The sequence below is a fragment of the Amborella trichopoda genome, chromosome 13 (genome assembly GCF_054954075.1).
Source record: "Amborella trichopoda isolate Santa Cruz 75 chromosome 13, AtrichopodaSantaCruz75HAP2 v2.0, whole genome shotgun sequence".
Classification (NCBI taxonomy): domain Eukaryota; kingdom Viridiplantae; phylum Streptophyta; class Magnoliopsida; order Amborellales; family Amborellaceae; genus Amborella; species Amborella trichopoda.
The window spans coordinates 38,550,057-38,622,145 of NC_142348.1; the positions used below are offsets into that span (position 1 = coordinate 38,550,057).

At 35.6% G+C, this 72,089-nt stretch overlaps 3 protein-coding genes and 1 long non-coding RNA gene across 20 annotated transcripts; all 4 read right to left on the reverse strand.

The window, feature by feature from the left end:
• Positions 1-3,692: 3,692 nt before the first annotated feature.
• Positions 3,693-30,573, reverse strand: LOC110008290 (uncharacterized). Of its 17 annotated transcripts, XR_016047642.1 has the most exons (9): positions 30,237-30,573; positions 30,029-30,107; positions 29,736-29,903; positions 28,540-28,633; positions 27,378-27,451; positions 21,466-21,599; positions 19,342-19,466; positions 5,001-5,141; positions 3,693-4,373 (listed from the first exon to the last, which is right to left on the reverse strand). It is a non-coding gene; the product is annotated as an uncharacterized LOC110008290 (long non-coding RNA). The 17 variants fall into 17 exon arrangements; XR_016047647.1 differs by lacking the exon at positions 27,378-27,451 and having other exon boundaries at positions 3,693-4,383; positions 30,237-30,325; XR_002283057.2 differs by lacking the exon at positions 30,237-30,573 and having other exon boundaries at positions 30,029-30,203.
• Positions 30,574-33,126: 2,553 nt separating this feature from the next.
• Positions 33,127-34,358, reverse strand: LOC148779205 (uncharacterized). The gene is made up of 2 exons (XM_088855973.1): positions 34,289-34,358; positions 33,127-34,199 (listed from the first exon to the last, which is right to left on the reverse strand). Exons 1-2 carry the CDS (start codon positions 34,356-34,358, stop codon positions 33,433-33,435), a joined length of 837 nt encoding a protein of 278 aa, XP_088712099.1. The 3' UTR covers positions 33,127-33,432.
• A 29,805-nt stretch (positions 34,359-64,163) lies between these two features.
• LOC18446404 (L-type lectin-domain containing receptor kinase IX.1) lies at positions 64,164-66,497 on the reverse strand. Its single transcript, XM_006856521.4, has one exon. It carries the CDS (start codon positions 66,408-66,410, stop codon positions 64,365-64,367), a length of 2,046 nt encoding a protein of 681 aa, XP_006856583.1. The 5' UTR covers positions 66,411-66,497; the 3' UTR covers positions 64,164-64,364.
• LOC148779206 (uncharacterized) lies at positions 66,474-69,595 on the reverse strand. Its single transcript, XM_088856614.1, has 4 exons — positions 68,209-69,595; positions 67,989-68,116; positions 67,827-67,902; positions 66,474-66,601 (listed from the first exon to the last, which is right to left on the reverse strand). The coding sequence occupies exons 1-4, from the start codon at positions 69,593-69,595 to the stop codon at positions 66,474-66,476; spliced, it is 1,719 nt and encodes a 572-aa protein (XP_088712740.1).
• Between the last annotated feature and the right edge of the window lie 2,494 nt (positions 69,596-72,089).

Genomic DNA, 72,089 nt, shown 5'->3' on the forward strand with positions numbered 1-72,089 from the left:
AAAAGGGTGCAGTTTTGTATGGCTCCGAGGCTTTAAAAAATCAAAGTAGAGCGTTCCGTCACATAGTGTCGAGAAATGTAATTTCAATACTGAAAATTTTTGTGGTAGCTTTAAAATATATTTTCATATCTAATTATAAAATTTAAAGCTTAAAATATAGTGTTGATCAAGCAGATCTATGAAAACTTGAAAATCTTTAAAATTGCCGGTCCAAAAATGCATTACAAGATGCACTATTTCCAAAACTTGATATCCATTTTTTTATCATGTTCATATATCTTGATGTCGATATGATCAATATGAGGATATTAGGGCATCAAAGCAACCTCTTCCAATAAAATTTTTGACGTGTGCTTTAATTTGATTCTTTAGAGCCTCAGCTCTATATAAAACTTTTCCAATAAAAAAACTAGCTCCTCTTGCTCTAGTTTCCAAAGCTAGCTTTGTCTTTTCGTCAAATTATCTTGTTCTAGGTAGAGGTAGGACATGAAATCAAGTCTTGGTGTCCCTGGTCCAGTTGACCCACCCTGGGCCAAGCGTCACAACCACACCCGGCTATATTTTCTTTATTGTCTTTATGAATTAAAAAGAAAAGAAAATTGATTCATATCTAGTGGTTTAGGAAGGCACGAGCTGACACCATTACTATGACTAGGTCAGGCCAACTAGCCCAAGAGTAGGGCAAGGCCTGGCCAAGGGAAGTTCGGTCCTGTGCAAGTCAAGCTGAGCCTTAGCCAACCCTCTAGGGTTTAGTGCCAATTTTAGACTAGGGCTGAGAATGGGTCAGATCAAGTCCAGGTCCACCGGGATTTGGAATTGAATATGAAAATACATGGGATTTGGATTCATATCTGAATCCGATCGGATCTAGAATATTCAAATCTAAATGCAAATCTGAAAAGTATAACATGGGTTCCAGATCTGAAACCAAACCCAATCGGATCCAAAAAACCTATTTTATATCTACAAAATAATATAAAAACATACTCTTTTATATAGTAGGTAATAAAAAATGCTATAGAGCATATATGCATATATACAATATATTAATAGCTGAGTTGGATCCAGATCGGATCCAACTATACCTCGATCTGATCTAAATTACCATTTGGATTCAAAATTTGGATCCAGATCCGACTCGTCGGATTCAAATCTTGGATACATGCTCAGATCCAGATAAAATCCGAAATTTGAATTTCGGATCCAAACAAGGTAAATTCTCAACCCTAGCTTAGACCAACCTACCTTGCAGCTATCCCTAGCTTTGGGTTTGGAATTTATACCTTTCAGCTATCCCTAGCTCTTGGTTTGGAATTTACTACATGAGGAGACAATTCGATAATTTGGCCTGAATTATGTTACAGGCCAACTTACTAAATAGCCTTAGCCGTTTGAATTTCAAACTTTGAACAAGTCTAGTTTAGATATTTTGAAATAAAATATTTGAAGACATACTTGAAATAATGTTGTCTCCACTTTGGTACCAAATTGGTCGATTTATCCACCATATTGGTAGTTCTTATTATTGATCCTTAAAATAGTTTAAAGAGAACCGGTGCGGAAATTAATTTATTCTTTGTCTTGTATGGTGCCATCAATGAAGGAGTGAGAATCTATGACAACCTACAAAATGCCAAAGATAAAGGTCATAACTTAGATGTCATATATCAAAACAAGGAATACTTTTTTATACTCAAAAGATGGGATGTAAAGGTGCTCTAGGTTTAATTTAAGGGCGCTCGCGTGGTCTCAATATATTGGGCATACGTCCTCTATTCATATTTCATTTGATTTCAAAACATTTTTAATCCTTGTAAAGGAAAAAGGGCCCTTAGTCTCGGTGGTCGGGTCACGTAGCCATGCGGATAATTAGGGGTGGGAATGCCTACGGTCAAGTCCGGGTCTACCCTAATTGGGACACGACCAGATCAGTGGCTTCTTTTTTTTTTTTTTAATAATTTATTTAAATCGTTAACGGTGATTGTTTTTTTTTTTTTTTTTTGGTAAGAAGTAAGGGAGAAACTCCTACCCAGTGTTTTAAAAAACGTCGAGTCGAACCGGACTCGCCCGGTTCGACTGGGAAATCGTGAAAAGGGGACCGGATCGTCTAAAAAATCAGAAATCGTCCGGTTTTAGAGAGAACCGGACGATTCTGTACAGTGAATCGTCGATTCACTGTACGAAATCGGCGAGTCCCGTACGGAATTTTTTTTTTTTTTTTGTAATCCATGATAGATTTTTTTGTAATACTTGATCGATTTTTTTGTAATCCATGCTCGAATTGTTTTTGTTTTTTTGTAATCCATGATCGAATTTTTTGGTTTTTTGTAACCCATAATAGAATTTTTTGTAATCCATGATCGAAATGTTTGTTTTCTTTTCTTGTAATCCATGATCGATTTTTTTGTTTTTTTTTTTTTTTTTGTAACCCATGATAGAATTTTTTGTAATCCATGATCGAATGTTTTGTAATACATGATCGAAATGTTTGTTTTTTTTTTGTAATCCATGATCGAAATGTTTGTTTTTTTTTTTGTAATCCATGATTGAATTTTTTGTTTTTTGCTTTTTTTGTAACCCATGATAGAGTTTTTTGTAATCCATGATTGAATTTTTTGTAATCCATGATCGAACTGTTTTTTTCTTTTTTTGTAATCCACGATTGAATTTTTTGTTTTTTTTTGTTTGTTTTTTTTTGTAATCCATGATCGAATTTTATGTAATCCATGATCGAATTTTATGTAATCCATGATTGAATTTTTTGAAAATTTGTGATTTTTTTTTTTAATCCATGATCGAATTTTTTTTTGTAATCCATGATAGAATTTTTTGAAAATTTGTGATTTTTTTTTTAATCCATGATCGATTTTTTTGAAAATTTGTTATTTTTTTTTTTTAATCCATATTATTCAAAGAGAAAATGAGAGAGGTGATGATTCTGAGGCCACCCTATCCCAGCCATATTATTCACATATCGAGTCCCAACAGTAACAGTGTAGGGATGAGCACGAAATACTGTAAATTAAATGCCGAATGGCGGTTCATGCAGGGAAAGAACATATCAATATTCGCATATTCATTCAAAAACATAAAAATTCTTAATGGAGTACCCTCATTTTTTATTGAATTCCTAAAAAATAATATTTAGAATGAATTTTAATAATGTTTTCGATTTTTTTTTAAGCTTTATTCCGATCAATTCACCCCATTCCCGATCCGGATCACCGATTCGCCGATCCGGATCGGTTTTTTGAAAGCCCGATCCGGGTCACCGATCCGTTTTTTAAACCATTGCTCCTACCCAAATTTTTATTAATTGAAAAGGAATAACATATTATTTTACAACCTTATAATAGAGCAGTTGTGTTAAATCATATAATAAAAGAAAAGAAAGAAAATCCCACGTACAACTATGCCAAATTGTAGCGCTTGAGTAAACCGATCATTTTTTAGCGAGGGCATTAGCTACCATGTTGGCCTCTCGAAAAGTATGGGCAATAGACCACCTGTAGGGCCAGAGCCTGGCACGACAATTGTCTCCTACCATTTGTAATCTCTATGTTTCTATCAGTATTGGGAAGCAACCCTTCTGAACAACTAAAAGAATGAACTTCTTCTAAAGCCTATAATTCTGCATAATTATTTGAAGTAAGTCCAAAATGTTTAGAAAAAGCGGTCTCAAATCCATCATGGCTATCGTCAAATTGGATTTCATTAAGTAAATGAGAAATTTCATGGCAAAAAAAAAAAAAACATAGGAAAAGAGAGAAAGAAAAAAGGAAAGAGAGAAAGAAGAGGGCTTAGGAAGTAGCTAATTTCGCGAGAGCATCAGCAACGCCATTTTTTTCTCTGTTAATGTAGCATAAATGGAATTCCTTGGCAGAGATAGCCAATATAATTTCATCCAAAATGGAGGTCCATTGCCAAGGAATAGAGGGTGGGTGGGTGCACCATTTGATAACATTGGCTGAGTCTCCTTCAATAATACTGCAGTTATGATCATTCTGAATCCGAGAGATATCTTTTTTGACCACCGTCAATTCTGCCTCACTGATGTCACAAAAGGTAAGATCCCCAAAATAGGAGAAGATTATATTCCCGGTAATCCCTAACAATCTCACTATAACGAGCTTTTTGAGTCTCGGATCTAACATGGCCATCAAAGTTTAAGTTTAGCCAGCCAACTGAAGGGGGATCCACTGAGAGGATTTAACCATTTTGTGTGGTTGATGTGAGATTAACACTACAAATTTGGTAGTGAAGAACTCTTTTGGGTAGCTTTTGAAACACGATGATGCTTGAGCCCAGAGAACTATCAACTTCATCATCCCCCAAGAGATCTCATCTCAACCATTTGAGACTCCCTCGAATACCTGTGAATTTCTTTCTTTCCATAAAGACCACAGCTCCGTAGCACACAAATTAGTTATATGTTGGATCTGACCTGAACTGACTATTTTTATTTAAATATTTAGTTTTATAAACAAATAAAAAATTTATAGTATATTTTTTATATTATATACTTAATATTATTAATTTGTATCTATATATTTATTGAGTTGGGTCAGGTAAGATCATGTTGGTTTCACCCAACTCGAACTTGACCCGATTAAAAAAGATCTAAGCTGGACACAGACCCAATCCTGATTGGGTCAATGTCAAAATGGACCCAGACATGGCCCATCAAGTTTAAAATTTCGATCCAAACTGAAATCCAATCTGGACAACCCATCTCATGTGTCGACCCGACCCAATTCCCACTCCTAAGGACAAGGATTTATTCCCACCCCGTCAACAAGTCAAGAAAAGAATAAAAATAAACCACAAAAGCTTGAATTAGAATATGACTGTCATTTATTTCATGGGCCCAGACTTAACATGGAAAAAACCAAGCTTATGAGAATTGACTTTCAATGAAATGGATCCTTGGACAAGCTTAAAGCACATTTAGCAAATTTAATGCAATATGACTCTAGAACCATGACAATTGTGTATCATACCCGGAGTTACTGAGCCATGGCAACGGTAGATGTAAGTGATGCTTGCAATGTAGCATGCAGGTTGGAAAAGCCTTCTCTCGTTAATTTGTACAAATCAAGCAACCAGTGATTCATATTTTGTAGGAAATCAACCTACACTTCCTGAAAATAGCCCACCAACATGGAACGCATTAAAACTTTGCTTTCGATCTTTATGTTTGTTTTCTGGTTTAAAATATGTATATTGTGGCTGTGGTTCACTAAGAGCACTTTCCAATTAGCCATTCCAGGTTTAATGTGGTCCTCGGAATTATGTGAGTGAGCAAGTCGTCCCTAGTGAAGGTGTTATCATAGTTCAAGATATTGAGACTAAAAGACTGAGCATGATATATGAGGAAATCGATCCAATAGAATGCCTCACTAGATTAGCCTAGCCTGTCATGAAGTTATAATTCAACAGGGTCAGGATTTTGATAACTGTAACCATCTTGTTAGTTTTTCCATATCTCATAACTTTGTTTAAAGGCTTGTAAAAAAGTATGGTTAGCCAGTATGGGACAAAGGCCTTAAGGGTATCTCTTCTTGGTATGGTTCTTTAAATTTTTTCAATCTCCAACATTGGCAAGTTTGCAAAGAATGGCCTCCTACAAAACGTTCCAACAATATCCCAAGGCAAAACCTGTTAGTATTTTTGGTTCGAAAAATGCTTTAGTGTGTTTCAAAACAACTTTGGTGTTCTTGTTCTTTCTTAAATTGCTTTTGTAAAGAGAGAAATATGTGCAAAATTGAAGAGAAGAGAGTTTCTTGAGCTGTATTCAAGAGTATACATTCCCATGTAATATACTCTAAGTACAAAGGAGAGAGATGTGCATGTGCAAAGCACGTGAAATGTGAGACGCGCACGTGCACATGTGAGGGCTTGGGCGCAAGGGCGCTTGATGGCATACTTTACACTTCACATGCTCGCACGTTGATGCTTGTGGGATATCCAATGGTCCTCTAATCATCACTACAAGTCAGTTAAGGGGCTGCATGTAACTTGTAGCTATTGGTGGTGCATGTAACCAAATACTATAGTAAATGAGCAGCCACTTATAACTCTACATAATGGGGCTTCTATCCCATACAAGATGGATACTTAGAACAACTTTTGAGCCTCTCAACAATATACCATTCTCTATAATTCCAGGGAGAAAAACCAGTAACTCTATATAATGGGGCTTTTATCCCATACGAGATGCATACTTACAACAACTTTTGAGCCTCTCAACAACATACCATTATCTACAATTTCAGTGAGAAAAACCATGGGTTAACATACTTTCTCTGTACTCGATTTTGCCTCTTTCTCTCTCTAGAATTTCAAGACTCTAATGTCTATTGTGTGGGTTCCAAGTTAGAGTGTATAGTGCTTAGGAACATTGAAAAAGACCTCTCTATTTTCCTATATCCCGAGGCAAAGTTCCCTTCTTATGCATATCAAATTCTATATCGAAGGGGGACAAATATCGTTTTGAGAAAGCGCTTCTACGTACCTGAAAACAGGAAGAGTTCGAGATATAAGTTTTTGAAATCGTACTATTTTCTATCTCTATTTCACTCAACCAAATTCCAACAATTCAAGACGATAATTGATGGGTGAAAGAAGGGAGACTGTCATAACTTCTTTGAAAGTCATGAATCACAATTTTACTCGATTCGAACATCTCAACCGGCTGAATTTCAAGAGATGGTAGCAAAATATTCTCTTTTGCTTACCACTCTCAATGTGGCTTACATAGTCACCGAGGCAATGCATGCACCGCCACCATCTGATGGCTCCATCGTAGAGCAAACTCAATCATACAAGGTACAGATGGAGGATGACTATATATATAAAGGTTATATCCTAAATGCATTGGTGGACTCGATCTATGACATTTATGTCTCCATTGGACCGACGATAGAGCTGTGGAAACTACTTCAAACCAAGTGCTTCACGAAGGAGTCTGGTGACAAAATATTTCTGATATCTAACTTTTTAGATTTTAAATTAATTGAAAACAAGCCTATTCTCTCTCTTAAGTATACGAGTTACAGATTGTAGTCAATGAACTTAAAGATTGTGGTATTTCTTTGGATGAATATTTCTTATTAGGCTCAATAATTCATAAGCTACCCCATCTTTGAGTGAGTACCAAAAGAAGATGAAACATAAGAAAGTTGGTTTTGACTTGGTTCAACTTCAAAGATCTCTTCGAATTGAAGAAGAGAATAGACTTAGGGAAAAGAAAGATGAATCAATTCATTTTTACTCTAAGGCAAACCTTGTTGAGCAAATATCAAGTGCTCCATATAACAAGAAACCTTTCTTTTCTATGGTCCGTAATGAAAATTATAAGATCCAAAAGTTTATTGTCAACAATAATAAAAACAAAGCCACATGTTATGTACATGGAAAACCGGGACACTATTCAAGAGAGTACTGACACTAAAAAAGGCTCAAAAGGCTTAGAAACCAAATGAACTTGACCACTGAAGAAAAATTTGTAGCAATGGTCACCGAAGTGCATATGATCGATAAATATAATAGATGGTGGGTTGATACCATTGCTACCATTCATGTGTCTAACAATCGAGACATGTTTAAGACTTTTGAACCAGTGGGTGACATTAATTCAGTTCAACTTGGACCTTAAGCTATAGAAAATATGTTTGGAAATGGTACGGTGGAACTAAAATTTAGTTTGGGAAAGGTATTCACCTTATAAAATGTGTATTACGTACCCGACATGAGAAGAAACCTTGTTTCAGGATGTATCTTGATAAAGAAGGGATTTAAAATGGTCATTGGGTCTGACGAACTCATCTGGACAAAAAATCGTATATTTGTTGGCAAGGGATACTCATGTGATGAGATATTTAAGTTTGATCTTGTTAATGAAATGAATAAGTCTTCTGTATATACTGTTGCCTTTTGTAATGTGTGGTATGGGAGATTAGGACATGTTAATGATGCTTCCATTAAATCTTTAGTTAAATTAGGATTAATTTATGATTGTGATGAATTAATTAAAGAAAAATGTTGAGTATGTGTACAAGCTAAAATTACTAGAAAACCCTTTCATTCAATTGAAAGAAATAGTGAATTGCTAGGACTTATACATAGCAATGTATGTGATTTAAATAACATTTTAACTAGAGGTGGTAAAAGATATTTTATTACCTCTATTGATGTTTTTTCTAGATTTTCTTATGTTTATTTGCTTAGACATAAATACGAGGCTTTTAAAAAATTTAAAGTTTTCAAAGCAGAAGTTGAAAATCAAGGAAAATCAAAACTATTAGAATTGATAGAGGACGAGAATATTTATGAAATGACTTAATAAATTTTGTGAAAATAATGACATTATTCATCAAGTAACTTCTCCTTATACCCTTTAACAAAATGGACTAGCGGAAAGGAAAAATAGAACTTTAGTTGAAGTGGTAAATGTTATGTTTATTTCTTCCTCTGTACCATTAAATTTATGGGGTGAAACTTTATTATCTGCATGCTTTATTTTGAATAGAATTCCATATAAAAAGTATGATAAGACCCATTACGAGCTTTCGTTTGATAAAAAACCTTCTCCGAATTTTTTCAAAGTAAGAGGTTGTCTAGCATATATTAGACTTCTAGATCCTAAAAGAAATAAATTGGGTCCTAGAACATCTAAACCATTTTTTCTGAGATATTATCTAAATAGTAAAGCTTATAGATTTTTTGATCTAATTTCTAACACAACTTTGGAATCTAGAGATGTTGAATTTTTTTAAAATCTCACTTGTAAAAGGGAAGTGAATAAATCAATTAACACCCAAAATAAAAATAATCATGAAAATGATCATAATGTTGATGAAGAACATGTAGAAAATAATGATTACGAAATAATAGAACCAAGAAGAAGTAAGAGAATTAGAGGTGTTCCATCTTAGAACTTTGGACCTGACTTTTATATTTATCTTGTTGAGGCTAATCAAAATAAAAATTTGAATTCATTACCTATAGTTTCAAATGTGGGGGAAGATCTTACATCTCTAAATGAATCTTTGGCATCTCAAGATGCAATTTTTTGGAGAGAAGCTATAAATAATGAAATGGATAATATTATAGCTAACAAAAACTTCAAAATTAGTAGATCTTCTACCTAGTTTTAAACCCATTGGTTGCAAATGGATTTTTAAAAGAAAAATGAGTTCTGATGGTTTTATTAATAGATATAAAGCAAGATTAGTTGCTAAAGGTTTTAAATTAAAAAAGGCATCGACTATTTTGACTCATATGCACCAGTAGCAATAATTTCTACCATTAGATTACTCTTAGCAATAGCCTCTATCAATCATCTAGTCATAAATCAAATGGATGTAAAAACTACTTTCTTAAATGGTGACTTAGATGAAGAAATATATATGGAACAACCCGAAGAGTTTGTAACGCCAAGTTATGAGAATAAAGTTTGTATTTATGGACTTAAATAAGCACCTAAACAATGACAAAAGAAATTTGACAATGTGATGACGTCAATTGGTTTTAAGAGAAATGATGGTGATAAATGTGTGTATAGTAAAAAAATAAATTCTTTATGTGTCATAGTTTGTTTATATGTAGATGACATGATTATTTTTTGTTCTAATCTAAACATTGTGGAGGAAACTAAAAAGTTCATTGCATCTAACTTTAATATGAACGACTTAGGAGAGGCTGATGTAATACTTGGTATCAAAATAGTGACAAAAGAAAAAGTATTAATCTTGACTTAACCTTAGTATATTAAAAAATTGCTTAATAAATTTGAACATACTGATAGTAAGCATGTCTCTACCCCTATAGATCCTCATATTAAGTTAAAGAAAAATGATAAAAAATATATATATCAACTTGAATATGCTAGGGTAATTGGTAGTTTAATGTATGCAATGACTAGTACGAGGCCTAACATTGCATATACGATGGGCACTTAGTAGGCCCTAGTAAAGAGCATTGGGATGCTAGATCTCGAGTATTAAGATACTTGAAAAAAACTATCAATTATGACCTAAAATATGTGAGTTATCCCGGAATGTTGGAAGGGTATAGTGATGCTAATTGGAATATTGAAATCTAAAATTCACTATCAACATCCGGATGGATATTTACATTAGCGTGTGATGCGATATCATGGGGTCAAATAAAAAAACGTGCATTTCACACTCTACTATGGAGTATGAAATTATTGTTTTAGACTTTGCCAGTACAATATATTATGATAATCAAGCTACTATTGCGATCGCTTATAATAATCTATATAATGGAAAATCTACATATTGCGAGAAGACATAGCTCAATTAAAATACTAATTGGGGATGGAGTGATTAGTGTATAATATCTAAGATCAAAGAAAAATTTGGATGATCATTTAACTAAATGCCTTGTAAGGGACATTAGTAAGCTGTCAAATCGAATGGGCTAGAGTCCATTGAGTAATCATCTACAGTGGGAACCCAACTTAGTCTTTTGTAACCTCAAAACTCTATGTTCAATATGGTAAAATAAATTGTACATGTGGTTAGTTTAGTCACTAGATGACAAAATATAAAAATCACCATTCATAGAAAATCCATACGGTGGAAAGTCTAGTGAGGACCTCTATGTTAGTCGGATGAGCTATGCTCTTAATGTTGTTTATGGACAATATTTATAAGTCGGTCTATTTTATATACATGGACACTTTTGATAGACACACCTATATAAGTGTAGAAGTGATGCCACTTCTTGTGAGATGGACTCGTCTCTAGAGCACTTATGAAATCGGGATATAAACACAAGGCCGAAAACGTATTGGCCGCTATTAAGACACCAGAGTTGAATATTGTTTGTGAGTTATACTGCCGGTCTGATATATAAGCAACTTGGTTCAAAGTTATATGCTACTACGATACTTGATGGATTTTGTAATGTACACTCTAAGTGAAAGTTCAAATCAAAAGATACTTTCATGGTATGCAAATAATATGTTTCATATGTTTGTTTTGTTATTTTGAAATAATGGAGGAAATCGTTAGTATTTTTTTTAAAAAAAAATGCTTTAGTGTATTTCAAATTAACAACTTTGGTATTATTGTTCTTTCCTAAATTTCTTTTGTAGAGAGAAAGATATTGGTTTAAATCCCACATTGAAGAGGAGAGTGTTTCTTGAATTGTATTTAAGAGTACACATTCTCATGCAATATACTCTAACTACAAAGGAGATAGAATGTGCATGTGCGGAGTACACAAAGAGTGCGATGCTCATGTGCGTGTGAGGGCGTGGGTGCAAGGGTGTTGAATGACGCATTTTGCACTTTGCACACTCGTACTAGCCATTGATGCGAATGAGACATTCAATGATCCTCTAGCCGTTGATGAGATGGAGGCAAAAGGAGGCTATAACAAAAGTCATCAAGAGAGTTAAAATACATGTAACTTGTAACCGTTGATGGTTCATGTAACTATCATTATAAGTGAGTTAAGGGGTTTATGTAACTTGTAGTTAGTGGTGCCTGTAACCACCACTACAGTAAATGAGCAACTACCTTATAACTCTATATAATGGGGCCTCTATCCTATACGAGATGCACACTTAGAACAACTTTTGAGCCTCTCAACAACATATCATTCTCTACAATTCCAGGGAGAAAAACCAGTGGGTTAACTCTCTCTCTCTCTAATTGATTTTGTCTCTTTTTTCCTCTAAACTATCAAGACTCTGGTGTCTATTTTATGAGTTCCATGCTCATGTGCATAGAGCTTAAGAAGATTGAAAAATACCAATCTGTTTTCCTGTACCCCGAAGACGAATTGCCCTTCTCATGCACATTAAATTCTATAAGGAAGGGGGACAAATATCGTCTTGAGATAGCGTTCCTGCGTGCCCAAAAACAAGAAGAGTTCGAGATATAATTTTTTGAAATCGTACCATTTCTTGCCCCCATTTCACCCAACCAAATTCCAACAAAACCCATAAAACAAAGTATTGAAATAAAGCATTAAAACATCACGCCACCACGCCCCAATACTTCATCCATTTATTCACACAATGGAGATTGCAATTTCTAAGACAATATACTTTTGACAAAATTTCAACTCAAGTATTACAAAACTTAATAACAAATACAAACACAACTTCAATACATGGACTCAAAAGGCAATCTTACTCACATTACACCATAAACACATGAATAAAAGGACAATGGAACCATAACACTACTTGTTTGAGTAAATGAAATGGATGCTCAAGGCTGCTATATATATATATATATATATATATATATATATATATATATATTTGTTATAAGGTTTAGTTACGGTCCTAAAATGTTCTTCTTCACGTAAAGCAATATAGGTCATTGATCATAATAATCTATGGGATGAAGAGAAGATTCAAATTAAACATACAAATATTGTCTAACTTTCATAAATCAAGGGTGAATATTATGCCCTTATCCATTGGAGGCTTCTAACCCTGATTCTCCCATAATCTATCTTTTCAAAAAGCATAGAGCATTAAAATTTAAATTTACGCCAATGGATTTTGAGTGAGGAAATCTCATTGCCACTCATCAAGTGAGAGAAATGGTGCATGGGATGGCGCAGAGAGAAGAGCCTGTCGTTTTCTAGAGGAAACTTCCATGTATTCAAATGTGTATGCAACTTGTATCCAAGGAATCCTAAGTACATTTTACATGTGTTCAAGGTATCTTGTAACATATATCCCACTTGGAATTAATTAATAAAATACACATCATATGTTTCACAAATTTCGGCCCTCTAAAAGTATACCAATTGACCAAAACACAACCAAAATCCCGCCCTAGGACAATGTCAAGTGAGGAGAGAAAAGGATAGACCCTATACGATGATTTCCTCATGATGTCACTGGAGCAAGGGCCCCTCTATAAAGGGCAACGCCCCAAATGGGCCTTTTTATGGGATGTATGGCTCAAGTGACAACCATTGACTACTTGGGCCTCACATATGCCATACTCATATGGTCATGTCTGCCTTGGTCATTTTTAAAAATTATTTAATTCCACCATTTTTTTTAAAAGAAAAATTTATAAATTTTTTAAAAAAATTTAAAAAATAAAATTTCATTCTTTATCAAAAATAGGTGATGTGGGATCTTTCAAAATTCATCAAAGAGGAATAGACGACCGACCCAACATGCTCCCTTATGAATACTTCACAACCCACCATCCACATTAAAAATTGAAGCTCATGCTTGCTCCCTCATAGCTTGTCACAAGGTGGAAGGATTCTGAAATTGCTAATGTGAATTACATGTACTACCTACGAGGAAATGATTTCTATCACTCAAGGACTTGGTGCACCACAATGCAACATATGAGAGACTTCTATTCGGCACATGTGCATGTCCTCCTCAAGTCCTAATCAAGGAGACAATGTTTCTGTAGGTATCATATGCGCATGTCGTAGAACCAAAACGTCGTTTTTGGCAAACAAAATTTCCTAGGCCACAACTTCCAAACCGTACATTGTATTCAAATAATTATTGAATTGTTGAAAAGCTTATGCCTTCTGCTTTGATTTTGTAATTGATTTGGACCTAAACATCACATTTTATGGGGGTCGACAGGGCATGTCAACCATTTTTAAGCGGTTTTGAGTTGCATCATGAGGTATATCGTTAGCATTAGTAGCATTAACGCACAACAGGGGATTTTTAGAAGACTTGGGCCAAATTTGGGTTTAATGTCAATGAGTACGACACTAACATTAACAGTGGCAACTTGAGCGTTGGTGGCATTGCCACAAAGGGACCAAAATAAAATTTCCTACAAACAAACTTGTTTGGATCATAACTTCCAAATCATGAATTGAGTTTGGGTGATTCTTGGACCATTGGAAAGTTTATGATCTCTACTTTAATCTTAAAATCCAATTTGGTGCCCAAAATACTTATTCTTGAAGGATATTATGAGGTTTTGGACTTTAGGGTATCTGTTTTCAAAGTTAAGGGTCTCGAAATTGTGTATCGGATGGTTTCCTATGTTTCTTAGGTTTATGTGTGTCTAGGATGATTAACTTGAGGATTTGGATGCATCTAAAGTCAATGGTTTACGTTTTAGAAGGTGTCCCTATAGTTTTAGGGTTGTATTGCCTAAATATAAAAAAAGCCCTATACAAAATATATTGTTTGGGATGTTATTTAAAATTTGTTCAACTGCTCATAATATTACATCTTCTTTTATACATATACTTATTTGCCTTAGCTCTCTAGTTCTGTAGTGAGGAAACTCGAAGCAAGGTAAATATTTATAGATACTTTTGGCTTCTTAAATTGCTATGTAATTTGGCTCGATGAAGATAGGGTACAATGGTTCCTCAAAGATTTTGGAAAAAAGAGATGTATATGTGAACACCGATATAAGGATGAAGTTAGTACTAAAGGACAAAATACACGTGCCAGATCTGAAAAAAGAAAGGCAATGTCACCATGGAATAATCTTCATTTAACATGTGGCACAGGCGACTCGATTACATGAGTGAAAACGGAATACAGGTCTTAGCAAAGAAGCATTTCTTCACTTATATATGAAAGAAATATCAAAGTTGGATGAATAGGTACTCCCATGCTTCTTCTTGCAATTCTCAGATAAAGCAACTATAGGCAATGGGGCCCTGAGGATAAAAAGGTGATCAAGAGTACAGATATGGTCTTTCAAGAAGATCTAACCATTGAAGATGAGGAGAAGCCAAATATAGTTCCTCCAACCATGTGCACGATGAAGACACGGGGAAGTAAACAAATAACTAAAAAAGTATAGATCCTAAGAGTATGATGGGCCAATTTTGTGTAATATGAAGTAAGGGGAGCAACCTGTAGTTGAACTAAGAATGTCATTTATGGCACTAAGACCATCAAATAGGTACTTTGCATTAGAGTATGTCTAGTATAAGGAAGGGAGCAATCCATAAGCTACCAAGAAGCTCAGGTTGACGAATACTAGGAGGAGGGAGTTCAAGCAATGCAAGAGATGGATTTCTTGCATAAGAAACACACCTATGACTTGGTAAAGTCGATAAAGGCTAAGAATAAACTAAATAACAAGTAGGCATTTAAGATAATTAATGAAGAAAATAGCTCAAAACAAAGGGCATATAACAAAGTTGATTAAGAAGGGCTTCAGGCAAAAGAATGGCATCAGTTCTGATAAAATATGTTCTCCTGTGGTGAAAATATCACCAATTCAAGTGTTATTAGGCCCAGATGCAAGCTTCAAGGTAAATTTTGAGCAATTAGTCCTTTCTCCATTGTAATTTAGCGGAAACCATTAAAATGGAGCAGCCATTAGGATTTAAGGTGAATGGAAATGAGCAATTGTTTTGGAAGCTAAAGTACAACCTACATGGATTTAAATAATCCCCCAAGGTAGTAGTATAAAAATTTTGCTTCGTTCATTTGCAATCATGAGTACGAGAAAACATCCTCAGACCATTGTATATTGTTAAGGGATTCCATGACGATGTTGTAACTTTCGTTTTACTGTATTTTAATGGCATATTAATTGTTAGTCAAGATGTCAACAAAATCAATATGTTGAAACAAGAGTTGAGCAAGGCCTTTGCCATGAAGGACTTAGAACTACCTCAACAAATCTTGGGAATCAAGATATTATTGGTGGTTTAAGACCAATGCGCTAGAAACACAATCTTTAAAAAAAAAAAATTATTGTATTAAAACTCTAAGGTTTAAATGCATGAATAGCTCAATACAAAACTATAATACATCTATGCTAGCCTACAAACATGGTTTATACACGTTGGAATAATAAAAATTCAACCCTAATAGGTCCCTTACAAATCCCTTATTAAAAAATATAATTAAACTCAATACAATATCCAAATACTCACAATGTACATCTCTACAATATATTACATGATTTGTACCCAACATTCATCGTTATATCAAAATTATCCGTCTGCATTCTTCATCCTTATCATATATTACGATGTCTCATACACATCATACACTTGATTATGATAATCCAATGAGATTTTAATTCACATAAACAATATAACATCGCATTAAAGCTCATACTATATGATTATAAGAACAATCTCAATACTCAACCATAACATACTCAATTTAATTAATCATGAATCCCTCAATAACTGTAAATATATCAAATTAATATGCAAACATAAAATGGAGAAAGCCATGGTTCAATCCCCTTATACTCGGGCCAAAAAAGAGCTTTTTGACGACTTAATTTTGTCCCATTGTCTAAAGCACATGTGATATAATAATTCAAGGAGATCAATCTAATAAAAAGAAAATAATCATTTTTATTTCACTTAATGGGGATCAAATTATGAGGGAGACATGTATCAAAACAGCCACTCAAAGTTTGAGAGAGGCTACAAAAAATAAAGAAGTTACAGTGAAACTACTCCATGTGGTCCATAAGGGACCATACGAACTTTTCAACATTAAAAAATGAACTCAAGGGACTATGTTATATGCTCAAATATGAAGAAATAAACATCTCATCAGTTGCCTATCCTCAGTAAAAATTCCAGAAAAATAAGATTAAAGGTGAAACTACTCATGATCATGAGTAAGCAAGCTAGCGTACACATACTATGTGTATAGAGTATACTATTGCTTTGAGACTCTACAAATATCAAGTTTTCATGACCCAAAATGAAGAAAGATACTGTAAATTAAGAATTACGGTAAGCTTTGATAATGAAAATGAGGTAGGAATTGAATTATAGGAAGAAAAATCAATACTTTAATGAATCAATAGAATGGTTTCAAATGAAAGCTCAAGGATGGAGATAGTTTTATGGGTGGCTACGTTATTGTCAAGGGGGATCTCTCTCTCTTTAAAGTGAATACATAAGTTAGGGTTATAATTGATCTCATAAGTTACTTTTATACTTAGATCATAGAGGTGGATTTGATCTCGATCCTTGATGCCTTAGATCAATGATACATGAGAGTCTTTTATTCAAGTCACTCATTCATATCTTATTACCAAGATCAATGGATGAGCTTTTAACATCATTCACTCCTTAAAACCTATGTTTATAATTATTTTACCTAAAGCCCTTAGCTCAATGTTTTATAGCCCATTACATCTAAATTCATGTCTACACTTATGCCCATGGTTTTTGATTAATTTGTGAGAGTCAATAAAAGATAAGAACATGGACATAAAGGTAATATGGGACATCCACAAATGTAAATAAAATATCTTATGACACCACTAATAGGATTTTCACAACACTAAAGTTTCATATGGGTCAAGCCCATAAGGTGGTGCCACATAAGATATACCCACATGCCACAAAATCATATGTAGATAATAACATAAATCAAATTAATTCTTAAAATCTCACGACTTCACACATGCCAAAAATAATGGCACATGTAAGCAAAAATAGACATGTGACTCGAATCAAACTTAAATCATAAAATTATATAACACTTTAAATAACAAGATAACATGTTATAACACAATACCTCCAAAAGAACTAATGATAAAATAGGTTCTCATGTGGATATGACATCAGCATGATGTCATCCACGAGTAGGGAGGTGGGAGTGCCACGTGGCAACCTTATAGCCACTTGGGATCCATGTGGCATCCCCATAAGATATCCTAATTTGGTATTCATGTCAAACAAATTGAAAATCACATTTTATATTATTTAAAATTTTTTAAAAAATCTCAAACAAATCCCAATAATTCTCCAAATATTTTGTCAATATTATTACACAATTTCTCATCAATATAAAATATTTTCTCATCAATTTTAGATTATTTTGGGCTAAAGGTAGATGACATATCTAGACTAATAACACTAGCCGGAGCCTTCCATTGGGCCAACCCAAATGATGTTCCACCGGTGTCTCAAGTCGATCCAACGGATCTATGTTTCATAGTCTATGGTAGTGACACATATTGATCATATCAAAGTCGTTGAGCCAGAGCTTCCTGTCATCGGGGGTTCAATAGATTATCAGTGCAGCCCTGTAGGATATGTTGTTACTCTAATATAAGGATCCTCTCAAAGCACATCTGCACTAGCTCATCTAAGTCGGATAATACTACAGAAGAGTGGCTTCCCCATACGAATGTGGGTGCACATGGTAAGGAACAGTCTCGTGTCAGGATATGAGCTTATTTCCCATAAGGTAACCGTTTCATACAGGGTAAATACTCTTTTAAATACTGAAGTTCTATTATACTCAATTAGATTCTCCAAGCTCTGGCTTATCGTAACAATTATGAGGCATTCTAATCAATAGTCTTGACTCGGAGGTGACCCTCACACCTCCCCGAGAGATTACTCTTTCAAAATGCATGTTGTCAATGCCTCATAAAACTCGGGTTATAAGAATCTGGGGCCTAGTACGTCAAGCACCTAGATTCAGTCTCTATCTCTAGCTCCCACTAAGAGAAAGACTATTGGCTTTATGACCTTGAAAGGCCACATAGCCAACATTCTCCCACTTGGCCTTTTGAGGCCTTAGAAGCGATTTTCTTTTTCATTCTTATACATAATAAAACAATTTAAGCATCTATTCTCAACCATAAAAGCAATACTCATATCAAGTTAGGAAGAAGTATAAATAACCAAGTTAACTTTCTCAATCTCACATCATGCACAACAATAAACCATTGTATGCTCCATAAACATAATCAATCAGCATGGTCCAATAGCACTATCAATAGTCAAGAAACAATAAAAGCAAGTGTGTTACTTGCAAGAGAATTGTCATGAACTCTTTTTTATGTTTGATGCATGTCACATAAACCACAAATCACAATTTAAATATCATGTTATTCAGTGTCATCTTACTCATGTCAATGCCTCACATACTAATCTAATTGGTACTAATGCAAGAGTAATCCTCATTTTCAACAATCATAGATTCTACAAATATAATGGGTACCCCTAAAGGAAAAGAACTATAAGAACGTATGGCATGGCAAAGAGTACAATACTTGGATGGGCAGAATGATTGAAAAGACATATGTTATGTGCTATAGTCTTCCCATCATCAATCTCATGTATCTCCTATATATTCTCAAGTTTCCTAATCACTTTTATACATATTTTCATGTACATGTTTATGACAATGTATGCTCATAAAGATTGACATATATGTTTACATCTATCTTCTTACTTGCTCTCTCAACATTTATTCATGTGCTCAAATGTTCACAATTCTATGCTCCTATCAATTCTCAAGTGATACATATTTGTTCTCGAACAAATGCTTATTAAAATCACACTTTAATCTCATGCAATGTTCTCAAAGTTTCATTAGTTACGGACTAGTACCTTGTCCATTCAAAACCAATGTGTGGGAGTAGTACTTGAACTTTCAAGCATTTCACCATTCAATACATTCAATCTCTTGTTGATATTACATTCGGATTAGATGGCTAGCAGGTGTCATCATGAACCTATTCATTAGATCCAATCCCAAGATCAAAAGAGGTTCAATTATACATGTCTGAGTAACCAAGCACATTATCAATTCGAATCAATTAGGGCAATATCTCATGTAATGTGGGACTTATCAAAGTTTATTGGATTTCTCTCACATTTAATCTCACAAATTATCTTAGGGTAAACAACCAATTGCATTAGGTCATATGCATATAGTCCATGCATAGATAGTCACTATTAGTGTGAATAGCCCACAAAATGAGGTGTCCTTATCATCACATGATCATATCATAATCCACATATAAATATGCGGCACTGCATAAGGTTTCACATGCTATTAAAAACATTTTCAAGTGGTTATGCATGCTCTACTAAAAGGCCTACTAGCCTTAAAGAGATCGGTAGAGACATTCAAGTGAATCATCCATGTGAAAGTGAATACATATGATCATCATGGCATGGAATGCATGTATGGACAAGTGAGGATTTATTACCATAATGTCACACAATTAATCATTGAAATTTCAATAGTTTATAAAAAAGATGCCTTACAACTCTTACAAGTGGCATGTCTTTAAGTGACTTAAGACTTCTCAATGTGGCACTAAATGCAAACAATAATACTTATAATGCAGCGAAAGAAGAAGGCCCATGGGCTCATAAAATGATTAATTTCAAATAAGAGATCAAACACTCTTTTCGGCTTTTATTTACAAATTATTCATATTGAATGCATATTCCAAGTTTTCATAAGTGAAATTGATTTTAGATATAAGTTTTTTCAAAATCAATATCAAGATTATCTCTTTAAGGATGGTTTTACTACTTAGACTTACTAAAGATGCTCCTGCTAAAACTAACAAGGTTGTCTTTCAAAATAACTTGAATTTATGTCTTGGAAAGCAATTTACTCTTAAGTAAAACTTCAAAGGTTTCCAAAAGAACTTTATTCAAAGATTGATGACTATGAGATACTCCAAAATATAATGATACACAGTTATATGGTCGTACCATAACGTTAAAAGAACGTCTTTAAGGGCAATTTTCCCAAATGGAAGGAGCATGAACTTTAGCATAGTCATAACTTTTTAATGGAAAGACAATACATAAACAAAATGGGGTGGAATCCCCTTTATGGTTTCTAACATCCGCTTATGTTAAAACATTTTAAATATAGAAATCCTCTTTCAGAAGAAAAAGCATTTAAGGTTAAATCTCTTTCATCTCATTTCCTTAATTATTACAATCCAGACTCAAGCTACATTTTGGTTCGATTGATCTCAATTTCCAAAAGAATGAAAATATGTATCTTCTAAGGAAAGACTTATCTCACATATGAAAAATCCATTTTCCATGATTATCGAGCCTTAACTGCGATGTGACAAACCTCATATACCTTTCATAACATATACCACGTTCACTTATTCAAATATGTTGGGATCATACATCACTAAGTACTCACAGAATGAGAATATAATATATCACATTATCTCATCATATTGGAAAACTCAAAATAATGAAGCGTATAGCTTGAGGCACCATAAAGACTAGTCAATGCTAATGTCATATTCATGATACATCTTATGAACAAATAATAAACATTCTACATGTCACATAATTTTCAAACAATCGTAAATACAATACTTACACATGCCATATATCTTGAATTAACCATGTTCATAGGATCGGTATTTTGAATCAAAGATTATAAATCTAAAATCAAGGTATATGATATATGTCTTAAGCTCATATAAGAGTTGACACAAGCATTCAAAATCTCAATATGTAAATATCGGCCTAATTCAAGTTTACAGCTTATGTGATGAGTCCAAGCCTTCTAATCATTAAACTTATATAATACATGAAGATATTCTGTCAATAATTACTCATAAGATATCATAAAAATTAAAAAGGTTATTCTTTAAGAAATGAATTATCAATATATTGAAATCATGCACAAAGGTAGAAAGAAGTCATACTTTATGGTCTTAAAGTGACATAATGTGTCAATACCTTGTCTTCGATCTGTGATTTAGATTCACCCTTTTTATCTCTCTTTTGTAATTATATACTTTGTCTTATCCATCCACATGCGTCTTTAGTCTTGTTGTCAACTTCATCACACACTGTCCGAGAGTAGCTCAGATCTAAAACAAGACTCGGGGAATCAGGTATTAAAACTCATACTCACGATTCAGTAGGCTTTATGTAACTCCCCCACTGATCTAAAATACCTTAAGAAATCATAAGGACTTTCAACAACGTATACTTCATTGTGGGATTACACAAATGTAAACACCCATTCTCTTCATACAAATTGGATATAGCAAATACTGTTTTTCTGATTTTTCAGGATGACCACTGTCCACTTCAACGGACATAATTTTAAATTGACTTATCATTAATCATGGGACTTGTTCTTACATAAATAACACTCAAAATGATACAAGTTTTATTAGAAATCATTATGTAATAATGGACCAAAGTAGGTTAAACATAATGGTTCTTAAAGGTTCAATGTCTGCTATGTATAGCAAAAATTATAGTATGACACCCATGTAGTCAAACGACCATAACTTTCAAAATATGGGGAATTTACTCATGAGGCTTGGTTTTTTGAAACCAAGACTCATTTTTCTATGAGCATAATATATTGACTATATATATTGTATTGTTATTAGATGACTCAATAGAACCACACACAGAAGTGTAAAGTTCGTGAAAAATAATCTCAGAAATCTGGCACACTTTAATAAACTGTCAATAACTTCTAAAATATACATAATATGGTCATGAGACCTTTTCCATATGAAAATAGACTCAATAACACAGAGTACTACCAAATAATATTGTCTTATATAAAGTAGTGAATGCCCTACTTTTCTCTCACATACAGACAACAGTTTTGGAAAATATTTAGTTCTCATACCAATGACATTATCATTTCTCAAAATCAAATCGCATACATCATGGAAACCATGATCAAGATTTATGCAATCTAAAAATTACATTATACACAATATAAAACGACTAAGGGACCATATTAGAGCCCTGTTATGATACCATTTGTTGGTGGTATAACACCAATGGGCTAGAAACACAATCTTTTAAAAAAAAATTCATTGTATTAAAATTTTACAGGTTTAAATGCATGAATATCTCAATACAAATCCATAATACATATATTCCAGCCTACAAATATTAAACTCAATACAATGTCCAAATACTCACAATGTATATTTCTGCAACATATTTAATGACTTGTACTCAAAATTCTTCATTATATCAAAATTACATTATAATTTCATCTTCATTCGCATCATATATCACAATGTCTCATACATATCATATACTTGATCATGATAATCCAATAAAATTTCAATTCACATAAACAATATAACATCGTATTAAACATAGTTCTACATGATTATAAGAACAATCTCTATATTCACATAATAGACTCAATTTAATCAATCATGAATCACTCTATAATTGTAAATACATCAAATTAACATACAAAAATACGTGGAGAAATCCATGGTTCGAACACGTTGTGCCTGGTCAGGACTTAATTTTGTCTCAGTGTCTAAGGCACGGGTGATAGTAATAGCTCAAAGAGATCAATCCAATGGGAAGCAAATGATTACTTTTATTTCACTTAATGGGGACCAAATCATGAGGGAGACATGTATCAAAACAGCCCTTCAAATTTTGAAAAAGAAACTACAAAAAAGAAAGAGGTTATAGTAAAACTACTCCATGTGGTCCATAAGGGACCACACGAAGTTTTCAACATTAAAAAAAGAACTTAATAGATTATTTTATATGCTCAAATATGATGAAATAAACCTCTCATCAGTTATATATTCTCAGTAAAATTTTCAAAAAAATAAGATCAAGAAAATCAAGGTGAAACTACTTAAAATCATGAGCAAGCAGGCTATTATATACATACTATATGTATAAACTACACTATTGCTTTAGGATTCTACAAATATCAAGTTTTTATGACAAAAAATGAAGAAAGCTGCAGTAAATTAAGAATTACAACAAGCTTTGAAAATGAAAATGAGGTAGGAATTGAATTATATGAAGAAAAATTACTACCTTAGTGAAGCAATAGTATGTGATTGATCACGTACATGAGGGACTACTCCATAGAAGGGTTTTAAATGAAAGCTCAAAGAAGAAGATAGTCTCATTGGTGACCACAATTTTGTCAATGAGGGCTCTCCCTCTCTCTTTAAAATGAATAAACAAGTTAGTGTTATAATTGACGTCATAAGTTACTTTTACACTTAGATCATAAAGGTGGATTTGATTTTGATCGTTGATGTCATAGATCAATGGTACATAAGAGGATTTTATCCAAGTCACTCATCCATATCTTTTCGCTAAGATCAATGGATGGGTTTTTGACACCCTTCACTCCTTCAAACCTAGGTTCATAGTCACTTTACCTTAAAGCCTTTAGCTTTATGTTTTATTTCCCATTAAGTCCAATTTTGGAATAATTTGTGAGAGTTAATAAAATTAACACACAAATTTGATGTATAATTGTAAATACATCAAATTAACACACAAAAGTACGTGGAGAAATCCATGGTTCGAACACATTGTGCCCGGTCCATAAAATGGTCTTTTGAGGACTTAATTTTGTCTCATTGTCTAAGGCACGGGTGATAGTAATAACTCAAGGAGATCAATCCAATGGGAAGCAAATGATTACTTTTATTTCACTTAATGGGGATCAAATCATGAGGGAGACATGTATCAAAACAACCCTTCAAATTTTGAAAGAGAAACTACAAAAAATAAGGAGGTTATAGTGAAACTACTCCATGTGGTCTATAAGGGACCACACGAAGTTTTCAACATTAAAAAAAGTACTTAATAGATTATTTTATATGCTCAAATATGATGAAATAAACCTCTCATCAGTTATATATTCTCAGTAAAATTTTCAAAAAAATAAGATCAAGAAAATCAAGGTGAAACTACTTAAAATCATGAGCAAGCAAGCAATTATATACATACTATATGTATAAACTACACTATTGCTTTAGGACTCTACAAATATCAAGTTTTTATGACCAAAAATGAAAAACTACTGTAAATTAAAAATTACAACAAGCTTTGAAAATGAAAATGAGGTAGGACTTGAATTATATGTAGAAAAATTACTACCTTAGTGAAGCAATAGTATGTGATTGATCACGTACATGAGGGACTACTCCATAAAAGGGTTTCAAATGAAAGCCCAAAGAAGAAGATAGTCTCATTGGTGACCACAATTTTGTCAAGGGGGCTCTCCCTCTCTCTTTAAAATGAATAAACAAGTTAGTGTTATAATTGGCGTCCCCATAAGATGTCCCTATTTAGTATTTATGTCAAACAAATTTGAAATCACATTTTTTATTATTTAAAAATTCCAAAACAATTATCCAAAAATCTCAAAAATTTTCCAAATGATTTGTCAATATTATTTCACAATTTTTCATCATATAAATTTTTTCCTCACCAATTTTAGATTAATTTGGGCCAAAGGTAAATGAGATCTCTAAACTTATAACACTAGTCGGAGTCTTTTATTGAGCTAACCCGAAAAACGTTCTATCGATGTCTCAAGTCGACCTAACGGGCCTATGCTCCATAGTTTATGGTAACGATACATAATTGGTCACATCAAAGTCGTTAAGCCAGAGCTTTCTATCATCGGGGGTTCAATGGAATACTGATACACCCCTGTGGGACATGTTGTTACTCTAATACAAGGGTCATCTCAAAGCACATGTACACTAGCTCCTCTAAGTCGGATAATACTATAAAAGAGTGACTTCCTTATACAACTGTGGGTGCACATGCCATGGAACGGTCTTACATCAGGATACGTGGTTTATGCCCCATGAGCTGACTATTCCTTATAGGCCGAATACTCTTTTAAATACTCGGATTCTATTATACTCAATTGGATTCTCCAAGTCCATGCTTATCGCAACAACAATGAGGCATTCTAATCAATATAACCCTGACTTAAAGGTGACCCTCACACCTCCTCGAGATATCACTCTATCAATCTATAAGCACTCAATGTCCCATAAAACTCGGGGTATATGAATCTGGGCCTAGTGTGTCAAGCAGCCAGATTCATTCTCTCTCTCTAGCTCCCACTAAGCAAAAGCCTTTTTGCTTTATAGCTTTGAACGGCCACATAGCCAACAGATATCTTGTGACGTGAAGGTTGGAAAATAAAGTTTGTCAAAAGAAAAGCGCATTGAAAAAGTACTCGGAATATTCAACATGAACAAGACGACACCTTTCGGTTCCCCACATGAGAGTTACTTCAAGTTAAGTACCAACGAAGCACTTTAAATGTAAAGTACAATGAAGAAATGGAGAACGTACCATATTCATCAACCATGTGAAGTTTAATATATTCCATATTGTGCATGAGGCTAGATATTGTACACAGAGTTGGCGTAGTTAGCATATTCATTTCAAAACATGGCATGGAATATTGAGCAGCAGTCAGGTGGAATTTCAATTATATCGAAAGAACATCCAAAGTGTATTTAATATTTCAAGGAGGTACAGTTGTGCTACAGGGTTACCTAGATGCAGAAAAGCTTGAAATATAGACTCTTGAAAGTCAACATCAGGATACATGTTTAGTTTTTTAGGGGAGCTATATCGTGATAGTCTAAGTTAAGAAGTCTGTGGCCATCTCAACTACAAATCCTACATATTTTATAGTTGCAAAAGCCAACAAAGAGATGTTATAGACAAAGAAATTCGTCCAAGAGTTAGACTTGAATAGGAGATGTATATTAAAGTGCAATCCCATTAAGCAAGAATGCTAGTTTACATTCGAGGGTGATGTGTTTTACCATTGGATTTAAGATATCCTAGAGCAAAATGATCGCAACTAGAGCTGGTTAATACTGACAAGAATGTACCAAATAATGTCAACAATTACCTCTGCTAGAGACAAGAAATAGTTCTGCAAAAGCATGACTAGATGGCTATCATCAGAATAGCATATATAAAACTGAGCTCCCCTTCATGAGATTGGAGTGGAAGATTGTTAGGCATTCCATTCCATGAGGAAGGGACCCCATTTACATTAAAATAGGCGTTGGACTGCTATGGCATTGCCCAAAATGAAGGGGCATGAGTGAAGAGAGGTTAAACCCAACCCTAATCAACTTATGAATATGTGTTAGCACATTTGTAGGCATTCAAGGGAAGAGAAAACTCGTTCAAAGAGAGAAACCCTCAAGAGTAGACAACCTCTAGAGATAAAAACTTTAAAGAATAGAAGCCTCTAGAAAAAAAAAAAACATAAGAGAGATTAAAGAGACACTTAAAGAGAGTTATAGGGGTTTGTAGTCCAAAAGAAGGGGAGCCTCCTAAAGTAGGAAACCCATGAAGGAGATTGCTTCGTGAAAGAAAGACTTTGTTTCACCAAATCATTGTAACCCCATTGTTTTAGTGGATTGTTTGCCTATCTCTTAGGAACTTTGCAGGAAAGGGTGACCCCATGTTAAATCTTGTACTTAATATTTTCTCTTAAGAAAAAGTTTATATAAAGTTGCAACTTTACTTCTATAGCTATGAATGTACCTCAAAAATCCATCAGAAAAAGTAGTTTTAATGTTGAAAAACCATTTGATTGATCACCTCAACATCGACATGTATGACCATGAAAAATAAAAGATTTTAAGTCTAAAAAATAGTGCGTTTTACAGCATATTATCTACACTGTCCATTTTCAAGATTTTCATATGTTTATAGATGTACTTGATTTTAACTATTTTTGAAATTTAAAATTTTATAATTAGATATAAAAATAGATTTTGAGATAATCTTAATAACAATTTACATCGAAATTATATACCATGATAAAATTTGGAAGGGCACCTTACCTCTACAGCTACGGATGCATCCATATGCCAACTGCACCCTTTCTTTTATTACGAGTCTTTCTTCTTTCACAGTCCTACACATACATAAAGTGTTCTATATTTTATGCCAATGAGTGTCTCTGTTACATGCATTCGCATTCTTGTATGAGGACTCCAACAACAAGAGCCAAGCACTAAAAACATGCATGACTCCACCCCTAAAAAAAGGCCCTGGCTCAAGAAAACAAATGCATGGGCGGCGTCCCAAGGTTCATCGAGGTCCTTCAAAGCAACAAGTTGATTGATCATCTTTTAGTACATATATGAAAAGACAACACACATGACCACTTAGCCCCTCACAGGGGCGCCTCTACCACCATTACCATGCAAGATTCAGCGACGAGAGTTTAGAGAGAAAAGAAGAAGGGCAGAGAGATGAAAAATCTTTCATTATTTTTATTTCGTCTTGAATGCCATTGTAAGTAACATCAGGGTTGATGAAAAAGAAAAGTAGTGTAAATGATGAGAGAACTATTATGTGGAGTATCTTTCGCATATGGTGAATAATGTAATTTTTCCTATTCTTTACAAAAAAATATTAAATTAATCTGCCAGCTGTTGCTAACTTGACCAAGATTTAACAAAATTCAATTACACTAAATGGTTAACTTTTTTATCTTGCAATTATTCCAATGGTGTTGCCTCTGACTTCCCTCTTTCATCGCCTCAAAAATGATGGTTACAAAAAAAAAAAGAGAAAATGGCATAACAATGCCTTTTTCATTTGGGCACCTTACCATGTGATTACAGTTTTTGAGATTCCTTTTAATATCACAAAGTTCTATAATTCAGTGATGTGAAAAACAGAGCGGACCGGCTAATTCAATCAGTGAACTGGTGTTTTTTGCTTGCAAGGACATGAACCCGCTCTGAACCTATGAACTGTCTAGCCCAATAATTGGACTGTCCGGTCTACCGGTTCAGTCGTGAACCATTCGATCCAAATATGGGCAAAAAATAATTTCTGCTCCCTTCTTTAATTTTAAGATAAAAGGGTCATAAGAGAGAGCTTTCTCACCCTTTAAACACAAAAAGGGGTAAAAGTAAAACCATAAATTAAAACCTAAAGGTGAACTTTTAAAGAGAATTAAGAGAAAGAGAGAAGAAATTCTTTTTTTCATACCTTTATCTCTCTCCCAAGCTCTCGAACGTCAAACCTCAAGCAGTACAGTAGTCCCAAACAAGATTCTAGACAGTTCCAGCGAGATTATGGCCACCTGCAACAGTCAGGTTAGTTTCTTTATTTATTTTAGTTTTTATTTTTAATATTTAGTAATTTTTGAGAACTTTTTTTTAGTAATTTTAATATTTAGTACTTTAGGGTTTAGAAAATATGAAAATGGATAATTAAGAATTAGGTTTTTGTTGTTTGGTATTGCATTTTTATCTTTGGTTTTAATTTTAGGTTATTTTGAAGGGCTTTTACAATTTGCAAAGGCCCTAGAAAATATGACCCAAAAATACAGAAAAATAGGAAAATCCCTAATGTTTTTGGGTTGTTTTATTTTACACATATAATTTTAACTTTTAATGTCATAATTCGTAAGGGGCTAGAAAGTGGAACCTAAATAAAATGCAGAATAAAAAGAAGAAAATAAATAAATTTCTTCTTTCCAAAATCGCAATTCTCTTTTAGTTTTTGTTTTGTAAAAGTCATTACAAGTTAAACCAAAAACGAAATACAAAAAAGTAAATACAAATACATTTGGAAATCCTTTTTTTTTTTTATGTTTTTATTTTTTCAATTTTTGGTATGGGAAATACACAAAAAATAGAAAATGCAAAAAATAAAAAAAGGAAAAATAGAAATGGAAAAAAAAAACATAAATTAAACTTCTGTCTTTTTCCCATTTTTCTTTTTTTTTTTTTAATTAATTAGTTAATTTTTTAGACCAGTCCTATAGGTGAACTTGTCCGGTTCAGCTGATCTAACTAAACCGGTGCCTTCACCAGTTAGGTCATCGGGCCGTCGTGACAACATTGATACAATCGTACACCTCCATTTTAGGTATGGTAAACTAAGCAAGCCATGGTAAACTCTTCTCCATGAAGTACACTTGGTTTACACCATTTTGATTGAAAGAATTTAACAGTCCTTTCTCTGAAAATCTGTGTTTTGACCCACAGCATCAAAGAATTTAAGAATCCTTTCTCCATAAAACTTTGTTTCTTGGTTCACTCCAATTCTCTTATACCTCAGATGATCACGTCCCCCATTTGAAGCTACTTTGCGGGGTGGAATGACAGCAGGAAGCATATTCATCAAGCACAATGAAATTCAGACAGACTTCGAGAGATCAGAGGAACGATAGAACCTACCCATTGGCTGTTGTCATCGGATGGCTGGGCGCTCAATTCATTTTCTTTGCATTGGAAGATTAGTTCATCATTGAATGATGACATACAAATTATCAGGAGTCTTGACCCCTGTCGAAATTAGGATGCAGGGATATCGACCTAAGGTCCAAGCTAGCCACTGCACTAATCCTGCATACCAAAATATACATTCACAAATCAGTTAAACCAACACAAAAGTGGTTAATCTAATTGAGATTCAAGTTGAATACTTTGGGTTGAGAAAAAGATATCCATCAATTAACAATTAAGTATACATGAGGCGAAGAGATTTGCTGTTGCGCATTGGATTTCACAGCGTTTAGCAGCGCTACATCTCAATTTCGTTTCCAACTGCTGAACTACGCAAAGAAGAAATTACAGATAAAAATAGTTTCTCTTGTACCACCTTTTTCTTCTTTCCGAAAATGAAAATACCACCATAAAGAGCTTGTAAAAAGAGCTAAAGTACTTTGCTGTTTTTACCAATATTGATTTGGCCTGGAGAAACAATACACAACATTGAGAGGATCGAAGGGGCCGACCCCAATTTGTTGCGATACGGCTTTGACAATGATGATGATGGTTGAGAGGATTGAAAAGATTTGTTGTCACAGCGAGATGATACTGGTTGTTTAGAACAAGTAATCTATATCAACCAGTATCATCTCTCCTGTGACAATAACAGCTTCATCCATGCTCTCTCTCTCTACACTTTTATCTATCTCTCTTTTTGAAATGGTTCTCCCTCTATTTCTATGTCAAAATATGTGAGTGACAAGCTTCTACTATGTACAAAACGCTACAACTTCTACCCTGCAATGGGCCTTTTTTATAGATGATTTTGGATACTAATATATTGCAATAAGAATAAGTTTTTTAGCAAATCATTGTGAAAATAACTTCTTTTTCAATCCAACTTGATTTTAGCATTTCATTTCAGGAAAAACTCCTTTTCCCATTTGGGGCCAAACCCTAAAGCAGATTTCATATTGTGCACAATGCTTTCATTTTCATCCCAGCTGGGGCGGCTGAGACGGAATGTGATGAACGTGTTGTTGACTGGGTCGCCTACGTCATTCTAGCAATAATCGAAGGTTGATTTATGGCCTCAATTTTCACAAAATAAGATTCCCTACAGACCAACATAATTGTGGCATGTGACCATTTTCCCTCTTAAGGAAGGGCTATTTATAAAGGCAAAAGTTTATATAGAGCTGAGGGTCCAAACAATCAAATCAGATCCCACCTCAAAAATTTCACTAGAAAAGGATGCTCAAATATCCTCATATTGATCATCTCAACGCCAAGATGTATGGACATAAGAAAAAACATAAATTTCAAGTTTTGAAAATAGTGCATTTTGTAATGCAGTTTTGGATCGTCAATTTTCAAGATTTTCAAGTTTTTATAGATCTACTCGATCTACACTATTTTTTAAGCTTTAAATTTTATAATTAGAGATAAAAATATGTTTTAAGGCTATCACAAAGATTTCTAATATTAAAACCACATTTTTCGATGTTATTTGAAGCTAGGCTCTAATTTTGATTGTTTAGAGCCTCGGCTCTATACAAACCGCATCCTTTATAGAATGAGACCATTTACTTTTGATACATGGTGGTCACATCAATCTCGACCATTGGATGTGACATTGGATGGCTGCAATTATTCCATTGAAAAAAGCTCAACCTTTAAAAAAAAAAATTTGAACTTTATGACACATTCAAACTATCAAATTTTATATCAAATGGTATCAAATGATTCTAAAGAACTGTGACCACCTTGTATCAAAGGTAAATGGTATCATTGTATACAAACCCTTTGAAAAAAGCCCTAAAGCAGAAGAAATGGTTTGTTATAATGTAACATAATGTCATTTCACGATTAGAAGAATATTATATAGGGAAAATTATGTGATCCCCCTGGGGGGAACAATATACCCAAAATGCTCCATGTGGAAAAGTCTCCTTCACTTATTACCCCAAATTTATTCTTCTTTTTTTTTTTTCTTGTTGAGTCCTTGATGCATTTTGGTTTAAATTATGACCAAATTATCCTTAATAAATAAATTAATAAACTCCATTGAAAATCTCTCTCATTCTCCTTTTTATTAACTTTTATCAAATAATTTAACGTGGGGAATTTGGTCACAATTTAGCCAAAATTGTACCCGGGGATCAATGAGAATAAAAGTTAATTTAAGGTAAAAAGTGACATCATCTTTAGTAGAGTAGTGTTAGCGGTGGGAATGAAAACTACAATGTGGTAACTAGAATGTGAGGTGCTATCACCACGACCAAAGCCCCTTTCCCAAAAGTTTATATAAGGTTGAAGCCTTAAACAATTAAATTAAGGCATAACTCAAAAATTCATAAGGCTATTTTGATGTAAAAAAACCCTTAAATCAATCATCTCGACCTCGAGATTATAGACGTGAAAAAAAATATATATATTTCAAATCTAGGAAATAATTCATCTTATAATGCATATTTAGGTCCTCAATTTTTAATATTTTATAGTATATATAGATATGCTCATTATACACTATTTTTAAGGTTTAAATTTTATAAATAGAGATGATTTCAATACTATTTAGAGTTGTGCTTTACTTCGATTATTTAGGGCTTCAACCTTATACAAACGATACCCTTCTAAGTTACCCCACCCATATAATCTCCGTCATATCTGAGTGGGTGGCTAAGATGGCATGAGTTACAATGTCACAACCTGGCTCTTGAGTATTAGATCTTGATCTGATGGCTCAAAGTTTTTTGTTTTTAAATATTTACCATGTAATTCTTGCAATGAAATTTGGGGAATGCATAAATTTGATCGGAAAAAGCATGATAAAAATAATAATAATAAAAATTTGCTTGATAAAAATTACCAAAATTTTCATGAATATTTAGGGGTATTTTGTTCATTTGTTTTTATGAAAAATATAATTTTTTATTTTACTAGGTGCACCCAAGAAGGAGATGGGACGCCCCAAATTTCAGTAACAAAGGTTTTCTAGAAAGAATTAAAAATGCAACAGTATTTTGGTGTGATATTGTGACATTCAAATCAAACGACTCAAAAGTTGGGTCACGTATAATTTAAATGTGATTGGGGTTACACAGAAATGAAAGAAAGACATATGTGCTTTTTTTTTGGGGAATACATTTTTGTTTTTTTTTGCTTTACCCCTTTCTTTTGGCAAAAGATCACTTACATGAGGTCTTTATTATAATAAAATAAATATCAAAATAAAATCAACATAACAATAAAAACAAGAACTTAACAACTTAACAATGGTTTAAAAACCGGATCGGTGACCCGGATCGGGCTTTCCAAAAACCGATCCGGATCGGCGAATCGGCGATCCGGATCAATGAATCGGCGATCCGGATCGGAATCGGGTGAATCGGTCTGAATAAAGCTTCAAAAAAATCAGAAAAATTTATTAAAATTCATTATAAATATTGTTTTTTAGGAATTCAATAAAAAATGAGGGTACTCCATTAAGAATTTTCATGTTTTTGAATGAATATGCGAATATTGATATGTTCTTCCCCTGCATGAACCGCCATTCAACATTTAATTTACATCACACAAAAGGATAAACATAGAATTATCATGGAATAAGTATATCAACATACATGGACTACAATAAAGCATAAAATTAGTAACATACGATCTAAAAATAAAATGATAGACGACGTTGTTGTTCTTCTTGGTCACGCTGGTGCCATTGATTGAATTCGTTTGACAATTCATTGATTCGATCTAAAAACGAATCATCGATATTAGCGGGCGTCTGACTATTCTCAAATCCCTGAGTGTTAGTGTTTTGTTGTGTTCCCAATCCAAAATCCCCGAAGCTTGTCCATCCTTCATGCTCACCTGCACTGTCGTGCTCATCCCTACACTGTTGCTGTTGGGACTCGATATGTGAATAATATGGATGGGATAGGGTGGCCTCAGAATCATCATTTCTCTCATTTTCTCTTAGACCCCCTTCCCACTCTCCCTCATTAGGTGCAATATCACCGACATATTGTGGATACATTGGCTGGCTGCTTCCTCTTTCATGCCGCTCATCACTTTCTTCAATATCTTCATCACCGATAGCCTCAAGGAACGCTCTCTTGTGCAACACTGGCTCCTCCTCTTCTACTACCCATCGGTCTGCTGTGTCTGTGACAAATATTGTGTCTAAGTCTATCGGCCCATAGTCTTCAAGCTTCCTTCTTATTTGTCGCTCTCTAAGGTTTAAATTATAATGAACGTAGACTAGTTTATGAAGCTTCTCAGAAGCGAGTCGATTCCTCCTAGTAGTGTGCAACCATTGGAACGTACTCCAGTTGCGCTCACAGCCAGTAGCAGAACATGTCTGGGAGAGCACCTTGATTGCTATCCTCTTTAGGTGAGGTGCATCAGTACCATATATCTCCCACCATTCAGCTGGATTAAAATTTAAAAAGCATTGTAAGGGCAAGAACAATTCATAAGATTAAATATATGAATAAACAAAATATTAGCGAGGGGATAACCTGGATCCATCATAGTTCGAGAATTTCTGGCAAGTCTAGTTCCGAAGGATCCTATAGCATCCCTATACATAGCAAGCTAAAACAAATATATTACGTTTTAGTGCATTATTCCGCACAAATATAACAACTCAATGAAGTTCTTACCCAAACATTAAATAATACCTCTTGTATTGCTGCTACTTGGTTTCGATGGCTTCTCTCCAACCTTGCAATAATGTATCTGACCCGTGCCATAATCTTGTGGGGTTGTTCAGGTGTCAAATAGAAAAATATTGGGTTGAAGTAGTAACCTAAAAAATATATAGGTAGAAAAATGTCATTTACAATTTCATAAAAAAATGATTTAAACTGAAACATTGTAATGATATAAATATATATTTACCAGCATAATGAATTGGACGTCCGAATTTGGTGTTCCACCTCTTTTCTATAATCTTGATCACTTTGCTAGCAAAATTACACTTCTCCCCAAAAGCTGATTTCGCCCTCTCAATACCTTCATAAAAGATACCCATGGTAGCTTTCTTATCAGCATCCACCATTCTTAACACCGTGACCAAAGGGGCAGTGGCCTCTACAACACTGGAACATCGAGACCAGAACAACCTATTTGAGATTATGTTGTCCACTTTTACACCGGTACTGGACTTCGAGAGGCGGTCATTTAACCACTCTTCACAAGTAAACAATCTCTTTAATGCACCTTTAGATTGTTGAATGGAGTCCACAGCTAAGTAATCAGTCGCAAAGCGGGTTATGGCAGGCCTGATTATCTCTTTTTTCTTAGAGTGTTCTCTAAACAGAAATAATATTTTAGAGTGGTTGTATATAAATCTCGACACCAACCTTGCTTCATCAAGAGTCTCCTTCACAATTTTGATCTCACCGATTTCCTCTAACATAAGATCGATGCTGTGTGCAGCACACAAGGTCCATACTAGATGCTTCCTCTTATCCATCAACTTGCTGCCCGCAGAAACACATGCACGCGCATTGTCCGTAATAAACTGGACTACATGCTTATCTCCCACTTCCTCCACTATCTGATCATATAGTCGTACGTAGAAGTTTGCATCCTTCTTCGTCCCTGATACGTCTTTGCTAGACAAAAAAGCTGTACCTTTTGGGGAATAGGCCAAGAAGTTTAAAAACTCCTTTTTGCTAACTTTATTCAACCAACCATCACTCATGAGAGTAATTCATGTCCTTGGCCAACTCTGTTTATATTCTTCAATCCACTTTTTAACTTCCTCTACCTCTTCATCTAATATTGGCCCACTGAGCTCATATGTCGTCGGGGGTTTTACCCCGGGCCCGGCTCTCTGGATTGCACTAACCATAGGTGGAAAATATGGGCTATTGGCTGCATCAAAGGGAATCCCTTTATCGTAGAACCATTTACCAACATATCTCCCTAACATGTTTCTTGTACCTTTAACCATGCCTTTTAGGGTCATCTGTTGTGACTTAGGCTTTGAGAGAAATGGGTCTTTACGACCATGACCTGCAATACTGGCACTCCTAGGTAACTTAGAAACAATTTCTTCAACAACTGATTCTCCTTGATACATATTGCCACCAACCCCTCCATACATATTTGAGCTGGGCCCGCCATACATACTCGAGCTGGACCCACCATGCATATCTGAACTAGGCCCACCATGCATATCGGAGCTAGGCCCACCATGCATGTCTGAGCTAGACCCACCAGGCATTCTAAACCCACATTCCCTCTGATATTGTTCATGTAAACTCAATCTTGTGGCCATGTCCAGCTCATTATTATAATGCTCTTCTAGGTCATAATTATATTGCTCTTCTGTATCATTCCTGCTTGATGGTGTATATAAACTAGCTATCTCCTCATTCATCCTATGTTTGGCAATTTTTTTACCTTTGCTAGCATTAAGAATTGCCACCATCTTTTTTTTTACATTACTAGGGACACTAGTGCATGCAGAAACTTCTCCCTTAACCCCTGCCAAGTGTTGCTTGAACCTATGTACCCCACTACTTATCACTCTTTGACAGTAATTACAAATAATTTTGTCTTTCTTGTTGGGATCAAGTCTGACCCCATGTTCCCATGCAGGGTCTTCTGTAGATCTTCACATGATTCAACTGTTTTAAGATGTAAAAAGTTTAAATTAACCTGACAGTTCAAAAAGAAAAATAATCACCATATGTAGTGATAATATGTTGCGGTAGTTCATGTAGTCATATTCGTTGTTATTTGTTATTGCAAAAGGACAATAATATTTTCGTACATATCAATTACAAACATTTAGAATAATACAAAATGCAAGCTCCAAACATGGCTACAACTCAATTATCAAGAACATACATTTTTTGCATTAAAAAATTAATAATCAAAACAATTCTTCAAAGAGCCGGCTAACATCAGTCATTCCAACTAAAAAATCCATGAACAACAGATAAAAAAAATACAGTTTTGTATTGAAAATATAATAACATGCATTTTTTTGCATAACTAATCCATCAACATACAATTTTTTCAACAAAAACTTTAACAATAAAAATTTAAAATATGGTTTAATACCTCATGATAATTAAAACCTTGTCACGATTTTCACATCTTTTCGGAAAATCATCATTTTTCAAAAAATTCGATCATGGAAAAAAAAAAAAAAAATTTACAGCAAACTCAAACAATAAAAATTAAAAATTGGGTTTAAATGTTTAATACATCATGATAATCAAAACTTTATCACGATTTTCACATCTTTTCGAAAAATCATCATTTTTCAAAAAATTCGATCATGGATAAAAAGAAATAAAAAAAAAAAAGTACAGCAAATTTTCAAAAAATTCGATCATGGATTAAAAAAAAAAATTAACAAATTTTCAAAAAGTTCGATCATGGATTAAAAAAAAAAAATCATAAATTTTCTAAAAAATCGATCATGGATTACAAAAAATTCGATCATGGATTACAAAAAATTCGATCATGGATTACAAAAAATTCAATCATGGATTACAAAAAATTCGATCATGGATTACAAAAAATTCGATCATTGATTACATAAAATTCGATCATGGATTACAAAAAAAAAAAAAAAACATAAAAAAACAAAAAATTCAATCGTGGATTACAAGAACAGAAAAAAACAATTCGATCATGGATTACAAAAAATTCAATCATTGGTTACAAAAAAAAAAAAAAAACAAAAAATTCGATCATGGATTACAAGTAAAAAAAACAAACATTTCGATCATGGATTACAAAAAAGTCGATCATGGATTACAGAAAATTCTATCATGGATTACAAAAAATTCGATCATGGATTACATAAAATTCGATCATGGATTACAAAAAAAAAAAAAAACAAAAAATTCGATTGTGGATTACAAAAAAAGAAAAAAACATTTACATCATGGATAACAAAAAATTCAATCATAGATTACAAAAAACTCTATCATGGGTTACATAAAAAACAAAAAACAAAAAATTCGATCATGGATTACAAAAAAAAACAAACATTTCGATCATGGATTACAAAACATTCGATCATGGATTACAAAAAATTCTATCATGGGTTACAAAAATAAAAAATAAAAAATAAAATTCGATCATGGATTACAAGAAAAAAAAACAAACATTTCGATCATGGATTACAAAAAATTCGATCATGGATTACAAAAAATTCTATCATGGGCTACAAAAAAAAAAAAAAAAAAAAATTGTTTTTCACATAGTTCGTTTTACATAAGCGATTTTAACTGTAAAATTCACCTCTAAGTGAATAAATTACATCCAATTGAGTATATTTTCTGATAAACAACAATATAAGGAATCAAAAACCTAAATTTCTAACACATTATTTCTAATATATCATGAAAACAAAATCAAAAGGCGGAAAAAAAAAAAAAAAACAGCGGAATTTGGTTTCGCAGACATCTCACTGTTCATATCAAATTTCTTGCTGTAATTGACTAGATTACGTAAAATTGAAAATTTTAAATCATACTAGACACAATAAAGATTAAAAACCCTAATTATTGAACTCATTTTGTTCAAAATATGCCGTGAAATAAATCAAATGGCGGAAAAAAAAAAAAACCCAAAGTTCTTACCTGTTTTTGTGAACCGAAGCCTTCAATCTCCAAAAAACTCTGTTTTTCTCAACGATTATCACAAATTAGTAACAAAAGGTTTTGATTCACAGCTTTAAGATCAAAATGCCTACAAATTTTGAAAGATTCATGCCCTATTTGGCATGAAATTTCAGAAAAGGCGGAAACCCTAAACCCCGAAATTTTTGTGATCCAAAAACAACCAATTTTTCCACCATTTAATTCTTGAAAAAGCTGAATAAAGCTGTTTACAGCCTGCAAATCAGATCACATGCCAAAAAAAACAAAAAAAATGATCAAAAAATGACAAATTTGAAAGAATCCGTGAAGAACACTGTGCAACTCGTGTTCTTCACGGACTCGCCGATTCCGCACAGTGAATCGGCGAGTCACTGTGCGGAATCGTCCGGCTCTCTCTAGAACCGGACGATTCCCGATTCTTGAAACAATCCGGTCCATTTTCGTGAAATCCGAGTCGAACCGGGCGAGTCCGGTTCGACTCGGCGAATTTTTAAACGCTGCAACTTAATGTCATTGAAACAACTATGCACTATGCTTGAGAATAAAAGATAAGATTGCAAGAAACAAAAGGAATAGTGCTAGAGATTACCTCAACCGGGTTTATTACACCTCACACGAGTCACCACCATCCGATGGGCGGATCAACAGTCTAGCTTCAATCTCAAACCGAAAAAATAAATTTCGGCCAAGCGACACCAATGGAACATGAACCCCTTTGATCATAAACTCAAACCCTAGATGAATTCTCTTAGCAACCTAGTTTGAGAGAGATGGATTCTTTTTTTGCTAAACTCTAAAACCCTTAGTCATAAATCCATATTTGAGAGATATAAGAGAGAAGAACTTCATAACCTAAACCCTTAATTTATGTCACAATGTGGGAGAGAGAGAGAGATCAAAGATGAGAGAGTAGTGTGTGTCCCCTTTTGCTTTCATGAGAGAGAGGGGAGCTTTTCTTAATAGAGAGAGATAGAAAGCTAAAGTGTAGAGATTTTGGGTAGAGACAATCTATTTTTTATAGGCTTGAATAAGATTGGGGTTTCTTAGGGTTTTCCTTGGCTTGCCTCTTTTTGTGATATTGAATATGAACCATTGATCTTGGGTGACTTGTGGGGTGAGAGATATGAGCCATTCATTCTATAGATGAGTCATCAACATTATGAAAGGTGCATGAACCATTATCCCCCTCTCCTAAACCATTTTCCCATCAATATAAATTAAATAAATTAAATCTAATCAAAATATTGTGCATACCATAAAATAGCACAAGTCCGCTCAATCTTTTCACAAAATCTTTTAAAGATATATCATCAAGTCAATATTTAATCAATATCTTCCAACCATATGGCCACATGCCATATCACTAAAAAATAGGAAAGAGAATAAGAACGGAGGGTGCCACCCAAGGGAAGCACTCATGGGCTTCACCTTCTTAAAATATGGAGGGCCCATGTGCACAACGGGCTCCCATGATATTTTTATATACTTAAAATGAATAAAAATATTTTAAAATATTATTTGAATATTTAAACAATTGTAAAATCAATATCTTTAATTTTATAAATCCAAAAATTATAAATAAAATATCCAGGGGTTCATAAAAATTCAAATAATAATATGAAAATAATTTTCATCATAAAACAAACACAATTAAATTAATTTGATGCGAAAATGATCCATATGGTTTAGGAATCAACAATCATGGGGCACTCTACTTTCAACTGTGGACTACAGACCACACTTGCTATCAGACCGATCTAGTATTTCCCATGATCCATAGTCCAAACTGGGGCTCATTAGCGAATCACTAAAGTCCAGTCGATGAGCCAAAGGGTCCCAATTCTAGTCTGTAGATTTCAAGTCCTCCCTTAGAGACAAGTCAATGTCACTAAGACCTTATGCGATCACAGCTTCATGGCGTATAGGGGTATCTCTCGCACATGCATATGCTTCACTCTAAAAGGTGGATTTTTGGCTTTCCCAAACTATCTATCGATATACGTGCCGTGTGATGGTATATGGATGAGGTTTTGGCCCTTGTCTCTGTAGGCCATCATCACATACAAGAGTCACATAGTCCCTTGGCTCACTCATCCGGGCATGTTCTCCGACCTCATCAAGGGCTAATCCATAAACTCTCATTGGTTTGTTCTTCATGTCCAGATAACATGGGTTTTTCCCAACCAACTAGCCTAGATCGTCAAACACAGTTCGGTATCTACAAACATCATTTGCTTAATATGGTCCATGAGGGACCATACTCCCACTGAGTTCATGTTCTACTATATTATTTCATTTTACAAACACTCATAAGTCTTTCAAAGACCACATAAACCCAACTAGAAAGCCTTCTCAAAATTTAATGGGAAATACGTTATATTACATTTAAAATTTACCGTTTCCCATGTATTATCAATTTGTCTCTCGTCATAAAGGCTTTGAATTTACTTTTGCATGAATCATAATAGGTGAAATTTGCTCATGCATAGTTTCGATGTACTAAAAATCTCGAGTTAACATCGAGGGGAAATAAAAATTACTATTTCCACCATATCTTGGTCTGTATTTCGAGGGCAAATAGCCGGTGGTCCCATATGTGGGAATTATTCACATGGACCCCACAAATTCATATTATTCTTCTGGCCCATAGCCAAAATACCAAGTTATGTTGGATCTCTATGACCAAGTCTTTCTAAATTCATCTATCATTCACCTTGTGCTCACTTTTTATAATTGTAGATAGCTGTCAAAATAGTTGGTCCTCATTGAGTAAGAGGACGCATGAAACGGTACAAATAAATTAAAAAAATACCACTTTTAGATTTTAAAATTTAAGTAAGTACACTTTTTCATATTCATGATCCCCAAAGACATCAACCTTTGCTCTCAAAGTTCTAGGTAAACTTAAATTTAAAGTTAATTTAGATGGAAAAAAGAGGGGAGAAAGAAATTTTAGAGAGAATATGCATGGGAGGACATTTTGGACTATTATTTTGTGAGTGGACATGTTTCCTTATGCCATGGACATGTTTCCTGGTGCCACGTTTTGGATTATTATTTGGGAAAATTACAAAAACTTCCTCCAAGTATACTATCTATCCAATTTACCCCTTAGCTAATATTTTTTCTCATTTTTTTCCCCACAACCACCTTTCTTTGCAAAAACCCCCCAAGGTAAAAAGTTGTTATTTTTAGACGGAAATGCCCTTTCCATACAAAGAAATGTCAATTGGCTGTCCCCAGTAGCGTATTGCCGAAGCGACAAATTCAACCACCGGAGCAAAGTGGCTCCAGAAGTTGTACTGCCGGAGCGCTTGTCTTCATTGCCGGAGCGACCTATTCAACTGCCGGAGCACTGTGGCTCCAGAAGGTGTACTGTGACCCTTCGCATTGCTGGAGCGCGTGTCCTCATTGCTGGAGCGACCCTCTGCATTACTAGAGTGCGTGCCTTCATTGCCGGAGCGACCCTCTACATTGCTGGAGCACGTGTCTTCATTGTCGGAGCGACCCTCTGCATTGTTGGAGCATGTGTCTTCATTGCCGAAGTGACCCCCTGCATTGCTGGAGCGTATGTCTTCATTGCCGGAACGAGTCTTCGCATTGCTGGAGCCCGTGGGTAAAATGCACGGGGAGAGAGTCGTGGGTAAAAGCCATGAGGAGAGAGAGGGGGTAGTTTAATCTTTTTTTTTTTTTTTTGGATTAGGGGTATTTGTGAGGAAAGGTGGCCGGGGTAAAAAAATGAAAGCAAAAGTTTGTTGGGGGTAAGTTGCATCGACAGTATATTTGGGGGGTTGTCCTTTTTTTTTTTTGAGTGGACATCTTTCCGTGTGAATTAGTTGGATATTTTTTATTATTTTTAATTTTAGGGGCCGCACATAGAATAATCCCGACAAAAAGAAATAAATTCTGTGTGTACGAGAAAAAACTTATCTCAAGAATGCATACAAATCATCTAAGTTTTAAAGGGCTAGACCTAAATTTGAAAAAACTTAAAATTTAATTTTTTTCCATTACAAATAATCATCTAGTAATTATAATGTATTTCCCAAAATTTTCAACAATAATATTTCTTCTAAGTATGTTTTGAGCGAGGGAGGAGATACACAGTATGCTCCTACATGAGCATAAGCATAGCAGCATTGAACTGATGCTCTCTTTTTAATAGTGAAGCATTGATCAATGGCCCCCGGTACACCCAACAAGTGCAAAGTCCTAATCACTTCATCAACGTGATCCGTCTAGGGCAATGATACGTAAGAGTGATGTTGAGTCTCGTGCTCACCTTCTTCTCCGTTGTCCCTTTGTTGCTAGGATTTGAGAGTATTTTTTTTAAAAGCAGGGGTTAGAGTAGTTGTGCCACAGAACCCTTTAGGGGAAATTACTCAACTTGCACTTCCCATTTTACTGATGGTTGCAGTGCAGGGTGGAAAGTAACGACATGTGTGATTTTTGTGGGAGGTTTGGAAAGAGTGCAACTGTAGAATCTTCGAGGGGAACTGCCCAACTTTTGATAGAGTGTATGACAACATCATGCACTCCCTTTGGTGCTGGTTGTCTGTTACTAAGGAGGTGAAGTGTAGGCCACGGAATACTTGGATTCCTCCACCTCTAGGGGATTTTAAACTCAATTTTAATGGAAGTTCCCAAGGTAATCCCAATATAGCTGGTATTGGTGGGTTAGTTCGGGATTGGACCGGAGCTCATGTTTTCTCATTTGCTGGCCCTATTTGTACAACCTCGCCCAATTTCGCAGAGTTTGAAGCTCTTCTCTAAGGTTTGAAGCTTTTCAAAAGTAAGAATTTGGGTGTGTCATGTATGGTAGAAGGGGATTCCTTAAATGTGATCTATTGGTGTAACTTAGATCAAAGAGAGCCATGGAAAATGAAATCGCTCCTCCTGCAAGTCCTGTCTTTCACAGACACTCTTCAACTCTCTTTTCGTCATGTGTATCATGAGGCAAATCAAGAAGCAGATTGTCATGCTAAGAGGGGTGCTTCCCTATATGTTCTTGAGGTCGTTGATGTTGTAAACCCAATAGGGTAAACTTCTTCATTAATATAATTATTAACATCTATCAAAAAAAAAAAAACAAAAATCATAACATCCAACCATTACTCAAGTATAATGCATTGAATAGACCAAGAAAAAAAAAAATAGGATGTGCACCATGCCGAACCGGACCAGCCATGGTCGAAGACGGTGGTTGTCCAGCCCTCGAACCACATTTTGTGGCCTAGGCCCTAACTCTTTAGGGCTGGCCATGTCAGGCCTCCCAGCCCATTAACATCCCTATTGTTGAATAGTGTCACCTGGTTAGTGAGGCATCCTCCTACTAAGACTTACCTTTTAACATGAGTTGAGACCCAGAGGGCCAAAAAATAATGTGCTCCTAAACGAGATGGAGTCGCATAACCACTCCATATGTCACAATGAATAAGTTGAAAGGGAACAGTAGTAGAAGTTGAACTATTAGGAAAAGAAAGTCGCAATTGTTTTTCCTTAAGGCACATATAACAATAACAATTATTATAGAGAAAAATTGCTTGAGTGTTTTTCTATAAGATAATGTAAACGAGTATGAGAAGGGACCCAGGCGCCAATGCCACAGGTCCATGGGGTTCGAACTATGAACTGGGGATGCAAAAACAGCTTTGGATGAATGAAAGATATAAAGTCCATTGTGCTCTACCCGCTCCAATCATCCTCCTCAATAACCGGTCCTAGAAAATACAATAGTCATAGAAACTGATTATTGAGCATTGTAGATCAGAGGTAAGCTTTTGAACCTCCAGTAAATTGTATGAGAATGATGGGACACATAAAACATTATGCAAAGTTATTTTTCAGAAAGAATGACAATGCCAATATGGACAACAAGTGTAAAATTATGATTTGGTAGTTTCACAAGATTAGTGGGCGACGAAAGCTCTATAAATGGAAAAAAAAAAGATGGAGAACAAACAATGTGGTCAATGTGACCATTGTCTATGATCCATGTATCATTCAATGAAGGAAAGGTCGAGCAACAAATATTACCTACAAGATTGGCCAAGTGACTTCAACTACTTGCCTATAGAATTTGCAAAAGTTGATGATGTTGGTCGGATGTAAATTGAGAGGCTATTGTGGATGTAAGTTGGTTGATGGAAGGAACTGCAGGGGTTCCTACATTGTAGGCACGGGGCTTATTTTTCTGTTTTGGATAACCCATGAGTTTGAAACATCGGTCCTTCGTGTGACCATCCTTGTGACAGTAATCACAATGCAACGAGGGGTGTGTACCAATCTTGGAGTTCTTTTGGGCAATATCATGGTTTGCAGTAGGTTTCGTAGATGTATGAGATTGAACCATAGCAAAAGTTGTACATTCTAGTGCAGGGATATGTAGATTGATCTCACGGTATCATTCTTCTTGAAGAACAAGGGAGTAGGCTTTGACAATAATTGGTAGTGGATCAATGAGTAAAATGTTACTCCGCACTACACTATTGGACTCATTGCAACCCATAAAAAATTGACGAAGTCGTTCTTGTTGGATGTAATCGTTGAAATTTCTAAGTGCCCCACAAGAACATGGGGTAAAAGAAAATAGAGGCTAACTCCTCCCTTTTTTTTTATAATCGAGTGAAGTAACAGGCAACTGAGAGTTGCTCTTGTTAGAATGTGGCTAAAAATTTCTTGATTTGGTAAAGTTGTGGGGTATTGCTAGGTGAAAAACGATCTCGCAGGTCAGTCCAGACTTCATATGCTGTAGAGGCAAACACAACACTTTTTGCGAGATCCTTGGACAAGACATTGAGAAGCCAAGACAATATCATGTCATTACATCTCTCCCATAAGGGAAAAGATGGAGAGGAAGGGTCTGGTTTAGATAAAGTTCCATCAATAAAGGCCAGCTTGTTTTTGGCTCTTAGGGTTATGTGCATGGCACGAGCCCAAGTAGAATAATTCTCTCTTGCCCTTGTGAGACGATGTGAAACAATAACAGTTGCTGGACTGTCGGGATGATGTAAAAAATAAGGGAATTGGGTAGACAAAGAATCTACGGTGGTGCTGTCACTCAAGGCTCACAAAACTTTGAAGAAAGAGGAAGTGCAACAACATGGAGTCTCTCTAATTTGTAAGGTGTATGATGTTATGAGAGAAAGTTGTAAATTCAGAAAAGCAAATGTAGAGAGAGAGATGAAAGTTTTCTATCTAGGAAAAAAATTATATAAGGATGCAACCTTATAATGTAGGACTACGGATGCACCTCAAAAATCCATTGGAAAAGGTAGGTTTAATGTTGAAAAACCCTTTGATTGATCATCTCGACATTGAGATGTATGACAATGAAAAATAAAAAGATTTTAAATCTTAGAAATAGTGCATTTTACAACATATTATCTATACTTTACATTTTCAAGATTTTCGTATGTTTATAGATCTACTTGATTTTAACTATTTTTGAAATTTAAAATTTTATAATTAAATATAACAATAAATTTTGAGATAATCCTAACAATATTTTACATCAAAATTATATACCATTATAAACTTTGAAGGTACACCTTACCTCTACACCTACGGATGCATTCGTATGCTAACTGCAGCCTTCTATTTAAGACAATGGGGAAAAAAGAACAATCATACAAGAATTGCAAAATGCAAACAAAATAAAATAAAACAATTGAGAAGACTGGGAAGCGATGGAAAAAAAAAGCAATCATAAAAGAATTGTGAAACCTTATATATAACAGAGTGCTCTACGATCAACAGGTGTTAAAGGTTGCTACTAAAGTTTTACATCAGGATAAGATACGACATAATCAGTCTACAGAGAGGGTGAAACTTGCTCTTTTGGAGCCAATTGAATGAAACAAATTTCCAATAATACGTATTATACTCGAAAAGTGGTATTTATAAAGAATACAAGAGGTTGCAATCCCTTAATTGTAGGGATCTATCTAAGAAAAATAGAAAGTGTACATCAATACAAAATCTTAAAAAATTAGAAAGTATACAAAAATTCAAAAATTTAAAATTCAAGATTTGAATTTCAATTCCAAAGTTTTGGTAACTCCAACACACTAGTTGGACATATTATTGAGATTCTCGACCATGTTGTTGCAAGTCAATGGGATTCATGTCTTCCCATAAACAGGAATGTTAATGGTGGCTTCAGGCTTTCAGGCTTTCAGGCCGGGGCAGTTTCAGTGCTAGTTTCAGGTTTTCGGCCGGGTCCGGTAGGGGCTATTGCAGGCCATTGTTATTTCAAGCTGGACTGGGGTTAGGTCAGTCCAAATCCAGCCTGAAAGGTTGGAGCAAGTCCTCTTAAACCTCTTATTTTCTGTGCAGCCTGAAACTCATCTCTCTCACCCTCCTTTTTGTTTAAGCTGAAACTCAATCCCTCTCTTATCCAAATATTCCTTGTCTCTCTCTCTAGAGAATGTGGCACACCACAAGCAATGAGTGTCCTTGTCCCTCTCATCCAAATTTCCCTCGTCTCTCTTATCCAAATTCCTCAAATATCTTTTTGTTTCGCATCTTTTTTAATTGTTTTGATATATTTCTTTTCCTCCATTCTGTCCACCCACTTGGGGACAACAAAAAGAGCCTCCATCTTCTCTCTCTTATCTAAAGTTCCCTACTCTCTCTTTGAAGATGCAGCCAAACTTTTTAGAAAAAATTCTTCGCTTTTCTCGACAGCTTTTAGGGAGAAGAGAGAGGGGAAAAAGTTCAAAAAAATATACACGAAAACCGTTAAATATGGTCATCTCTATCAAACTTTTTAGAAAAAGTGGTTGGCTTTTCTCGACAACTTTTAGGGAGGAGAGAGAGAGGAGAAAAAGTTCAAAAAAAAAAAAAAAATTGATTGGGAGAGAGTAGGGGGTGGTTGAATGACGACGGGTTTCTATCCTTCTTTCCAATGCCCTTTCTAAGGTTTTCAAAAAAATAAAGTCTTTTTTGATTTTTTTGCTAGATCTTGTTAGGATTTTTTATGTGTATATAAATGTATGTCATGTTTTGATGCAATGTTTTAGTAGTATTTTCTTCTATACAAATTTTTTACTCTTTTATTTTTTTCGGTTATAGGTGGACTTACAAAAAAAAAAAAATAGTGGCTCGTTGTTTACTTATTAGAAGGGCCCTTAGCTTCTAAGGCGTTCACTTCAAAGGCATTTGCTTTGAAGGGGCTTTATGGATAATGGCTTCGTCGCCCTCTTGTCCTTATAGGGTGTTTCGTCGGTAGCTTGATACACTCCAAGGTAAGGCCAATTGGTTATAAAGCATATTTAGTTGATGATCAAAGCTCAAAAAAGAGTACAATCTAATTGCCTACCGCTACCCCTAGAAAGGGAAAAAAAAAGGGCGATTGGGCTTATATTTTTGGGGTGGACCGGGCTTATACTTGGGCTGGGGCAAAAGGCCGTTTTGAAAGAAATTTTCGAGCTGAACATGGGCCGCACTTCCGAAATTGTTTTCAAGTTGGGCTGAAAAGCATAAATTTAGGGTCGGGGTCGAAAATGTTTTGGACTTGTTTTGGCCCAGCACGATAACAGCCTTGCTTACCAATTTATCATGTTGGTGTGAACATTATTGAGGTTTTACATTGACCCAAATACTGTCAAGAGATAAAAATATTATAAGATTTGGGTCATTGTGGACCGATTGACCAAGGCTGCACATTTTTTGTCAATCTGCACCACTTACACCTTAGATAAATTGGCCTAGTTATACATTAAGGAGATCATCAGGTTGCATGGTATACCGACCAGCATCGTGTCTGACAGGGAAACTAGGTATACTTCAAGGTTTTGGTTAATTTATGGTCAGCCTTGGGGACAAGATTTACCTTTAGTATTGCTTTTCACCCCCAAACTCATGAGCAATCAGAGCGAACCATTCAAACTCTGGAAGATGTGTTACGGGCTTGTGTAACTGATTTTAAAGAAAGCTGGAATAACCATTTACCTAATAGAATTTGCTTGTAACAACAGCTTCCAAGTCAGTATACAAATGACGCCTTTCGAGACCCTATATGGGAGAAAGTGCAGATCCCCTATCTGTTGGGATGAAGTTGGTGAAAGAATGGTTTTGGGCCCAGAGATTGTTCAAGACACCTTGAAAAATATTGCCTTAATTCGGGAAAGGCTCAAGATCGCTCAGAGTAGGCAAAAGAGCTAGGCCTATAACAGAAGAAGTGACCTTAAGTTTGAAGTGGGTGACCGGGTTTTCTTGAAGGTGTCACCAACGAAGGGCATTATGAGGTTTGGTAAGAAAGGGAAACTGAGCCCATGTTTCATTGGGCCTTTTGAAATTTTGGAAAGAATTGGGAGTATGGACTATCGACTTGCCCTACCACGTCAGCTGGCAAACATTCATAATGTTTTTCATGTGTCCTTATTAAGGAAGTATTTGCCTGACCCGACTCATATTATAAGGTACGAACCAATTCCTGTTCGAGAAGACTTGTCTTACATTGAGCGACCATTAGAAATTTTGGATTGGAGGGTACGAGTATTACGTAAAAAAAAAATCCCTCTAGTTCGTGTTTTGTGGCAACACCATTCACCAGGAGAATCAACTTGGGAACGGGAAGATGAAATTCGAAATAAGTACCCCCAGTTATTCAAGGTAAGATTTTGAGGACAAAATCCTTTTTCATGGGGGGATAATGTAACGAACCATATTTTTTCGGCCTAAGTGGAGAGCGCGCGACAGTGGAAGGCGAGCGACAGTGAGAGGCGCACTGCAGTGGAGAGCGCATGATAGTGGAAGGCGCGCGGCAGTGAGAGATGCACGGCAGTAGAGAGCGCGCAGCAGTGGAAGGCATGCGGTAGTGGAAGGCACGCGGCAGTAGAGAGCGTGTGGCAGTGAGATGCGCACAGCAATGAAGAGAGCGCGGCAGTGGAAGGCGTGCGACAGTGAGAGGCGCACGGTAGTGTGAGAGAGCGAGGCAGTGGAGATTGCGTGGCAATGGAAGGCGCGCGGTAGTGAGAGGCACACAACAGTGTGAGAGCCCTCGGCATTGGAAAGCTCACATCAATGAGATGTGTGCGACAGTGTGATAGCATGCAGCAGTGTGAGAGCGCGACAGTGAGAGAAGAAGATAAGAGTGCTGCCGCACATGACGAGCCTGTGCATGGCCCATGGTTGCCACCTACCTACTGCATGCTGCCATACACACACCACTTGTCCTATTGCATATATGGGGTTTGCCACTTATCAACTTTAGGCTGCCACCTGCCAGCTGAAGGAGTAGTTAAGCCCACTTCCTCTCCCTCATGCCATTCGACTCACACTTTCTCATTTTCTCTCTCTCACTAGAGCTAACTCTCAAGTCCCTTACCCATTGTTACCCCATTACTACTTACCAAGGGAAGCTTGAGGAGACTATGCAAAAAGGAGGTAGGAGCACCATTTTCTAATCAAGTAAGTGGATTTAGTAGCTGTGTAACATTAATTTATTCAAACATGAAGTGTATATTAGTAGAAAGTAGAAATATGTGCATGAATGTGCAAGAGTAAGCTTGAAGTCATGAAATTTAAATGCTTGAATTCATGCATGTTCAGTCTATACAAATGGTGAAAATGTTCGTAAAATCCACCTGTGAATCTAGTTTAAGTGAAGTAGGTTTTCATTGAATATTAAACTGTAGCTTGAAAGATATTGTTATGCTTGTGTGTGTAGTAAAACTGTGAGAAAGGAAGGGGGAAATGAAATGTCCAAGTACTGTGGGTGTTTTTTTATCGAATCATTCAGTGACCAAACAATATCCAAATGGGTCCAACTTTGCTTCTTGTATAATCTTGAAATTCTTCATATTTTAGGATTTACACTCCAAAATGTATGAATATGTCACAGTTAATAAAGAACGGAAATTCCTGCCACTGTCATGTACTTTGTACTAAACTTTTGACCAACCAATAAGTGTCCAGATACTCCAAATCACCGCCATTTGGACCTTATAGGCGTCTACTACAATGTTCATGTTTAAACCTTGTTTGAATTCTTCACGAATGAGAAGCTATACTCCATAATACGCCAATAGGTCACTGTGGGTAGTCTTAATAATATGCAGAACTGATGGCTTTGTTGCCACGGTTTTTGACTGACTAAAAGGGGATCTATTTTCTTTTCAAACCACCGCCATTTGAAAGATTTATGGGAATACTTAAAGTTATATGTAAAGATCATCTTGAAAAACCCCCTAGATTGAATGTTATGCCCTTTTTAAGGAGAGTATGTCACTGCTGGCAGAATTTTCCAGAAATTGTACTTGCTAAGTGTGAATGCTATTTAGTGAGTGCCATGTGATATTCAAATACTGAATGTGAATGCTATATAATAATTGCCATGTGATATTCATGTGATAAGTGTAAGTGCCATGTGACTATTTTCATGTGATAAGCATTACATGAATATGTCATAGTGTTATGTGACCCATGTTTTATGATCAGTGCTATGTGATAAATGTTATAATGATATGTGATAAGTGTTATTTGACCAGTGCCATGTGACAAGTGATAAGTGATAAGTGCCAAGTGATATATGACCTACCGTCATGTTTTAAGTATAACCATATTGTGCTTCGATAATGATAAAGTGGTATAAATGACACTACGCATGGGTTATCCATAATAGTGTGATGTGATCTGACACGAAAGTGATTGCCGATAGTGCTTCCTAACTCTCTATAATAGGAGGGGAGTTAGGATGAGTGTGTAATGGGAGGGTCGAATCCCTCGAACAATTTATGTGATGTGGAAAGAAAATAGTGAACCGTATCTTGCAAGGCAAGTGCCTATCAAAAGCTCCAAAGTATGCTGGGGACTATGTGTGTAAGTGTGAGGGCATTATCGAATGGGATGCTCATTGTCATTGCCCTCTCTCCCAAGTGATGGTAGAAGTCCTAAACAATGGGATTGACTTGGCCTGATAAATAGGGCTTCTACTTCAAGAATAGGGGAATCTAAGGAGTGAATGGTTAATGATTGGATGTGTGAATGTGAATGATGATAGTTGTGTTGATTATATAATAGCCTTGATATTCGATATGCCATCCGTGATGCATATATTGATAAGATTGTTAAATTGAATGTTTTTCCACCATGATTGCTTATAGACAAAAGAATGATGCCTGGATGGATATATCACTGATGCATAGAAACTTTATAGCTCATTCCTCTTTTTGCATCCCTATATAGTAGAAGTTGTAGGTCAAGAATAGCTGGTGGGGTGATCGATCTGGTCAACGAAGGCTTGTACCTGTCAAGAAGATCTTTTGCTTGTATGTATCTAATGGCCATGGGCCATGTTTTTGTTTGTATTGAACTTAGATGTTGTGTACCCAGGCCATCGCTGCATTGAATAATTGTAATACTCTAAGTTTGTTTATGTAATAATATAAGTTTCAGTTTTATTTTGCCCAGTTTCTTGTATATCTGTATTTAGAGTTTTCTCTTTTTTACGGTTTACTTTGATTACTGCTTTTCTAAAGCGATGAGTGCACTCTAACTTGAGTGGCATTTGCTACCTCTGGATCACGGACCCGCACTCTGTCGCCCTCCGGCGAAAACGACAAGCGGGCAGAGGGTGGGGTCGTGACATAAAAGTACCCCAAAATTTTGGAATTTTGACTCTCGTTTTCTCTCATGTGTTTTTGGATAATTACTTCCTGTTTTCTAAATTAAATGCTATCCTTATCCTATTTTTGAGTTCTTTTCAAATTTGGATAAGGGATCATGAAATAAGGATTATAGGCTATGGTGCTTTGTGGTCCAAAGTGCTATGGAATATTGTGTTTTAATATCTAAAAAATAATGACATTTGTCAAATTAAAAACCGGGTGTCAACAATAAATATCTATTTTATATATATTAAATTTTTTACAAGTCCAAAGTCTTCCCCCGGGTCGAAGCACCGAATTGCTTCATTTTTCTAACGAAGCCAAAGAAGACTCTGAAAGTGAATATGACAACATGGGTCCTGGCCCGTTCACCCCCTAAATTCCATCCATTTTTATGTTTTTAAAAGCTTATCTAATGGTTTTTTATGTCCCCATAAACTCATTGTTTAATTTTTAGGGAAAATTAGAAAAATCTCCCCAATTTATACTTTCTAGGCATCTTCTCAAACATTTTTGATACCACACTATTAAACTCAAATACTATTTTTTTTTCTTACAACTACCCCCAAGTCAAAAAGTTATTTTTTGTACCAAAACACCCGACATTTAACCCATGTTTGCACAATGTGACACCTAAAATTTGTCAGTTCAGCACAAAAATGTGTTGAATCGCCTTGTGCCGGATCGACATAAAAGTGTGCCAGACTGACACAGAGAGCCGATTTGGCATATTTTACCGACTTAGAGAGAGATAGAAATAAACGTGGGAAAAAACAATATTTTTGTCAAACAAAGTAACTTTTGTACTTGGGGGGGGGGGGGGGAGCTGAAACAACTACGAATTTACACAATAGGTATTAAAGCATTAGAGATAAATAAAACAGGAGAGGAGATGCCAAATTTAGCAAGGCCATCTGCTGTCCCATTGGCCTCACGATTGACATGAGAGAAGGAGAAATGAAGGTTCAAAGTGGAACAAAGGTTAAAGATTTTCAACCCAAAAGCATGTACAGACCAAGAAATTTTTTTACTCTGGCTTACACCATTTGATGATATTGAGGGAGTCACCTTTTATAAGAATCAAACCAGAAATGCCTTTGTCGACAATAATGTGCAACCTTTGTAAAAGGGATGAAATTTCAGCCTAGTTAGTCATTCTATTTCCATAAGGTCCTGCATAAGAAAAAATGGTCAATCCCTCATGGTTTCTAAGCAAGCCACCAATTCCAATAGGACCAGGGTTGCTTAAGAAACTCCCATCAAAATTAATTTTAAGAGAGCCCACTGGAGACACCCTCCAAACTGAGGGAGGGCGTGGATTAGGAGTATAGGAGAAGACAATATTTCTTAAATTAATATAGATATCAATCCGAGAAACCCCACGACCTTATGTGGTAGATGAAAGCCATTGCCAAAGAGGCTGCAGAATACGGTCTTTAATATTTTCAATAAAAAGAAATAGCTTGTCAAAAGTTCTCTTATTACGTTCTAACCAAATTTACCAAATGATAGCACTCCTAAAATTTTTCCAAATCATAAGACCTTTAGGGGCAAATAAGTGAGAGTGAGATGATTAATGACATCAATTATGTTTGCCGGAACCATAAGAAATAAGCCCAAGGTTTGGAAAGCCTATAACCAAATATTGGAAGCAAAAGAACAGTGCAAAAATTGATGGTTCCTAGATTCCTTATCACTCTTACAAAAAAGATAAATATTTGCTAAAATTTTGCCTCTAGTGTGAAGATGTCGACTATAAAACATTTACCTTGCAATGCAACCCAGAGAAAGGCCCGAATCTTCATTGGTACAAGCCGTATCCAGATAGTTCCAAGAGTAGAATTAGACTATCTCACCCAATCATAAAAGAGTAACCCATATGCAAATCTCACGAAGCAAAGTCCATCACTTTCACTTTGCCAAACAATCTCATCTGAGCTTGCAATAGGAAGATATACATCTTTAGATGCTCTCATAAATTCTGATATTGCGAGATGACAACGTCCGGCAACCTATTGTATGTGCCCCCGATATTCCATACAACTCCCAAAGAGGAGGATGCAGAAGAGGAAAGGTCCACAATTTTAGCTATTGGAATTAATACTATGGCAAAGAGATATGGAAATAAGAGAGGTAGGGGGCCAATCCCCAATCCACTTATTGAACCATAAATAAATATCCTCCACATTTCCAATAAGCCACCGAACATTGGTAGTAACCACTCTTTTGTAGCTATAAATACTTTTCCAGATTTGATAAGAAAATATACCACTACTCCCCCTTGTGACAAGATGAGAAATATGATCAAACCCATATTTAGTTGCCAAGACTTCTTTCCAGAGACGATTTGAACCCTGAATAATTATCTACCACCACTTAGAAAGGAGAGCCCAATTCATCAATTGTAATTTTCAAAATACCAAATCCTCCTATATTAACTGGAGTGTGCACTTTGTCCCAACCAACAAGACGGTATTTCCTCTGATTCTCATCAACTGACCCATAGATAAAGTTACACATATAATGCTCAATAATCTTAATCACATGCCCTGGCATTTGCACTAGAGACATTAAATAAAAGTAAATAAGCACATTAGCAAAAAGTGGATTTGACTATACTTCCACCCAAGGACAGAATTTTAGTTTTCCAAAGATTCAGATTGACTTGATATCTATGAAATAGCGGATCCCAAACTGCTCGAGTAACGTTTGAATAAGAAATAGAGACCCTCAAGTACTTAAAAGGGAACTTATCACCTTTACAACCAAGAATAAGAGTAAGAGGCGCTACAATATCTGGGTTGCCAAAACCCCAACCAGCAAGGTGTTATGAAAGTTGACCTTAAGTCCAAGGCCAAACTGGCAACAGAAGAGAACTTAGTTTTGTATTTGACTTGGATCTGCATCACAAAATATCATAGTATCATCAACATATTGTAAGTGGGAGACAAATGGTCCTCGGTCTGACACTTTGAAGCCTATCATTCTGCCTTTGCTTTCAATGTTTTTTAACATCATACCGAATCCCTTATCAGCCAGGGGGAAAAGAAAATGAGATAGTGGGTCCCCTTATCTAATACCCTTGGTCGCATTGAAGAAACATTTCGGGCTTCCATTGATGAGAATGGAAAAATGTGTTGAGGAGAGACAACCCAAAATCCATTAGTCCCAAAACTTATTCGTCTCATAATTTTTTGTAAAACTTACCACTCTAATCTGTCAAAAGCCTTCTCCATGTCTAATTTAATAACCGCCCTAGCCTTCTCCATGGTTTGTTCACTCATAAAAATCTCACCCAATTTTGATTTGATGCATAAAGATCATTTCATAGCTTTCGACATCATCATCAGAGTCTTATCCCAACTATTTAGGATCAGCTAATACCATTTGATAGTTTTGAAGTCTACAAATCCCCTACCTGTGTCTTTGACCCCCAAGTCCAAATGTAAATTTGGACCTACGAGGCCACCGAATGTTTTGTAAGGCCTCATCCTGGGCAACCTCATCCTGGGCAACCACCGTCTAGGTTAGTGACATCCTTGGACTAAGGTTGAAGTTTATTTACCTTTTAACATGGGTTGAGGGGCTTAAAAATTGACTACGGATATAAGCTCTCAACTACTCTAAAAAAAACTTTCGTACTCTCGTCACTATGTATCCACTCCCAACTTCATTTATGATATCAATAGTCTACACTCCTAACTTCATTTATGATATCAATAGCCTATGTGCGATGAAAGACCTTTTTCTCCATATACCTAGCTTAATTTGATTTCAAGAAGTTAGGAAAATCAAGGGATGACTATTGACCAGCGCTCGAACCGGTTAGTTCGGCTATGCATCTAGGCTACAAAGTATGCCGCAAGGGCTGGGCCACCACTGCCTGAGGCTTGGGCCACATCTAGGTTGGCCCTGACTAGCCGTGTGTTTTTCTTTTTTTCTTTGGGTTTATTAACTCCAGACTAGATTAGGCCAGGGCCATAGCAGGGTCAGCCATGTCTACCCCCGGCCAGGCTGGCATAGCCTTGTGTTTTCCCTATTTTTTTTGCTTTATTTTTTCTATGAATCTATTAGGCTTGGACCATGCCGAGGCCCCTTTTGGGATGGAATAATTCCAGGGATTGCTCGGCTCAGGCCTGGCCCATTGCCAGCCCTATCTGAATCTCCACTCGATTGACTTTTTATAGTAGTTAACTGAGTTTTGGGGTTTCTCTTGTTCCTAAATCAATTTTGGAAAACTTGCTTCCACTAGTTGGAAATAATATTGATATTCTCGACCAAGTTGTTGCAATTCAACGGGATCCATGTCTTCCCCAAAAGCAGGAGTACCAATAGTTTGGGCCACACCTCGGGATTATGTGGCGCGCCCCAATTTAGTTTTGGTTTTAAGCTTTCTACCTCGATCCGGGAGAGGCTGTTGTGGGCCACTCTTATTTCAATCTAGGTCGGGTTGGTCCAAATAGGCCCAAATCCAGCTTAAAAGCCCAAACTGAGCCTCTTAAAGCTTTTATTTTCTTTGCAACCCAAAACTCACCACCCCCTGCGCCCTCCTCCTTCTCTCTCTTCCCCTGTGAAACCCAATCTCTCTCTCCCCCTGTGAAACCCAATCTCTCTCTCTCCAACTTCCTTTGTTTTGTTGTCAGCCCGAAACCCACTCTCTCTCTCTCTTTGCGATACCCAGTCTCTTTCTGCACACCCCAAGCTCTCTCTTTGTGATCCCCAACCGCTCTCCTACTTGGGGCCAACAAAAAGATTGTCCATCTTCTTTATTAGAGTATATATATATATATCATTATGAATATATAATGAGTTATGCATATATATGGATATATATGCCTCTTGATAATAAGATTAGTCAGTAGTTATCCATAATCATTGATATTTATCTTTAATTGTTACTGGTCATATATTTATATGGGTCTTATATATTATTTATAAATCAATCAATAAACAGAGAGTTCTCAGTAGTATTCTGAAATAATCTTCCATAAGTATACGGAAACACAAGTTTCTAACATAGTATTAGAACAAGGTTCTCTGCGATCTTCTTTGGGCCTCCTGCGTTCTTCTTTGGGCCTTGTATTCTTTGTTTTCTTCTTTTATAAGACGCATAGTTTCTCTCTCTGGGATATATGTATTCTTCAGTGGAGAGATATATGTATTCTTCAGTGGAGAGTTCTCGTCCTTCGAGTTAAACAAGAAATTCTCTGGTTTGAGATCTCGATGAACCACACCTTGGAGATGAGAAAATGAAACCACACTAAGGATCTGGACCATAACAGCCTTTGCATCATCCTCTGAGTATTTTCCACCTCTGGCCAAGATTCGATCTAAAAGCTCCCCCTCCTTTGCATAACTCCATCGCTATGTAAACATTGTTATGGTCTTCACAGACATCATAAAATTGCACCAGATTCTTATGCCCTGAAAGGGCCCTCAAAATTTTCACTTCTCTTCTTACATACTCAATGGCTATGGTTGTCATCATCTTTGCTTTGGGGATGATCTTAACAACCACCTCCCTACCCTTCAACTGCTTCTGTGACCTACCCGGACATCTCTATTTGGTCTTCTGTGACCTACCCGATTCTCTTATCTTTATTGGATTCTTGCAGTAAACCTTTGATGCTATGCTCCCTTTGATGCCGGACCTTTGGTGAGCCAGAACTAAAACTGCCTTCAATATAGAGAAACACAGTTTTTAATATTCTCTCTCTTATCTAAACTTCCCTAGTCTCTGTTTGAAGGTGCAAACAAAATTTTGTTGCCTTCACGTACCCTTACAAGAAGACTCCTCGTTGAAATGTCTCTTAGAACCCTTAACCAACCTCGATTTTCTTAATAGAAGGCACCTGGTTTCGAATAAAGGTCTCTCGGTTTTCTTAGAGAAATGACTGGCACACCGCAACTATTTGGAAAAGAAAGCTAGAGAGAGAAAATGGGAACTTTTAGGGGGAAGGGAGAGGACAAAAATGTTTTAGTAGATTTTTTTTCTACACAATTTTTTTAAATTTGTTATTTTTTTGGGTTTATAAGTGTACTTGCAACAAACTTTCGAAGAGAGAGATCTTTAAAAAGAAACCATTTGGCAGGACGGGCCTATATTGGGTTAGGCATAGGCAATCTTAAAAGATATTTATGAACCAAGCATGGGCCGCACTTCCGCAATCGTTTTCAGACCAGACCGAAAAGCATAAATTTAGGGCTGGGTCGAAAATGTTTTGGGCTTGTTCTGGCCCGACCAAGTGGCATGCCTACTTACCAATTTACCATGTTGGTGTGATCGTTATTGAGATTTTACATTGATACAATTAGGAGTAAATCGAAGTTTGCATTTTTTTTCTGCAAATAAAATAGTGGTACGCATACATATAAAAGCAATGTTTTAAAATCCGGCGATTTAGATTGGGAATCGTTGATCCAAATCGTGAGTCGGCTAGAACCGGACCTGTTATGGAACGATGTCAGTCTTGGTCCAATTCCTTCCTAAAGTCTCCTTTTTTTTTCTATTTTTAAAAGCTTATCTAATGTTTTTTTATGTCCCCATAATTTGTATTTTTTAGACATCCTCCCTTTAACAATTTTAATACCACACTTCTAAACCATAATGCTATTTATTTTTTTGGTCCAAAATAACCCACATTTAACCCATATTTGTACAACATGGCGTCAAACATTTTTCAGTTCAACATTATAATGTGTCAGACAGCCTTGTGCCAAATCGACAAAAAAATGTGTCCGTCCAACACAAAGAGCCATTCTGGCACATTTATCGACTTAGAGAAAGTAATAAACGTTACAAAAAAAGGTATTTTTGGTAAAAAAAAATCAACTTTTATACTTACATGATTGCATAATATATATATATATATATATATAGTTTTATGGTTGATAGTGTGGTATCAAAAAGTGTTGGGAGAAGAATACCTAAAAAATACAAATTGGGGTGTATCTATAATTTTTATTTTATTTTTTAGTTTTAAATATTTTCATGGATCACCAATTTAAACCCATTCAGATCACCAATCCAGGAATCCAACACAGATATGTAGGGTAAATGATCTGCCCCACCAATTCGGATTCTGAAACGTTGCATAAAATCAAGTCCTAAGAGTGCAGTTACCAATCATTTGTGGAAAAATCGAAGGCTAGAGCCGAATAAACTGCAACATTTGAACAAATCAAATTCAAATAATCTGCTGCCCCAATCTTATATGTTAATTTTAACATTTTCTTAATTTATTTAAGGGAATTTTGTGGGGGCGAGTTGGGCAGAACTCCCTCTCTACTAGGGTGAGGCCGAGTTACTTGGCCGTGACTCGGCCAAGTCACGGAACACATATCCATTTGTTTTGGGGACGTAAGCATCTAGAATGTGGGTCTTCATTTTTTTAAACCAGAGTAAAAGTTATCTGCTTTGAAAACAATCTAGTACAGTGACAATTCAGTTTAACTGATAATTCTGGTGAAAAACCAGTTTGCTTGTGTTAAGAACTGTTAACCACAATGAAACCTGAATCTGTTTAATTCCAGTAAAAAAGTTTATTGCAGTGTGAATTATCAATTGTAGTAAAAAACATAGTTTAAATGTGTGATCGTGGTGGAAACAAGCTGCAATATGAATTATTGAACGCAGGAAAATCTGAATTAGGTGTTCAACCGTGATGAAAACAGTTCACTGCAATATGAAAAGTCATCAATAAAAAAAAACATAGTTAACTACAATATGATTGCATAAAGCAATAAGGTGAGAATGAAGAATGAAAGCATGAAGGTCCAAAGTAGTGTTTAGAAGGGAGATTTGAATACTAGGTATTTCTATGCAATATCAAATACAAGGAAAAGATCTAATAGTATTCAAGGGCTTAAGATTGAAGGGTTGTAGAGGAAGATGCGATAGGAATGGAAAATGCTATTGTAAAGCATTTTCAGGATGGTTTCACTTGTGCTGATGTCCAAGATATCTACTGAGAGTTGTGTTTGGCTTGAAAGGCTTTTTATAGAAGATGAGTAAAAGAAGTTGTTTTCAATCTTGTTGGGGATCGGGTTCCTGCTCTTGATGGTTTTCCCATTAGGATTCTTTCATCAAAACTGGAAGATTGGCAAATCTGATGTTTTTAGGATGATATCTAAATTTCACAAAAGAGGAATGGTGAACATCAGCATTAATTCTACTTTTATTGCTCTTATGCCTTAGAAGAGTAGTATTGAAAAGTTGGGGGATTAGGCCTATTAGTTTGTTTTCCAGCCTTTACAGGATCCTTGCTAAGTGTTTAGCTAAAAGATTAAAATGTGTTTTGCCTATAGTGATTAAAGGCCTTCAATAATCCTTTATTCAAAATAGGCAAATCATGGATAGCAGTCTATGTGCTCAATAAATTATAAGTTCTCGAATTGATCGTAAGAAAGAAAGTATAGTGTGCAAAATTAATCTAGAAAAGGGTTATGATAAAGTTGAATGGAGGATTTTATTGCAAACTATGAAAGCCATGGGTTTTGGAGATAGGTGGTTAAAATGGATTGAAGGTTGTTTGAGCTCAACTCACTGTTCCATTTTAATCATTGGGAAACTGAAGGGTTTTCTTAAAGTCATAACAGGGATTCGACAAGGATATCATTTATCTCCCTTTCTGTTTACAATTATGGGAGAAGTTTTCAGTGTGATGTTATATTCGGTGGTTTAAAAATGTTTGTTTTTAAAAAAGTTTGCTAAGTGATTTTCACGTTAAGAGTAACAAGACTAATGTATCCCATCTGCAGTATGCAGATGATACATTAATATTTTGCAGTGCTAATGAGGCAGAGATCACTGTTTTGAAGAGATTTTTTAAAGTAATTGAAGTGGTAACAGGGCAGAAGATAAACTTGAACAAAACACATATTATTGGTGTTGCATGTGACGATAGCAAAGTGCAACAGTTTGCTGAATGTATGAACTGTGAAATTGGAAGATTTCCAGTTAGATATTTGGGGCTACCTGTCTAACAGCTATAGTAGGGTCGCTTTGTAGGATCCAATTATTCAAAGGATACAATATAAGCTTGACTTATGGAAATACAAACTTTTGTCCTTGGGGGCCAAAATTATACTAATCGAGGCAGCTGTAGCAAATTTACCAATATATTTTATGTCCTGCTTTAAAATGCTTAGATGTGTGGCAAAAAAGACAAAAGCCTTGATGAGAAGGTTTTTATGGGGGGATCACGATGGTAAGAAGAAATATATTCTTGTTAAATGGGATAAGGTGTGCACTCCAATTGATGAAGGGGGCTTGGGGTCAAAGAAGATGCAAATTATGAATAGTGCTTTATTAACCAAGTGGTGGTGAAGATGTGCAACAAAAAAGGATCAGTTATGGCGCAAAATTTTAGGGGAGAAATATGGGGAGGCTATTGAGCATGGGATAATGGCAAAAGGATCACAGAAGAAATGTATATCATCAATTTGGAAAGGTATAGTAGCCCATAGAATTTCTTTTATGGGTAATATGAGAAAAACTGTAAGTAAAGGTAACAAAGTGAAATTTTGGCAGCAGAAATAGATTGGTAAATGTGCTCTTAAAGTTAAATCATGGTTTTTAAATACGACCGCATCGCCATATCATGCGGTATGTGGTGGGCTCCCCATCAGAATTGACCACATATGAGCTTTTGACCTATGCGGCCGCATATGCGTCACATCAGGCCACATAGTAGCTGCATCCCGTATCACATCGCATCCCACCGCATCGCCTTCTGCCAAAATGTTTTTCGATTTTGCCCCTCGGGGAGGGGCAAAATGATCTTTTGACCATCCAAAAATGGGGGAAACTGTTTGGAGGGTATTAATCCCCCTAAACGATGATTTCCAGTCACTTTTTTTGCTTTTTTTGCATCAAATCGAAGGAAAAAAAAAATTGACGGAAATTTATTTTTCATTCAAAATTGACTCTCTAAATGGATGATTGTATTAAGTTATTAACTATTAACTCTTTTTTAGCTTGACTTTTGGTTTGTAATATCACTATTTTGTATTAATGGTTGTTGATGGTTGTGCTTTTGTGCTTACGGTGCAAATTTGTGCTTATGGTTGTTGATTGTTAAATGTTTTATGAAGTTAGTTTCAAGTTTATAGTTTCTATCAAGGGATAGTGAATAACTGGACACAGAATCTCCGATAGCTAATAATTTTAAAGTTAATCATTAAACTAAAACACCTACTATCACATATATCACCTCCATATTTTTTTCTATGCATTAACCTATTTTTTGGATTTTTTAAAAAAAATTTACATTTATTGATCGCATCATCGCGATGCACCCGCATTTGGGCCGCATCAGCCCCCACCGCTTTTGACCGCATCCCGCATTTTAAAACATTGGGTTAAATTTCCTCTTAATTTTGCTAAAGTTACTTCAAAAAGCAAATTTGTTTATGAGATGGTAGAAGGTAGTGGCTCCAATTTAAATTGGGATATATGTTGTTCTTATAGAAGAGTTAGTAATGAGGTTGTGAATGAATACATGCAACATTTGGATCCTTTTAAACAGTTTTATTATCATCCTGAGATAGAGGATAAAGTTATTTGGAACCTTAGTAAAAGTGGGAAATTTTCAGCTAGCTCAGCTTATAAGTTATTGTTTAATGACCGCAATAGATGGATGGATAAGGAGGGTGGAAAGATTTGGAAGTGGACAGTTCCACTGAAAGTCAGAGCCTTCTTATGGGTTTTGAAGTTAAGAAGAGTGTTAAAGATTGATATGCTGCGAAAGAAAGGGAAGATCATTGTGAATGTAGGTATTTTGTGGAAACAAAATGAAAAAAATGTTGAGCATTTATTTTTAGAATGTGTATTTGCTAATCAGGTTTGGACTAAAATTTTAATGGAAATGGATTTGAATGGTGTGGGACCAGTTCAGTTTGATAATGTATGGGGGGATTAGCTGATGAATGGATTGAGTAAAAAAGGCAGAGTTATTTGGAAAGTAGTAGGGCTGCTGTATGTTGGGAAATTTGTGAGAGAAATCAGAGAAAAGATAGGATAAAGATACCTATGCAGGTGGTTGAAAGGATTAGAAGTGTAGTGGCTGATTGGCTTGGAGTTAATAAATTCTGGTGGGTTGTCTCTCGGTCGGGTTTGATGTGTAAGAGATCATATACCAAAAGTTATAAGAGTGGGGATATGGAAATGTCCAAATGAAGGATGGATTAAAGTAAATATTGATGGTAGTTCTATGGGCAACCTTGGCCGTGCAGGGATTTGTGGGATTATTAGAGATAGCAATGGTGGTATTTTAAAAAACTTTTGTGGACCAAACAGGGATTGCTAGAGCTAATGAAGCATAATGTAGGGCGGCAAGGTGTGAAATTGGCTAGAGAATATAATACGCCTATTGTATTTGAAGAAGAGTCAATGGATATCATAAAGTGGATTAAGGGGGAGACAATTTCCGGCGAAGTTACATAGTTGATATATGAGCTGATTGACGTTTGCAAGGAAATGTAATTTCCTATAAAAACATGTTTTTAGAGAGAACAACATGGACAATCTTGTGAAGGTAGGAGTCACTGCTAATGTTTTGACTACTGGCAAAAAAAAAGGGAATTAAACAGTAGTCAAAACATTAGCAATGACTCCTACCTTCACGAGATTGTCCATGTTGTTCTCTCTAAAAACATGTTTTTATAGGAAATTACATTTCCTTACAAACGTCAATCAGCTCATGTATCAAATATACTTAAAAAATATAGTGATATTTCTTTATTTGACAATTGAAGCTGTTTTTGTTTTTTTTTTTTTTTTTGGGCAATTTAACGGGGATGATGAGGTCCTACCCGTTTTTTAAATCGTTAATGGTTTTTTAATGCGTTGGCGATAATGGAAACCTAGATCTTAGTTCGGGCACGTGTGGTGCACCAATGCCCCAACCCCATTTTCGTCTGTGAAGATAAAAGAGCACACCATAATTTGATTGAAAGTTAGCTAAAAATGATCGAGTTCTTAAAATTTTGATCGGCATCACACTTTTCAAAACTTTAATGAACAAGCACCATGATAAGTGGGGATGCTCATCAGATCGAGAGTCTGAGTACAGGGAGTGAGATCCCACCAAAAAAAAAACAAACTATAGGCAAGATCCCGGCTCAAGAATTCAGGATTTAGATTCTGGAGCCAAAACGACCCCCTTTTGGGGTGATCCTGATAACTATGAACCATTTCAGTAAGAAAGTACATGATTTAAATCTAAAATAACCAGATTTGTTTTAAACTGAAAAACACTATCAATATGTTGGTGCCAACAAGTATCTTCTTTTAAAGGACCTTTCCTATATGAATACAGCAGTGACTGGAAATACTTAGAAACATCCTATCTGGAATCCACGAGATATGAAGTAGATGACATGGTAGGTGTCAAAGAGGTAGTTGTTGTGGAAGTCTCTTCGGTGACATCCGATGATTTGGAATGATCGAATGTGTATGAGAATACAGATTGCTTAGTGGGAGGCACAGAGTACATTGCCACAGGGATCTTTGATGGAAGCGCAGGCAGTTGTGCTTCAAAATTGAGGACTTGGATGGCTCGTCTTATCGAGGGCCTCATGGCATAGTCAGGATGAGCACACCAGAGCCCAACAACCATAAGACATTCCACCTGTTTATCATCAAATTCACCTGATAAGGCCTCATCCACACAATCAATTAGCCTCCCTCTTCCATAGAGCTCCCATACCCACTCTACCAACCTAACCTTTGAAGCCTCTGCTAATGGTTCGATGGCACGTCTTCCACAACAGATCTCAAGTGCGACGACACCAAGGCTGAAGACATCGGACTCCTTGCTGGCTTTCCCATCTGTGACACACTCGGGTGCCAAGTAGCCCATGGTCCCAGCTACAACTGTTGTTTGTGAGTCTCTATTGTGGTCCACTAGCCTGGCCAGCCCAAAGTCCCCTAGTTTAGCATTGAATTTAGAATCCAACATAACATTGCTTGATTTGATATCACGATGAACTACACATTGTTCCCATTCTTCGTGGAGATATAAGAGAGCAGAGGACAACCCTAATGCAATCTTGTACCTCAGCTCCCAAGTGAGCCCAGATTTCTTCCCGAACAGGTATCTATCAAGACTTCCATTAGGCATGAATTCATACACAAGAAGCAACTCAGTTTTGTAATGACACCAACCCATAAGTTGAACTAGGTTCCTGTGCCTCAATCTGCTTATAATTCTCACCTCGGTGATGTATTCCTTTTTCCCTTGTCTAGACCCTTTAGAGATCCTCTTTACAGCCACAGTTTCCTTTGTATCACTCAGTAGCCCCATGTAAACTCCTCCAAATCCTCCTTCTCCAAGCTTCCCTTTTTCACTGAAGTCATTAGTAGCAGAAACAAGCTCCTTGTATGCAAATCTCCTAGGACCGGTCTCCCTTTCAAATTCTTCATCCATGGATTCCTCGTCCACGTGCAGGTCTCCATTTCCCCTTCTCTTCTTCGCTATCTTCCTCCAAACGATCAAAATTAAGACTAATACACCAATCATGAAAGCCCCCAGACACAAAGACATCCATACCATCCATCTTCTATCCTTATGATCAACAATGACATTCGGCTGCTTTGTTTCCTCACATGAACCCAAGCTTGAATTGAACTCCCATGACAAAATTGTATGAAGCTCAATTGCCCAACCAGTGGCTGCTGAGAACCCAACTGTTACACACTCCGGTAGAACCTTCGACATGTCTACCTCATACGAGAGGTTAGAATTCCCATTGAAGGTGGGGTTGTTCTCTTGGGTAAGGAAGACACTCAAATTCCTAGTTGTAGCATTGTAGGTTACCCATGCATTAGACCTCGAACCATTCTGAAGCTTACTGTTCCATGGCCTACTAGCCTTGGAGACAACGGAATTGATGTCGATTCCTATGTGATTGCGGGTCGGATCCCATTCATTTTGATATGTATCAAATTCCACTGCGACAACTCGACTCACAGAGTTGTTGTCCAAGCTGCTATCAAAAAGAGCAAGTTGCCCACCCCAGGACTTACTTGGTATAGTCGAATTCGCAGCAAGGAAGAAGGCAAGGCCATCACCACTTTTTGACATGTCACTAGAATCAATGACAAATTCGAAGTGCGTGGTGAAATCAGAGACAATTCCAGTGGCAGAGTCCCATAATCGAATTGGGTGCTTGTAGAAAGCACGCCCGACGCTATCCTGTAGATTGTCGCCAGTCTGGGTGCGCGTTACCTGGATGGCAGTGCCATTGGGTAAGGCATCACCTTCATATGAGATATTAGGAAGGGAAACTGGGAATGAGTCGAAATTGAAAGTCACAGATAAAGTGACTGTGGGAAGAAGAAGAAGAAGAAGAGACAGAAGGAGAGGATGGGAAGATTTAGACAAGGCCATTAGCACTAGCAGTAGCAGTTGTGAGAAGAGATGGAAGTCGTATTGAACACAAATATTTAAAGGCTATATACATGTTACTTCGGAGAAAATGGGCATGTTATGGACCAGGCATAACATACGTTGAAGAGGCAAAATGATGTACGCGTTTTGGGGTTGGTTTGACTCGGTGAAAGACTTAGATGAACTATTTGCTGAAAAAAATAAATAAATCGTCTTGCAGTCTATTGTTTAAGGCAATGGTTTAAAAAACGGATCGGTGACCCGGATTGGGCTTTCAAAAAATCGATCCGGATCGACGAATCGGCGATCTGGATCGGGAATCGGGTGAATCGGTCAGAATAAAGCTTCAAAAAAATTCGAAAAAATTATTAAAATTCATTATAAATATTGTTTTTTAGGAATTCAATAAGAAATGAGGGTACTCCATTAAGAATTTTCATGTTTTTGAATGAATATGCGAATATTGATATGTTCTTTCCCTGCATGAACCGCCATTCAGCATTTAATTTACATCACACAAAAGGATAAACATAGAATTATCATGGAATAAGTATATCAACATACATGGACTACAATAAAGCATAAAATTAGTAACATACGTTCTAAAAATAAAATGATAGACGATGTTGTTGTTCTTCTTGGTCACGCTGGTGCCATTGATTGAATTCGTTTGACAATTCATTGATTCGATCTAAAAACGAATCATCGATATTAGCGGGCGTCTGACTATTCCCAAATCCCTGAGTGTTAGTGTTTTGTTGTGTTCCCAATCCAAAATCCCCGAAGCTTGTCCATCCTTCATGCTAACCTGCACTGTCGTGCTCATCCCTACACTGTTGCTGTTGGGAATCATCATCTCTCTCATTTTCTCTTAGACCCCCTTCCCACTCTCCCTCATTAGGTACAATATCACCGACATATTGTGGATACATTGGCTGGCTGCTTCCTCTTTCATGCTGCTCATCACTTTCTTCAATATCTTCATCATCGATAGCCTCAAAGAACGCTCTCTTGTGCAACACTGGCTCCTCCTCTTCTACTACCCATTGGTTTGCTGTGTCCGTGACAAATATTGTGTCTAAGTCTATCGGCCCATAGTCTTCAAGCTTCCTTCTTATTTGTCACTCTCTGAGGTTTAAATTATAATGAACGTAGACTAGTTTATGAAGCTTCTCAGAAGCGAGTCGATTCCTCCTAGTAGTGTGCAACCATTGGAACGTACTCCAGTTGTGCTCACAGCCAGTAGCAGAACATGTTTGGGAGAGCACCTTGATTGCTATCCACTTTAGGTGAGGTGCATCAGTACCATATATGTCCCACCATTCAGCTGGATTAAAATGTAAAAAACATTATAAGGGCAAGAACAATTCACAAGATTAAATATATGAATAAACAAAATATTAGCGAGGGGATAACCTGGATCCATCATAGTTCGAGAATTTCTGGCAAGTCTAGTTCCGAAAGATCCTATAGCATCCCTATACATAGCAAGCTAAAACAAATATATTATGTTTTAGTACATTATTCCTCACAAATATAACAACTCAATGAAGTTCTTACCCAAACATTAAATAATACCTCTTGTATTGCTGCTACTTGGTTTCGATGGCTTCTCTCCAACCTTGCAATAATGTATCTGACCCCTTCCATAATCTTGTGGGGTTGTTCAGGTGTCAAATAGAAAAATTTTGGGTTGAAGTAGTAATCTAAAAAATATATAGGTAGAAAAATGTCATTTACAATTTCATAAAAAAATGATTTAAACTGAAACATTGTAATGATATAAATATATATTTACCAGCATAATGAATTGGACGTCCAAATTTAGTGTTCCACCTCTTTTCTATAATCTCGATCACTTTGCTAGCAAAATTACACTTCTCCCCAATAGCTGATTTCGCCCTCTCAATACCTTCATAAAGGATACCCATGGTAGCTTTCTTGTCAGCATCCACCATTCTTAACATCGTGACCAAAGGGGCAGTGGCCTCTACAACACTGGAACATCGAGACCAGAACAGCCTATTTGAGATTATGTTGTCCACTTTTATACCGGTACCGGACTTCGAGAGGCGGTCATTTAACCACTCTTCACAAGTAAACAATCTCTTTAATACACCTTCAGATTGTCGAATGGAGTCCACAGCTAAGTAATCGGTCGCAAAGCGGGTTATGGCAGGCCTGATTATCTCTTTTTTCTTAGAGTGTTCTCTAAATAGAAATAATATTTTAGAGTGGTTGTATATAAATCTCGACACCAACCTTGCTTCATCTAGAGTCTCCTTCACAATTTTGATCTCACCGATTTCCTCTAACATAAGATCGATGCTGTGTGCAGCACACGGGGTCCATACTAGATGCTTCCTCTTATCCATCAACTTGCTGCCCGCAGAAACACATGCACGCGCATTGTCCTTAATAAACTGGACTACATGCTTATCTCCCACCTCCTCCACTATCTGATTATATAGTCGTACGTAGAAGTTTGCATCCTTCTTCGTCCCTGATACGTCTTTGCTAAACAAAAAAGCTGTACCTTTTGGGGAATAGGCCAAGAAGTTTAAAAACTCCTTTTTGCTAACTTTATTCAACCAACCATTACTCATGAGAGTAATTCCTGTCCTTGGCCAACTCTGTTTATATTCTTCAATCCACTTTTTAACTTCCTCTACCTCTTCATCTAATATTGGCCCACTGAGCTCATATGCCGTCGAGGGTTTTACCCCAGGCCCGACTCTCTGGATTGCACTAATCATAGGTGGAAAATATGGGCTATTGGCTGCATCAAAGGGAATCCCTTTATCGTAGAACCATTTACCAACATATCTCCCTAACATGTTTCTTGTACCATTAACCATGCCTTTTAGGGTCATCTGTTGTGACTTAGGCTTTGAGAGAAATGGGTCTTTACGACCATGACCTGCAATACTGGCACTCCTAGGTAACTTAGAAACAATTTCTTCAACAACTGATTCTCCTTGATACATATTGCCACCAACCCCTCCATACATATTTGAGCTGGGCCCGCCATACATGCTCGAGCTGGACCCGCCATGCATATCTGAACTAGGCCCACCATGCATATCGAAGCTAGGCCCACCATGCATGTCTGAGCTAGACCCACAGGGCATTCTAAACCCACGTTCCCTCTGATAATGTTCGTATAAACTCAATCTTGTGGCCATGTCCAGCTCATTATTATATTTCTCTTCTGTATCATTCCTGCTTGATGGTGTATATAAACTAGCTATCTCCTCATTCATCCTATGTTTGGCAATTTTTTTACCTTTGCTAGCATTAAGAATTGCCACCATCTGTTTTTTTACATTACTAGAGACACTAGTGCATGCAGAAACTTCTCCCGTAACCCCTGCCAAGCGTTGCTTGAACCTATGTACCCCACTACTTATCACTCTTTGACAGTAATTACAAATAATTTTGTCTTTCTTGTTGGGATCAAGTCTGACCCCATGTTGCCATGCAGGGTCTTCTGTAGATCTTCACATGATTCAACTGTTTTAAGATGTAAAAAGTTTAAATTAACCTGACAGTTCAAAAAGAAAAATAATCAACATATGTAGTGATAATATGTTGCGGTAGTTCATGTAGTCATATTCGTTGTTATTTGTTATTGCAAACTACCTTTTTTGACAATAATATTTTCGTACATATCAATTACAAACATTTAGAATAATACAAAATGCAAGCTCCAAACATGGCTACAACTCAATTATCAAGAACATACATTTTTTGCATTAAAAAATTAATCATAAAAACAATTCTTCAAAGAGCCGGCTAACATCAGTCATTCCAACTAAAAAATCCATGAACAACAGATAAAAAAAATACAGTTTTGTATTAAAAATATAATAACATGCATTTTTTTGCATAAATAATCCATCAACATACAATTTTTTCAACAAAAACTTTAACAATAAAAATTTAAAATATGGTTTAATACCTCATGATAATTAAAACCTTGTCACGATTTTCACATCTTTTCGGAAAATCATCATTTTTCAAAAAATTCGATCATGGAAAAAAAAAAAAATTACAGCAAACTCAAACAATAAAAATTAAAAATTGGGTTTAATACATCATGATAATCAAAACTTTATCACGATTTTCACATCTTTTCGGAAAATCATCATTTTTCAAAAAATTCGATCATGGATAAAAAGAAATAAATAAAAAAGTATAGCAAATTTTCAAAAAATTCGATCATGGATTAAAAAAAAAAATTAACAAATTTTCAAAAAGTTCGATCATGGATTAAAAAAAAAAAATCACAAGTTTTCTAAAAATTCGATCATGGATTACAAAAAAAAATTCGATCATGGAGTAAAAAAAAAAAATCACAAATTTTCAAAAAATTCAATCATGGATTACAAAAAATTCGATCATGGATTACAAAAAATTCAATCATGGATTACAAAAAATTCGATCATGGATTACATAAAATTCGATCATGGATTACATAAAATTCAATCATGGATTACAAAAAAAAAAAAAACATAAAAAAACAAAAAATTCGATCGTGGATTACATGAACAGAAAAAAACAATTCGATCATGGATTACAAAAAATTCAATCATGGGTTACAAAAACAAAAACAAAAAATTCGATCATGAATTTCAAGTAAAAAAAACAAACATTTCGATCATGGATTACAAAAAAGTCGATCATGGATTTCAGAAAATTTTATCTTGGATTACAAAAAATTCGATCATGGATTACATAAAATTCGATCATGGATTACAAAAAAAACAAACAAAAAAAAACAAAAAATTCGATCGTGGATTACAAAAAAAGAAAAAAACAATTACATCATGGATAACAAAAAATTCAATCATGGATTACAAAAAACTCTATCATGGGTTACATAAAAAACAAAAAACAAAAAATTCGATCATGGATTACAAAAAAAAACAAACATTTCGATTATGGACTACAAAACATTCGATCATGGATTACAAAAAATTCTATCATGGGTTACAAAAATAAAAAATAAAAAATAAAATTCGATCATGGATTACAAGAAAAAAAACAAACATTTCGATCATGGATTACAAAAAATTCGATCATGGATTACAAAAAATTCTATCATGGGTTACAAAAAAAAATAATAATAATAATTTCTGTTCTTCACAGAGTTATTTTACATAAGCGATTTTAACTCAAAAATTCACCTCTAAGTGAATAAATTACATCCAATTGAGTATATTTTCTGATAAACAACAATATAAGGAATCAAAACCCTAAATTTTTAACACATTATTTATAATATATCATGAAAACAAAATCAAAAGGCGGAAAAAAAAAAAAAAAAAACAGTGGAATTTTGGTTCCGCAGACATCTCAGTGTTCATATCAAATTTCTTGTTGAAATTGACCAGATTACGTAAAATTGAAAATTTTAAATCATACTAGACACAATAAAGATTAAAAACCTTAATTATTGAACTCATTATGTTCAAAATATGCCGTGAAAAAAATCAAATGGCGGAAAAAAAAAAAAACCCAAACTTCTTACCTGATTTTGTGAACCGAAGCCTTCAATCTCCAAAAAACTCTGTTTTTCTCAACGATTATCACAAATTAGTAACAAAAGGTTTTGATTCACAGCTTTAAGATCAAAATGCCGACAAATTTTGAAAGATTCATTCCCTATTTGGCATG

What these genes read in the sequence shown, in the direction of transcription:
- LOC148779205 (XM_088855973.1), bottom strand. Translation starts at nt 34,358, where the DNA reads ATGTATAGGGATGCTATAGGATCCTTCGGAACTAGACTTGCCAGAAAT. An exon ending in TCGAACTATGATGGATCCAG is followed by an intron (nt 34,200 to 34,288) that starts GTTATCCCCTCG and finishes ATTTTAATCCAG; the next exon opens with CTGAATGGTGGGAGATATAT.
- LOC18446404 (XM_006856521.4), bottom strand. Translation starts at nt 66,410, where the DNA reads ATGGCCTTGTCTAAATCTTCCCATCCTCTCCTTCTGTCTCTTCTTCTT.
- LOC148779206 (XM_088856614.1), bottom strand. Translation starts at nt 69,595, where the DNA reads ATGGCCACAAGATTGAGTTTATACGAACATTATCAGAGGGAACGTGGG. An exon ending in ACGTCCAATTCATTATGCTG is followed by an intron (nt 68,117 to 68,208) that starts GTAAATATATAT and finishes TATATTTTTTAG; the next exon opens with ATTACTACTTCAACCCAAAA. An exon ending in TCGAACTATGATGGATCCAG is followed by an intron (nt 66,602 to 67,826) that starts GTTATCCCCTCG and finishes TATTTTTTTCAG; the next exon opens with CAAATAGTTCATCTAAGTCT.